Source organism: Lepidochelys olivacea (genome assembly GCF_965140295.1).
Source record: "Lepidochelys olivacea isolate rLepOli2 genome assembly, chromosome: 26".
Classification (NCBI taxonomy): domain Eukaryota; kingdom Metazoa; phylum Chordata; order Testudines; family Cheloniidae; genus Lepidochelys; species Lepidochelys olivacea.
The window spans coordinates 15,859,331-15,930,700 of record NC_140436.1 but is presented as its reverse complement, the minus strand read 5'-3'; the positions used below and the strand labels follow the sequence as shown (position 1 = coordinate 15,930,700).

At 47.5% G+C, this 71,370-nt stretch overlaps 2 protein-coding genes across 2 annotated transcripts in view; both read left to right on the top strand.

Moving 5' to 3' along the window:
- LOC311513284 (interleukin-1 receptor antagonist protein-like) overlaps nucleotides 1–5,233 on the top strand; it is a gene marked incomplete at its 5' end in the record, with an annotated part of 10,164 nt that extends 4,931 nt beyond the window's left edge. The window contains 2 exons of the mRNA XM_084614985.1: nucleotides 3,777–3,928; nucleotides 5,022–5,233. Coding sequence (XP_084471111.1) covers nucleotides 3,777–3,928; nucleotides 5,022–5,231 — 362 coding nt within the window. The 3' untranslated portion in view covers nucleotides 5,232–5,233. The remainder of the gene's footprint in view (nucleotides 1–3,776; nucleotides 3,929–5,021) is intronic.
- Nucleotides 5,234–32,920: 27,687 nt separating this feature from the next.
- Nucleotides 32,921–69,088, top strand: CKAP2L (cytoskeleton associated protein 2 like). The gene is made up of 9 exons (XM_084615407.1): nucleotides 32,921–33,035; nucleotides 42,885–42,951; nucleotides 48,846–48,912; nucleotides 51,532–52,838; nucleotides 55,430–55,634; nucleotides 58,161–58,316; nucleotides 59,872–59,935; nucleotides 67,540–67,735; nucleotides 68,384–69,088. The coding sequence occupies exons 1-9, from the start codon at nucleotides 33,005–33,007 to the stop codon at nucleotides 68,598–68,600; spliced, it is 2,310 nt and encodes a 769-aa protein (XP_084471533.1). The 5' UTR covers nucleotides 32,921–33,004; the 3' UTR covers nucleotides 68,601–69,088.
- Nucleotides 69,089–71,370: the final 2,282 nt, after the last annotated feature.

Sequence of the window (71,370 nt, the reverse complement as noted above, 5' to 3'; positions counted from 1 at the left end):
CTGCTGAAGTGAGTCCTCCTCAACCAGCAGCAGCAGCAGGTGGCCCAGCAGCGGGAGGAACAGCTGATTAAGGAAATGGCAGAAGCACAGCAGCCGCTCGTCCGGCAGATGGCGACGCTCCTACAGCCATGGAGGGGGGCTGCTGACCTAGTACCACCCATCCCGGTAAAGCTGACAACAACGGGTCCTGTAGACAACCTAGAGGCATTTCTTGTCACATTCGAGAGAGTTGCCATCACGGCCCAATGCCTCAAGGGAAACTGGGCCAGCCTGTTGGCCTACTACTTGACAGCGTGCTGGGCCAGGCAGCGTACTGGCTACACTCATCCGAAATACCTGAACATCTCCCCTGAAACCTACCTGCAGCAGTTCTACCGCCAGAAATTCCCAGCCAAAGCCTGACCCCGGACAGTCACCCACAATCTGAAGGATCTTGGCTGGCATTGGCTCCAGCCCAAGGGATGCCTAGGGGTTCAGGTAGGAGAGAAGATCGTCATGGAGCCGTTCACTCAAGTTCTCCTCCGGGGCGGGGGGTGGGCGGAGTGAGTGGGTGTTAAGACATTGACTGGAAACCTTGGCAGAGGCAGAGGCTTTGGTGGAGAGTTACCTGATGTCCCAAGTCAGCCCTGAGTGCCCCCGGCCCTCATGTACCCCCCATATCATGCTGAGGGTACCTAGAGGAACTTGGACACCCAACCCTAGTAGAGGGGGTCCAGAGGCCAAGTGAGGAACCCAGAAGCCTGCCCTCAGCCAGCCAGGAGGGATCCAGGTGCAACCGAGTGGCCATATTCAAAGGGAATATCAACAGTGGATCCGACTTCTCCCACGGGTGGCCATTCTGTATGTGGACAGGAAGGCCATTTCAGAAAGGAGTCCATTCATGGACTGTAATTATGGTCAGGCCTGGGCAGCTTATAACAGGGCTCAGAAGAGAGGCCCAAGGAAAATGTTAGTTCCCATGCAAATGGATGCAGTATCAGTACAAGGACTGATGGACTCTGACTGTCGCCAGACTTTAGTCGGGGGACAGCTGGTGATGCCGAATGGTAAATCTGGAGTTATGATCTACCTCCAGTGCATCCATGGAAACATACACCCTACCTGACGAGAGAAGTATGACTGACTGTGCAGAACGGTGCAGGTAGGAATGGCCAAAGACCTGGCCTACGTGGTCATACGCTGGCTCAGTTGGTAGTTTTTTTGAAGAAGTCACATCCATCCTCTTTGAACTGCCCTTCTTACCACTGACCCCCACCCTCCACTTGGTAAGGCAACTCTCATCTTTTCATGTGCTGTATATTTATACCTGCCTACTGTATTTTTCACTCCATGCATCTGATGAAGTGGGTTTTAGCTCATGAAAACTTATGCCCAAATAAATTTGTTAGTCTCTAAGTGCCACAAGGACTTCCGTTGTTTTTTCAACGTGTAGCGGAGCACATCCATAGAAAGTGCCAAGCCAGAGCAGGAAGGCCCAGGAAGGCAGGAGATGGCCACGGTGGCTGAGAAGGGGCCTTGAGAGGAGAAGGCTCCAAGGGAAGACAAAGACCCAGGAGAGTGATCATCCTTGTGGGGAACGACCATTCTCTTGAACCCAGCTGGAGTAGTAGGGGCTCGCTGCCACCTCTCCACCTTGACCTGCTGTCTAGTGAGGTAAACTTTGTGGAAGAAGAAAGGAATGAACCAACCCTGTGTAGGGTTTATGAGCAGCTCGCCTGCCCAGCTGACAAAGTATTAGACTCTCAGCAGTTGAAACAGTGGCCCCATTTCAAACTGGTAGAGGAGGAGACCTATCAGGAATTGAAAGATCCCAAGGTGGAGGAGGTAAGAATGCGCTCTGAGGGCCAAGGAAGTTTCAAAGAGGGGTGCTTCAACTGGCCATGCAGCACCATGTGGGGGGTCATTAGGACAAGAGAAGACTCTTAACAGAGTGACCACCAAGTTCTCCTGGCTGGGCGTCCATCCAGAAGCGTGGGACTATTATGCATCATTCCCTGAGTGCCAGTGGATGGGCCAGAAAAAGGTTCCCCCCAGTAACACTACTCATTGTAGGGGTACCCTCTAATCTGGGGGGCCCATTAGAGAAGTCTGCAGTGGGGCACAAATATATCCTTGTAATCTTCGACTGTGCCACCAGCTACCCTGAGGCCATTCCCATCCGGTCAGCAATGGTGGCTGTCGATGCTAATGAACTCACAGAAGTATTTGCCCAAGTGAGGCTCCCCAGAGAAATACTAAGAGAGCAAGGGACGAACTTCACCTCCCAGTTGATGAAGGAGCAATGCATGGTGTGCCGGGTCTCAAAGTCGGGCCTGGGAGGCCCAGACAGCTGCTGCATCCTGGCCTCCACCCAGAGTCCACTGAAACCATGTGGGCCCAGGAGTTACTAGGGCTATAGCCTCAGCCAAGATTCCACCCATGGGAGCCCTGATTGGAGGCTCTCCTGGCTCCACCGTTTGGTCCAACCATGCTAAGCCAGAAGGAAGCACAGGAAGCTCGTCTGAGAAACAAGGTGGTTTCCTGTTGTGGCTGCATTGGGCCCTGCTTGTGCCTGTCTCCTGCACTGCTCCTGGTTCCTACCTTTGCTCCTGCCGTATGTCGACCTACCTATGTAGTATAGACCAGGCCTTAGGTTGACCTAATTATGTCAGTGTGTACACTACAGCCTTGCTCCAGCCGATGTAAGTGCCCTACTACACCGACATAAGAAGTCCACCTCCACGAGAGGCGTAGGGCTTATGTCGGTGATGTTAGGGTGACACAGTGTCTGTGTAGACACTGTGTTCCAAGCCGTGAAATTGACAAGAAAGCCCTGCTCCCCAGCCAGGCTGCTGCACACTCGATCCTCACCTCTCCTCCAGTTCCTGCCCTCACACCTCGCCACCAATCCTCAGTGACCAGTCCTGGCTCTGGCCTCTGACTTCTGACCCTTGACTCTGACATTTGATATCTGATCCTGGCTCTGACCCTCAGCTTCGATTTCTAGTTCTGACTCAGGCTTGACCCCCTGGTTCTGATAACTGGCAGTTGACTCTGGTGCCCTTGGCTTTATTCCCCAGTCTGTATGGCTGCTCCGCCCATCGAATCTGACTCCTGCTCTGACTACTAGACCAGACTGCCTACATCCCAGTCCATAACAACCTGGTGCTCAGTCACCTCCTGGTTGCTGCGGAGCTGCGGTCTGATCAGCTTCTACCTGAGCAGCAGTCTCCTGTGGGAAAGTAAGGTCTGGCTGGACAAGGGTTATTCACAGCCCTGATTCACCTTCAGAGTAGGTCCATCCTATGTACTGAATGAGGCAAGGCTCCTGTGGAAAAAATAGTAGGTGATCAGGTAATTAAATACGATCATAATGGATATGGGCACAGGGGCCGAATTCAGATTGCAACAGGCATTCTGGCATTTCCTACCTTTGGAGTGCTTGACTTTGCAACCTCTAATGTTCTTTTAATGTCATTTTCTGCACGTGATTATTATTAAGATCTGATTTTCCAACCCCTGTTTCTTCAGAGTATTTTGTCTTCAGGCACAGTCCCACTGAAGTGGATGGCGTTACTCAGATGAGTAAAAGTGCACAACTGAACCTCTGATGTGCAGTTATTTTTAAAAGTGCTATCAGTGTCACCGATAAAGTGATATGGCAGCTATTGTGCATGGATTTCAGGTTCGTCACTCACTATTTATAAGTGATGGTGCTTCCCAGATCTTCACAGGCAGACGGGCTGCTTTTTTTATTGTAATTGAGTCTGGATTTCCTCTTGCTTTTCTCTTCCCAGTGAAATTAAACCTGGATTTATATCGCTCACCGCACACCTCCCCAAAGCGCATCAGTCCTGTTGCTATGAACATTGTGGAGAGTAACGCTGTGGAGAACAATCTGTATCTGTGCTGTGTGAAGGCTGGAGGCAGCCCTGCACTGCAGCTGGAGGTGAGTGGGATTAGCAGATCCACATCTCCAGTTTTGATTGATACCTTTGCATGGGACTCACTGGTTCCCCAGATACTGTTTATGATTGCTATTATCATTTATTGCTATTACAGTAGCTCCTTGATTCTTCATTTGAGATCAGAGCCCTGCTGTGGTAGGCACTGTGCAGTAACGTAATAAGAAGGTTCCTTCCTCAAAGATTTTATCATCTAAATACAGAAGACAAAGAGTGGGAGGAGAAGCAGAGATAAGAAGTGACTTTCAAAGGAACCCAGGTCTCCTGAATCCCAGTCCGTCGCACCACACTAATTCATTAGATCATGTTGTCTCTTGTGCCCTTGGGGTATGTCTACACTGCAGCTGGCAGTGAGTCTCCTTGTGTGGGTAGACAGACTTGCCCAAGCGGGGTTTGAGCTAGTCTGCTAAAAAGGGGAGCTTGGGCCTCCAAGCCCAGCCGACCCCCTGGTTCTGAGCCCAGGGGGCTAGCCCGAGTCTCTGCCGGAGCTGCCATGTCCACATGGTTATTTTTAAAGTCGTAGTTTGAGCAGAGCTAGTGCAAGCCTGTCTACAGTACTGGTGGGCTTGCTCCCAGCTGCCGTGAAAAACGTATCCTTAGTGATCAAGGTTTACAACTGCAGCCATGCTTTTGCAGCTTCTGTGTAGTTCTGTGTAGTCTACCTTTGGGACTGATCCTTCTTACATTGAAATCCCATTTAATAGGAGCAGGAATAGGTTCCTTGTTTGGTGGACAGTCTTTCTCAGGTGTATGAAACTCCTGTGATGTCAGGGTCAGAGTTTCCTGTCTATGTGTACCAGGTATTTTCATTACAATCAGAGGGCCAGCATTTCACACCCACTTTGCACTGGTGTAAATGACAGCCCAAAGTGGAAGGCAGGGGAGAGTCAAGCCCAGTGTTTCCTTGGACCAAATTCTGCTCAGGGATACCCACATCATAGTTGCATAGGCACAAGTGAGAGCAGACGCTAGCTCTGTGTCCTAATTAGAAGCCCCTTCTCATATTCATCCCATTGCAGGATGAAAGCCTTGGAAAGAGCACCCCTGTTTCTAACTGGCCTCTGTTATTTCTCATAGAAGGTGAAGGAGCCTATGAAGGAGATCAGGACCGGGGATCAGGAGCGTTTCCTCTTTTTCAAGACCAGTTCTGGTTCCACTTCCAGCTTTGAGTCAGCTGCCCATCCAGGATGGTTCCTCAGCACCTCAAAACTGAACGACAAACCTGTCAGGATGGTGAATCAAACCGGAGAGCGGGACATCACTGACTTGTATCTGGTTGAAATCTAATCCCCAGCCAGCAGTTACTGGTTTAGAACTGAATGCTTGTATGTACTATGTACAGTAGGAGCATAACTATTTATGGGATCTCAGCAATTCCATATTAATTCAGTTTTATTAATTAATTTATTCATTAAAATTAATTAATTTAATTGTTGGTTTAAAATTAATTAAATTGAATTGTACTATGTATGTATCTTGTGAACCTTGTAACTGATACTTGTAATCTCTCATAACTCAAGCCTGACCCCAGATGTAAAGTACCTTCCCTCTTAACTTGTATAAATTTGATTTTAAATATTAGCATTAATTCCATATTAATTCAGTTTTATTTATTATTAATTATATAATAATGGTTATTATTACAGTAGCATCTAGAGACACCAGCCACGATGGGATGTCTCATTACTTTAGGCACTATACATATACTTTTCTTCCCTAATTATTTATAGGGACACTGTTAGATCAAATCCTGCCTCTGCTATTAATTGTTAGGTTTTTGTGGGTTTTTAAATAATTTTTACAACATATCAATAGAAAAAAAATTGTCTTTTTAAATTCCAGTGGAAATTTTTTTGTGGAGGGTGGTTATAAGCAAATAAACCAGCCCCTGCAGTATTTGCAACCAGCATTGGTGTCTAGGGAGTTGAAAACCAGAAGGTGCAATTGGCTTGAAACTGATTTGTTACTAATGTGTAACCGACTAGTCTTTTTTCATTGTCTGAACTGAAATGCAAAGAGAAAGCAAACAGCATGAATGGGAAGTCCTTTACAGTTTCTTGCAGTTTGAGTAATCTAAGGTTTATATATTTATTACAAAACTGTCAATCTCAACAGTATGTGGATTATAAAGTAGAAATGTTATGTTGTAGAAATTAAGTTATAGTAATTGAGTATTATATTATTATTTCTTTATTTTTTATAAAGTTGGTATTTAAAAATTGTTAAATCCTTTTGTTCATTTTGGACTTGAATGTGGGGAGGTTGACCATATGCAATTCTTGCTGAAAATCCTTAGTGACTGAATCCTGGGTTTCTAGGTGCTTTTCTATGAGAGCTGGATTTTTTACGCCCTGGAGAAGGCCAATGAAGTAAACTCTAGCCCAGGGGTTCTCAACCTTTTTCCTTTCTGAGGCCCTCCTACCCCCCAACATGTGATGAAAACTCCACAGCCCACCTGTGCCACCACAACTGTTTTTCTGCATATAAAAGCCAGGGCCGGCATTAGCAGGAAGCAAGCAGGGGAAATGTATGGGGCCCTTCAGCCCCGGGTGTTGAGGTCAGGGCAGCATGGGCTTTCTGCCCTGGGCCCCAATGAGTCTAATGCCAGCCCTGTTTGGCAGACCCCCTGAAACCTGCTCAGGAACCCCCAGGGGGCCTTGGATGCCTGGTTGAGAACTGCTGCTCTAGCCCACCCAAAGGTTAAAGAGGCTTAAAGAAAATCATGGGAGTTGTGATAAAATTGCGAGAGGCCTGGTCTACACTAAAAAGTCAGATCGACCCAGCTATATCACTCAGCGGTGTGAAAAATCCACACGTGAGGGGCATAGTTAAGCCAATTTAACCCCAGGTGTAGACAGCATTCTTCCATTGGCCAAGCCACCGTTATCTGTATGCAGTGGTGCCTGGACGTCCTAATTAGGATCATTGTACTAAGAGACGGCCCGCCACTGCCCCAGCAAGCTCCCAGGCTGTGTGTGTGTGAATCTTTTTTTTCTCTTCAGTGTGATTTGGTGGCTGACAGCCATGGGTGGCGGGTGAACCCCCGCTTTGGGGAGACCTGCTGGCCCCGCCCCTTCCACCCAAGGACTCGCCCTCTGCACACTGGAGCCCCAAACCCCCCCCCCCCCCCCGTAAAAGGAAAAAGCCCCGAGAAGCCGTGGCCCGCCCGCTGCAGCTGCATTCCCCCCCAGCACCAGACTGAGACGCCAGACCCCCGCGGAGGAGGGACGCGGTGAGTAGCGGGGACCTTGGGGGTGGGTGTCTCTGGGAGAGGAGGAGGCACTGTGGCCCAGTTGTCCTGCGGCAGGTCGGCGCAAAGCCTTCCCTGGCCTATTATACCTGCTGCCCATGCTGACAGCATCCCCTGGAAAGTTTGGTTAGTGACCATCTTGGTCGGCTCTGTTATCCCCAAAAGCTGCGTTAGCCATCTGGATGGAGTACGGCAGGGACGTGGCCTGTTAACGGGTTTGTCACTGGACATTATAGAGTCTGATCGGGGTGTGGTGGTTATTTCATGGGGATCTAGCTGTTGAAGAGAGCTGTGTGCCACGCCAGCCTCCTTGGCCTCTGTGTAATGCCAGGCGTCCGGTTTTTGATGGAATGCCCGGTCAAAAAGGGACCCTGGTGACTCCGATCAGCACTGCTGACTGGGCCCCTCACCCCAACCCCCTGCCCCACCCCAGAGCTCTCTTCCACACCCTGAACGCCTTCTTTCTGGCCCCACCCAGAGCCCGCATCCCCAGCCGGAGCCCTGGCCCCCTGCACTCCAACCCCCGCTCCACCCCACAGCCCCCTCCTGCTCCCTAAACCCCTCATCCCTGGCCCCACCCCAGAGTCCATACCCATGCACTTAGTGGCCACAAGGACCTGGCAGCCACCTCGAGGAGCTAGAGCAGGCAGGAAGCCTGCCTTAGGCCACACCCCCAGCCAGAGCCCTCACTCCCTCCTGCACCCCAAACCCCTCATCCCCAACCCCACTGTTGTAGCAACCAGGCAAGGTACTAACAAACTTCAACAGGACTTTATTTTAAAAGTGGAAACGTCTTTACCAAGCTGCTGCTGCACCCTCATTAGTTCTCACTCTGCCTCTTCAACTTCCCCCCTCCCTTTCCGTTTCCTGTCCTTTCAGACTCCCAACAGCCAATGCTCCCAGTTCTAATCATTACAAGCAGCATCTAAATACCACATTCCCTCCTCTCTTAAGAAACTCTCTCAATTAAAATAAACATTGTTGTTCTAACCACAGGAACAAATAGGAAACAAGACACTATACTGTTGGCAGAAATATTACACTGAAAACACTGTAGATACTACATAACATAGTCTAGTCCAGTCAGGTGGTCATCTGGGTCTGATAGGCCTTCTCCCAAGCCCCGGTTCCAGTGCAATGTCTTGTTATGTTGGTACTACGGTGAAGTCACCAATGCAGACTGGGTGTTGGTATAATCTCCTCTTGGTGCATAGGCAGCTGCAAGATAAGAGCATTCCATACCCGCCCATCAGAAAGTCGATAGGTGTAAGGTCCCTTCTTCTCTATGATTTTAAGAGGAGCTGTGAATTTATGGTCCCCTTTGCGTAAAATTCCAGGTTTTCATATTCTAACGAAGGAACCACGCTCGAACTTTGGTTCCTTAGCACCCTGCCGCTTGTCTGTGAAAAGCTTATACTTTGCTTGGTTCTGTTGAACTGTTTTTCTCACATCATCCTTGGTTGGGGCATCAGGTTGTGCCTTTAACGATCCAGCAATGTTCAGTTTGGTATTCATCTGTTTCCCACGCAGTAACTCTGTGGGTGATCTTTGCATGGTGGCATGTCGTGTAGCTTGGTGTACTTGCAATAAATCAGAAGTGAAGGTTATCCACAATCACCCTTCCAGTTTAGCTGTTTGCAAACTCTCTTTCAAACTTCTGTTAAACCGTTTGATTTCCCCATTGGCTTGAGGGTAATATAGGGATGACCTTCTGTGTAAAATGTGTAAGATGACTTTCTGTGCTAGAAAAGTTTTGAACTCCAGGGAAGTAAATTGACTACCATTATCTGAAACCAGTTCTTTGGGGTTACCTTCCCTGCTAAAAACTGGAGAGGGGAACTTAATTACTGTAGCAGAAGAGATTTGCGATGTAAACGCTACCTCAGGCCATTTACTGAAATAGTCTTGTCAAGGTTCCTCCCCCACTCTGAACTCTAGGGTACAGATGTGGGGACCTGCATGAAAACCTCCTAAGCTTACTTTCACCAGCTTAGGTTAAAACTTCCCAAGGTACAAATTACTTTTATTCTTTGTCCCTGGATCTCCACTGCCACCACCAAACTCTAACTGGGTTTACTGGGAAACGTAGTTTGGACACGTCTTTCCCCCCAAAATCCTCCCAACCCTTGCACCCCACCTCCTGGGGAAGGTTTGGTAAAAATTCTCACCAATTTGCATAGGTGACCACAGACCCAAACCCTTGGATCTGAGAACAATGAAAAAGCATTCAGTTTTCTTACAAGAAGACTTTTAATAGAAGTAAAGGAATCACCTTTGTAAAATCAGGATGGTAGATACCTTACAGGGTAATTAGATTCAAAACAAAGAGAATCCCTCTAGGCAAAACCTTAAGTTACAAAAAAGACACAGACAGGAATAGTCATTCTATTCAGCACAGTTCTTTTCTCAGCCATTTAAAGAAATCATAATCTAACACATAGCTAGCTAGATTACTTACTAAAGTTCTAAGACTCCATTCCTGTTCTATCCCCGGCAAAAGCAGCATACAGACAGACACATACCCTTTATTTCTCTCCCTCCTCCCAGCTTTTGAAAGTATCTTGTCTCCTCATTGGTCATTTTGGTCAGGTGCCAGCGAGGTTACCTTTAGCTTCTTAACCCTTTACAGGTGAGAGGATTTTTCCTTTGGCCAGGAGGGATTTTAAAGGGGCTTACCCTTCCCTTTATATTTATGACAAGTCTATTAAGGTGATGGCATAACGGCAGTCAATTGAAGCAGTATCAAAGGGTCCTACAATGTCATTTGCCCCTTTTTCCCATACAGATTCAGGAAGAGGAACAGGCTGTAATGGACGGGTACATGTCACTGCTGTCTTATCATGCATTTGGCAAGTGACACAGGATTTTATGAGTGCTTCAGTTTGAGAGTCCATCCCTGGCCACCAATACAGATTCCATAATCGTTGTTTGGTTCGGACAGTTCTTTGATGAGTATCGTGTGCCAGGTGTATGAGTTTTGACTGTAATTCTTCTGGCACAAGTAGCCAGTGTGTACCTTGTAGCAGACAGCCATCAAACAAAGGAAGTTCATCCCAAACTCTAAAATAAGGCAGCAAAACTGGGTCAAGGTTTTTAGGGTGACTGGGCCATCTCTTTGTCAGAAATTCCCATAGCTTTTGTTGAATTGGACATGCTGAACAAGCAGCTTGAAATTGTTCTCTTGTAAGTGCTGTGAGAGTGCTTGTAATAAGCTCAACCACTACATCCTCATCCTCCGGTGGACCATCTGGTGAAGGCAAAGGCAGGCGAGAAAGGCAATCAGCGACCACATTTTGGTTTCCAGGCTTATATTCCAGTTCGTAAATGAAAGAGAGTAGTCTTGCAGACCATCTAGAAATACGATATCCTGCTCTTCCCAGTTCTTTCGTGGTGAGCAACATCGTCAAAGGGCTGTGGTCTGTGCGCAACTTGAACGTGCGGCCCCACAGGTAAGTCCTCCATTTTTCGGTAGCCCAGACACAAGCAAGTGCTCCTTTTTCGACTGTAGAATATTTCCCCTCAGCATTACTTAGTGTTGTCAGGGTTCCTTCCCCACTGTGAACTCTAGGGTACAGATGTGGGGACCTGCATGAAAGACCCCCTAAGCTTATTCTTACCAGCTTAAGTTAAAAACTTCCCCAAGGTACAAACTTCGTCTTGCCCTTCAACAGTATGCTGCCACCACCAAGCGTTTTAAACAAAGAACAGGGAAAGAGCCCACTTGGAGATGTCTTCCCCCCAAAATATCCCCCCAAGCCCTACACACTCCCTTTCCTGGGGAGGCTTGAGAATAATATCTAACCAATTTGTTACAAAATCATCAAAGACCCAAACCCCTGGATCTTGGAACAATGCAAAAATCAATCAGGTTCTTAAAAGAAGGGTTTTGTTAAAAAAAAGAAAGGTAAAAATCATCTCTGTAAAATCAGGATGGAAAATACTTTACAGGGTATTCAGATTCAAAACACAGAGGATCCCCCTCTGGGCAAAACCTTAAAGTTACAGAAAACAGGAATAAACCTCCCTCTTAACACAGGGAAAATTCACATAAACCAAAAGATAAACTAATCCATATTGCCTGGCTTACCTCTACTGGTTGCAGTATTGGAGACTTGGATTAGGATGGGTTGGAGAAGATGGATTTCTGTCTGGCCTCTCTGAGTCCCAAGAGAGAACCACCACGTAAACAAGGAGCACAAACAAAAGCCTTCCCCCCACCCAAGATTTGAAAGTATCTTGTCCCCTTATTGGTCCTTTGGGTCAGGTGCCAGCCAGGTTAGCTGGGCTTCTTAACCCTTTACCAGTAACAGGAGGTTGCCTCTGGCCAGGAGGGATTTTATAGCACTGTATATAGAAAGGTGGTTACCCTTCCCTTTATATTTCTGACAAGTGTCCTAGAAGTGAGGACAGCCCCAAGTCCATAATCAGAAGCATCAGTAGTTACAATTGTGGGCAAGGCAGGAATGAATAGTGCAATTACTGGACTATGTATAATCAAGTCTTTCACCATTTCAAAACTAGCTTGTGCATCCGTTGTCCACACTAAGGTTGAACTTCTCCGTAGTAATTCGCGTAACGGTTCAATGACAGAAGCATAATTTGGAATGAATTTTGCATGCCAGGAGGTAAGATCCAAGAAGGAACGTAAGGTTTGCAAATCTGTTGGAGGAGGAGCATTTGAAATTGCCAGGATATGATCTGGAACAGGTTTTAATCCAGCCTGTGAAATTGAATGCCCCAGAAAGGAGAGTTCAGTTTGTCTAAATTTGCATTTGGACCTATTGAGCTTGAGGCCTGCTTTGCTGAGGCAGTTTAGTACAGACTGCAGGTTATTGTCATGCTCCTCAGAAGTATTTCCAAACACAACAATATCATCCAGATAGCACTGAACTCCATGTTGATCCTTCAGAATCAATGACATTTTTTGGAAGGCACTTGAGCGAGACCGTATGGAATACATTTAAAACAAAATAGTCCCACACGTGTAATAAATGCTGTGAGGTCTCTGCTATCTTCATGCAACATAACCTGGTAGTATGTGGTCTGCAAATCAAGAGTAGAAAACATCTTTGCTCCATGGAATTCTGCAAATACTTCTTCTATGCAAGGAAGAGGATGGCTGTCAATCACAATAGCTTTATTTGGCTCCCTTAAGTCCACACAAAGGCGAATGCCTCCACCCTTCTTCTGCGTCACTACTATGGGTGAAACCCATTCCAAGGAGTCAATCTCTTCAATAAATGTCCTTTTGAACAAGTTTTCTAAGTTCCTCTGAAACAGCTTCCCTGACTGAAAATGGTAAGCGCCATAACTTCTGTCGTACAGGCATCACATTATTCCGCATTTTAACTTTATGCAGAAATCCATAAGCACAGCCGAGTTTCTCCTCAACCTGGTGTTGGGTCCCAGTTGAAACTGGTGTGTGTACCGCAAGAGTGCTTTGCTGAGGAAGATCAATTCATCCATTAACTACCCTGAGATTTAAAGCCGCCAATAAATCTCTGCCAAGGATAGGAATGCCTTTGTGGACAATGTAGAACTCTGCAGTTACACAGCAATCACCAAAAGTAACTATTGCTGGCAGGCAGCCATGTACTGGAACATGGTTTTTCAAATAGCACACCAAGTGAAGTTTGGGTTCAGTAAGAGGCACATCTCTAAAGTAATGCAGATAGATGGAATCAGGTAGTATAGACACTGCTGACCCAGTGCCCAACATTAGCTGAATAGAGTGTGATTTGTCTGAGGGTATGGCGGAAACGTTTACCGTGCACTTTATCTGTTCTGGAATATGTGCAGTAGTGATTTTGTCCACGCTCAGCACAGTAACATCTGGTGTTGTAACTGCATGCACCTGTTAATTGAACTGGCTACTGCGATATACTTTAGAAAAAAGTCCAATCTTTTTGCAATGATTGCACTGAGCTATTTTTGCCGGACATCCTGTGTAGCTTGCAAGGTTTCATGGGAATCCACAGCGAAAACATGCTTTTACTGTATTTTGAATTTGCTGATTCGGTGGTTTTTCATTAGTTTTCCTCTTGCAATTGTGTGTCTGCAGCGATAGTGAACTTTTCTGCAAAGGAGTCACAGCCTGGACTGTGCCTCCTGTATCCATGCTCATTATTTTGGCTTCAGCTGTAGCTGACTCAATCTGAGTAGCAATGGTTATTGCTTTTTCTAGTGTTTTGTGGTTCTAGAAGTAAGTGTTCTCTTACACGAAGCATGGTTGTTTTCTCAATGAGCTGGTCTCTAATCATCTCACCTGCCATATTCCCAAAGTCACAAGTTACAATCAGACTCCTCAGGGAAGCAATATACTGCATTATAGTCTCCCCTGTTTTCTGCTCACACTGGCAAAATCTATAGCGATTAGCTACTACATTCATTTTTGGCACAAAAAATTTCTTTAATGCAGTGAGTGCAGTCTCATATTTATCATCTGCAAGGGGAAAAGTGTAAAATATCGCTGCCCTTCTGCTCCAAGGCAGTGGATTAGCAGAGCACCCTTTCTTACTTCAGAAATCTCTTGCGGATGATACTAAACTGGGAGGAGTGGTAGATACGCTGGAGGGGAGGGATAGGATACAGAAGGACCTAGACAAATTGGAGGATTGGGCCAAAAGGAATCTGATGAGGTTCAATAAGGATAAGTGCAGGGTCCTGCACTTAGGACGGAAGAACCCAATGCACAGCTACAGACTAGGGACCGAATGGCTAGGCAGCAGTTCTGCAGAAAAGGACCTAGGGGTGACAGTGGACGAGAAGCTGGATATGAGTCAGCAGTGTGCCCTTGTTGCCAAGAAGGCCAATGGCATTTTGGGATGTATAAGTAGGGGCATAGCGAGCAGATCGAGGGACGTGATCGTTCCCCTCTATTCGACATTGGTGAGGCCTCATCTGGAGTACTGTGTCCAGTTTTGGGCCCCACACTTCAAGAAGGATGTGGATAAATTGGAGAGAGTCCAGCGAAGGGCAACAAAAATTATTAGGGGACTGGAACACATGAGTTATGAGGAGAGGCTGAGGGAGCTGGGATTGTTTAGCCTGCAGAAGAGAAGAATGAGGGGGGATTTGATAGCTGCTTTCAACTACCTGAAAGGGGGTTCCAAAGAGGATGGCTCTAGACTGTTCTCAATGGTAGCAGATGACAGAACGAGGAGTAATGGTCTCAAGTTGCAGTGGGGGAGGTTTAGATTGGATATTAGGAAAAACTTTTTCACTAAGAGGGTGGTGAAACACTGGAATGCGTTACCTAGGGAGGTGGTAGAATCTCCTTCCTTAGAGGTTTTTAAGGTCAGGCTTGACAAAGCCCTGGCTGGGATGATTTAACTGGGAATTGGTCCTGCTTTGAGCAGGGGGTTGGACTAGATGACCTTCTGGGGTCCCTTCCAACCCTGATATTCTATGATTCTATGATTCTATGATTCTGTAGCAGTGATTGCAAGCAGAGAAGTCTCAAACATATGGATCCAGACAGTAAAAGCAATTGGAGGCTCATGTGGGCTTTGCAGAAAGGGTGCAGGTGGATTCAGAGGCAGAAGATCCATCCTCGTTGCCAAATGTTGTAGCAACCAGGCAAGGTACTAACAAACTTCAACAGGACTTTATTTTAAAAGTGGAAACCTCTTTACCAAGCTGCTGCTGCGCCCTCGGTAGTTCTCACTCTGCCTCCTCAACTTCCCCCCCCCCCCGCTTCCTGTGCTTTCAGACTCCCAACAGCCAGTGCTCCCAGTTCTAATAATTACAAGCAGCATCTAAACACCAAACCCACCCAAGAGCCTGCACCCACAGCCCTCATCCCACTGCACCCCAACCCCCTGCCCCACCCCAGAGCCCCCTCCTGCACCCCAAGCCCCTCACCTCAAACCCATCATGAATGGGGGAGGCAACCTAGTGACAGATGATGTGGAAAAAGCGTGAAGTACTCAACGCTTTTTTTTGCCTCAGTCTTCACAGACAAGGTCAGCTCCCACACTGCTGTCCTGGGCAACACAGTATGGGGAGGAGGTGAGCAGCCCTCAGTGGTGGAAGAACACGATCAGGACTATTTAGAAAAGCTGGACATGCAAAAGTCCATGGGTCCAGATGTAATGCATTCGAGGGTCCTAAGGGAATTGGCTGATGTGATTGCAGAGCCACTGGCCATTATCTTTGAAAGCTCGTGGCAATCAGGGGAGGTCCCAGACTATTGGAAAAAGGAAAATATAGTGCCCATATTTAAAAAAGGGAAGAAGGAGAACCTGGGGATCTACACACCAATCAGTCTCACCTCAGTGCCTGGAAAAATCATGGAGTAGGTCCTCAAAGAAACCCTTTTGAAGCACTTGGAGGAGAAGAAGGTGATCAGGAACAGTCAACATGGATTCACCAAGGGTAAGTCATAGATTCATAGATATTAAGGTCAGAAGGGACCATTATGATCATCTAGTCTGACCTCCTGCACAATGCAGTCCACAGAATCTCACCTACCCACTCCTGCGAAAAACCTCTCACCTATGTCTGAGCTATTGAAGTCCTCAAATTGTGGTTTAAAGACTTCAAGGAGCAGTGAATCCTCCAGCAAGTGACCCGTGCCCCATGCTACAGAGGAAGTCGAAAAACCTCCAGGGCCTCTTCCAATCTGTCCTGGAGGAAAATTCCTTCCTGACCCCAAATATGGCAATCAGCTGAACCCTAAGCATATGGGCAAGATTCACCAGCCAGATACCCAGCAAAGCATTCTCTGTAGTAACTCAGATCCCACCCCGTCTAACATCCCATCACAGGCCATTGGGCCTATTTACCATGAATATTTAAAGATCAATTAATTGCCAAAATCATGTTATCCCATCATACATCCATAAATTTATCAAGTTTAATCTTAAAGCCAGATAGCCTTCCAAGGGAAGCAGTGGGGGCAAAAGACCTATTCCAAAACTTCACTCCTCTGATGATTAGAAACCTTCATCTAATTTCAAGTCTAAACTTCCCAATGACCAGTTTATATCCATTTATTCTTGTGTCCACATTGGTACTGAGCTTAAATAATTCCTCTCCCTCTCCGGTATTTATCCCTCTGATATATTTATAGAGAGCAATCATATGTCCCCTCAACCTTCCTTTGGTTAGGCTAAACAAGCCAAGCTCCTTGAGTCTCCTTTCATAAGACAGGTTTTCCATTCCTCGGATCATCCTAGTAGCCCTTCTCTGTACCTGTTCCAGTTTGCATTTATCCTTCTTAAACATGGGAGACCAGAACTGCACACAGTATTCCAGGTGAGGTCTCAACAGTGTCTTGTATAACGGTACTAAAACCTCCTTATCTCTACTGGAAATACCTCGCCTGATGCATCCCAAGACCGCATTAGCTTTTTTCATGGCCATATCACACTGGCAGCTCATAGTCATCCTATGATCAACCAATACTCCAAGGTCCTTCTCCTCCTCCATTACTTCTAATTGACGCGTCCCCAGCTTATAACTAAAATTCTTGTTATTAATCCCTAAATGCATGATCTTACACTTCTCACTATTAAAATTCATCCTATTACTCCAGTTTACAAGGTCATCCAAATCTTCCTGTATGATATCCCAGTCTCTCTCTAAATTGGCAATACCTCCCAGCTTTGTATCATCCACAAACTTTATTAGCACACTCCCACTTTTTGTGCCATGGTCAGTAATAAAATGATCAAGTTGCAGTGGGGGAGGTTTAGATTGGATATTAGGAAAAACTTTTTCACTAAGAGGGTGGTGAAACACTGGAATGCGTTACCTAGGGAGGTGGTAGAATCTCCTTCCTTAGAGGTTTTTAAGGTCAGGCTTGACAAAGCCCTGGCTGGGATGATTTAACTGGGAATTGGTCCTGCTTCAAGCAGGGGGTTGGACTAGATGACCCTTCCAACCCTGATATTCTATGATTCTATGATTAAATAAGATTGGTCCCAAAACTGATCCCTGAGGAACTCCACTGGTAACCTCCCTCCAGCCTGACAGTTCACCTTTCAGTATGACCCACTGTAGTCTCCCTGTTAACCATTTCCTTATCCAGCTTTCAATTTTCATATTGATCTCCATCTTTTCCAATTTAACTAATAATTCCCCAACTGGCACTGTATCAAACACCTTACTGAAATCTAGGTAAATTAGATCCACTGCATTTCCTTTGTCTAAAAAATCTGTTACTTTCTCAAAGAAGGAGATCAGGTTGGTTTGGCACAATCTACCTTTAGTAAAACCATGTTGTATTTTGTCCCAATTACCATTGACCTCAATGTCCTTAACTACTTTCTCCTTCAAAATTTGTTCCAAAACCTTGCATACTACAGATGTCAAACTAAGAGGCCTGTAGTTACCCGGATCACATTTTTTTTTCCTTTCTTAAAAATAGGAACTATGTTAGCAGTTCTCCAATCATACGGTACAACCCCTGAGTTTACAGATTCATTAAAAATTCTTGCTTATGGGCTTGCAATTTCATGTGCCAATTCCTTTAATATTCTTGGATGAAGATTATCTGGGCCCCCCCGATTTAGTCCCATTAAGCTGTTTGAGTTTTGCTTCTACCTCAGATATGGTAATATCTACCTCCATATCCTCATTCCCATTTGTCATGCACCCATTATCCCTAAGATCCTCATTAGCCTTATTAAAGACTGAGGCAAAGTATTTGTTTAGATATTGGGCCATGCCTAGATTATCCTTAACCTCCACTCCATCCTCAGTGTTTAGCGGTCCCACTTCTTCTTTCTTTGTTTTCTTCTTATTTATATGGCTATAGAACCTTTTACTATTGGTTTTAATTCGCTTTGCAAGGTCCAACTCTACTTGACTTTTAGCCTGTCTCATTTTGTCCCTACATGTTCTGACCTCAATAAGGTAGCTTTGCTTGCTGATCCCTCCCATCTTCTACTCCCTATATGCTTTCTGCTTTTTCTTAATCACCTCTCTGAGATGCTTGCTCATCCAGCTTGGTCTACAACTCCTGCCTATAATTTTTTTCCCCTTTCTTGGGATGCAGGCTTCTGATAACTTCTGCAGCTTTGATTTAAAGTAATCCCAGGCCTCCTTTGCTTTAGATCCACAAGTTCTTCAGTCCAATCCACTTCCCGTACTAATTTCCTTAATTTTTGAAAGTCAGCCAGTCTCCCTTAATACTTTCCAGCACGAATCTAGCCATATCATTTGTTCCCACATGAAGGAGGTGGATTGCACCCTCAGCAAATTTGCGGATGATACTAAACTGGGAGGAGTGGTAGATACGCTGGAGGGCAGGGATAGGATATAGAGGGACCTAGACAAATTGGAGGATTGGGCCAAAAGAAATCTGATGAGGTTCAATAAGGATAAGTGCAGGGTCCTGCACTGAGGACGGAAGAACCCAATGCACCGCTACAGGCTAGGGACCAAATGGCTAGGCAGCAGTTCTGCGGAAAAGGACCTAGGGGTGACAGTGGACGAGAAGCTGGATATGAGTCAGCAGTGTGCCCTTGTTGCCAAGGCGGCCAATGGCATTTTGGGATGTATAAGTAGGGGCATAGCAAGCAGATTGAGGGACGTGATCATCCCCCTCTAGTCGACATTGGTGAGGCCTCATCTGGAGTACTGTGTCCAGTTTTGGGCCCCACAATACAAGAAGGTTGTGGATAAATTGGAGAGAGTCCAGCAAAGGGCAACAAAAATGATTAGAGGTCTGGAACACATGACTTATGAGGAGAGGCTGAGGGAACTGGGATTGTTTAGTCTGCGGAAGAGAAGAGTGAGGGGGGATTTGATAGCTGCTTTCAACTACCTGAGAGGTGGTTCCAGAGAGGATGGTTCTAGACTATTCTCAGTGGTAGAAGAGGACAGGACAAGGAGTAATGGTCTCTAGTTGCAGTGAGGGAGGCTTAGGTTGGATATTAGGAAAAACTTTTTCACTAGGAGGGTGGTGAAACACTGGAATGCGTTACCTAGGGAGGTGGTGGAATCTCCTTCCTTAGAAGTTTTTAAGGTCAGGCTTGACAAAGCCCTGGCTGGGATGATTTAATTGGGGATTGGTCCTGCTTTGAGCAGGCGGTTGGACTAGATGACCTCCTGAGGTCCCTTCCAACCCTGATATTCTATGATTCTATGAAGGATAATTAGGGGATTCTTTCCCACTCCCTTTAGGATCCTTTTCAACCTCAGGTCTACATCCCGAATCTTAGCACCTGGAAGACAGCACACCCTTCTATTCTCTGGATCAGCTCTGGTTACAGGCCTGTCTATTCTTCTCATGCCTGACCAACCTGATTGCCTTCTATGATGAAATAACTGGCTCTGTGGACATGGGGAAAGTGGTGGACATGATATATCTTGACTTTAGCAAAGCTTTTGATACGGTCTCCACAGTATTCTTGCCGGCAAGTTAAAGATGTATGGACTGGATGAATGGACTATAAGGTGGATAGAAAGCTGGCTAGATTTTTGGGCTCAAAGGGTAGTGATCAATGGCTTGATGTCTATTTGGCAGCTAGTATCATAGAATATCAGGGTTGGAAGGGACCTCAGAAGGTCATCTAGTCCAATCCCCTGCTCAAAGCAGGACCAATCCCCAACTAAAGTATGCCAGCCAGGGCTTTGTCAAGCCTGACCTTAAAAATATCTAAGGAAGGAGATTCCACCACCTCCCTAGGTAACGCATTCCAGTGTTTCACCACCCTCCTAGTGAAAAAGTTTCTCCTAATATCCAACCTAAACCTCCCCCACTGCAACTTGAGACCATTACTCCTTGTTCTGTCATCAGCTACCACTGAGAACAGTCTAGATCCATCCTCTTTGGAACCCCCTTTCAGGTAGTTGAAAGCAGCTATCAAATCCCCCCTCACTCTTCTCTTCCGCAGACTAAACAATCCCAGTTCCCTCAGCCTCTCCTCATAAGTCATGTGTTCCAGTCCCCTAATCATTTTTGTTGCCCTCTGCTAGACTCTTTCCACTTTTTCCACATCCTTCTTGTAGTGTGGGGCCCAAAACTGGACACAGTACTCCAGATGAGGCCTCACCAGTGTCCAATAGAGGGGAACGATCATGTCCCTCGATCTACTGGCAATGCCCCTACATATACATCCCAAAATGCCATTGGCCTTCTTGGCAACAGGGGCACACTGTTGACTCATATCCAGCTTCTCATCCACTGTAACCCCTAATCAAGCGGAGTGCCCTAGGGGTCGGTCCTGAGGCCGTTTTTTTCCCAACATTTTTATTAATGATCTGGATGATGGGATGGATTGCACCCTCAGCAAGTTCGCAGATGACACTAAACTGTGGGGAGAAGTAGATATGCTGGAGGGTAGGGATAGGGTCCAGAGTGACTTAGACAAACTGGAGGACTGGGTCAAAAGAAATCTGATGAGGTTCAACAAAGACAAGTACAGAGTCCTGCACTTAGGATAGAAGAATCCCATGCACCACTACAGGCTGGAGACCAACTGGCTAAGCAGCAGTTCTGCAGAAAAGGACCTGGGGATTACAGTGAACGAGAAGCTGGATATGAGTCAGCAGTGTGCCTTTGTTGCCAAAAGGCTAACGGCATATTGGGCTGCATTAGTAGGAGCATTGCCAGGAGATCAAGGGAAGTGTTGCCGGCACCCAGTGCCAGAGGTGAACAACAGCAAGGTTCATTGCCCGGTGTGCGTCACCCAATCATCACAATGGGGTGGAGAAGCAGAAAAGTTTATTTGCAGCTGCAAAGAAGGTACAGGGAGAATAGAATCTCAAATCCTGCACACAGAGCAGGAAGTTACACAGGCTTTTATACATCCTTCCTTCAGCATACTTATCCAATAGCAAACTGCCCTAAGTATCCATATAGCCAGCCAATCCAGTTACCAGCTAGTTCCCTTGTTCTCTGTACCATTTGTTAAACCATACATAAAGCTGCTTTATTCAGCATTGTTCTTTCATATCTGCCTTGTTTGGCCTTGTTTAGTTTCAGTCAGTCTGACTTTGCAACATATTGTTGCAGATTCTTAGCATAACTGCTGTGAGTGCCTCCAGGCAGGGGGCGGCCAAGGACACTTGGGCCTAGTGCAACGGGGCTTCATCGACACTCGTGGTCTTCCATCTCCTCGAGTTACCTAGTTGCCATGCCCCAGTGTCCCCAACAACTACTCCCTCCTTTGAGAACACTCAACAGCCTTGGCTCTGAGTTTTCTCACTTGGGCTACTTATTTCTTTACAATAGGACTTTGCATAAGCCCTTTGTGATAGCCTAGAAGAGAATGACTTATTAACTTTTGCAAAAGGGTCCTGACACATGATACTGCACAGCATAATACCATTGATACAAGCAATACAGGAAAAAGAAGTTTTAATAACAGGCTAAATAAACCACCAAGCCAAAACGACAAACCCCAGCCTGAAAACAAGGTTTGCAACCAATCGCTCTCGGGGGAAGTACAGGCAACCTGTGCTCCAGCTCGGGCATGGGCCTCAGCCTGTACCACCTTTTTATAAATTTTATAACTGCTATTATTTACATATGTAACCCTTCTGTCTGTCCGAGTTGGCAGCAACAAGGGCCGGGTTCAATATCTAGGGGATCCATTCCAATAACACAATGCAAACTGGCTCGAGCCCCCACCCAGTGACCTGGGACAAATATATACCACCCCCGCTGGGCGCCTCCCAGAGGCAATACTTCCCCTCTCACAAGCACCTAGTCTGAGTGTAGCAAAAAGCCTTTTAATAACAGAGAGAAACAATGTGGCATTATGTTGGGGAAACACCACCAACAGGATTCATAACACAACCCATGAGCAAAAAAACCCACCCCAGGCAAATTGGGGCATGCCCTTTCCCTTTGGTTCTTGAGTCCAGCAACCCGAAATCACCCAAAGTCCCAAAAGTCCAATGACCCAAAAGTCTCTGTCCCTGGTAAGGGCAGCCCCAGAGTTCAAAAGTTTATCTGCAGAGCTTTACCTCCCAACCTGGGTAGAGATGGGGGCGGGGGTAAAAGGCACCTTACATGATCTGAAGCTGACCGCCCCACAGCTCCATAGGCCTTCACTCCGCTCCGCCAGCCCCCCCACGAACTGCTTCACTCAGCTCCGCTCCGCGGCCCACAAGCAGCTCCCGCCGTCCCACGAACTGCTCCACCAGCCGGTCCACGAACTGCTCCGCTCCGTGTCCACCAGCAGCTCCCACCATCCCATAAACTACTCCACCAGCCTGTCCCCAAGGCACTCCAGCCATCCCACAAACTGTTCCACAATATATCTTCAGGCTCCCCCACTACTTAACACAACACTCAGCGATTTCAGCTCTTTAGTGAATTCAGTTTGTAGTAGAGGAGCCTCAGTGCTGGTGCACCATTAGCCCAAAGTGAGCTCAGCAGCCTGTAACTAGACTTCTAATGAAATCAAAATTAGCTCTGATAGTCCACAGTGGAGAGAGGAGGAAAGGTAATTAGCATGTAAGGCCCTCACCAAGGGGCCCATACCACCAAGTATTAATACTTATCCCCAACCTCTCTCAATTCACAGTTTTGGAACCCATGACCCTTGCCTAGCGAGTGCTACTTAGTTGATGGTGAGTCCCTTCATCATAACAAAAGGCCAAGTACAGTTCCAAGCACAGTTCCCATAATCAGGGTAATAACAATTTATTCTTCCTGCCCCAATAACAGAGACACTGGGGATCCCACAGCAGCCAAAGTGACCATTTGGGCAGCTATGTCCTCATTCTACGTGGGGTGGGTGTGCCTATGCAAATGAGATCAGCCCCTGAAGTTCTTTTCCACAACTTGCCACACCTCACCACCAGATGTCAGGTTGGAGCTCATCCTGACACTGCTTACGCATATATACAACATTGGGGTCCGACGAGGGCACAAACCCCTTCTTGGGATGCCAAGAGATCGTTCAAAGCCAGCCTGTTTTGGAGGGAAAAGGTCCTGAGCTGTTGTACCTCTTTATTTAATGTTTTTACTGCTTACCCTAAATTACTAATCGAGTCCTTTAACTTTAAGGCACTTTTTTAAGTACCATTTGCAGCCTTATAGTATAGCGGCCTATGCATGCCATGGTTGGCCCGGTAAACAGTGGCGCTATTCCCAGTACAGAGCACCCTACAAGCTTCTTGGTTGTGAGGGGATTTTTTATATTGCCCTCCAATGCCGTAGTCAGTCACCACAGAGTCTTTTCTCGTGACTCAACAGAGGTATCTCGGGCATTTCTAATCTTTTCTTTGGCAGTGTGGCAGTTATTGACAGATGAGGAACTTCATGAGCTATATAACAGCTACCTGTCCAGTTGGCTGGCAGCACCTTGTAAGCCTTTCGGCCACATACAAAATAGTGACCCTGTTTGGCCCAGTAAGGACTGTTTTTTAAGAGGATTCCTGGGATATTTAAGGCTGCTTTGGCTGCTTTTCCAAACAGTTTATATGCCCCTAAGGGGGCATCCCATTCTCCTGATTGGGTACAAGTGGGAGTGTTTCTGATTGTGCCGTTTAAGTTACACTTGCCATAGGGACCACTACAAACCCTCCATTGGCTTGCTACATTGGAGATATTAACTGGACGGCACGTTATGTTTCCAAACCCTTCTTTTGTGGTAAGATTATTTGTAAGAGTTTCCCCAAAAGAGGAGGAACCATTACACCCACACTGCTGACCTCCCTTCTTGGTCTTTATCCAATACCCATCAGCCTGCTGTGTAATAACACAGGAGCTTTTTCCCACAGGACGCCCATCGTGATCAGATTGGCTTCGGGTAAAACATAACACTCCCTCAGTGAGTACTGCAACTGAATACTCCTGGTCCTGATAGGTGGCTTGCTGTAAAGAGGTCTTGTTCCAAAACGGCGAGTCCGTTCTTTCCTGCTCTTTGGTGGCGGCTAATTCTGCTAGGGTCAAGGGCAACATGTCAAGGGGCATTCCTGTTTTGGGGGACAGTGGAGTTGGAGCACATACCCAGCAATTAGTCTGGTTTGTTAAAGTAGCAACATGGTGCACAAGCAAAACAAAGGAGTTATGCTCCCGATATGCAGTTTGGAAATAACAATACAGAGAATAACAATGTTACCCAATTAATTATCACCAGAGTCTTTCCAACCCAGGGTCTCCAGTACCTGGGTGGGCCCATTTTAGCATTAAGGTGCCCGCTATTTGTGTCTCTTGAACAGTAGCTTTAGCCCGAGATCGTTACTAGATGAAGAGTCAGCAGGTTGGACGGTCCACTGTTCTGCTGACGAGGAGGCGGGTACTGCCTTTAGACGAGTGATGGATCCAGTTCTTGTGTCCCTCGATCTTTGCCACTGTATGGGAGATCAGCAGGACGGTATAGGGTCCTTTCCACTTTTCCTGGAGAGGCTCATCTTTCCAGGTACGAACAAGCACGGAGTCGCCGGGCTGTAAGGAGTGGATGGGAGAGTCCAAGGGGAGAGGCTGGGAATCCTTGGTATACCTGTGAAGAGACAAGAGAACAGCAGACAGGGAACACATATACTGAGACAAAAAACCATTACCGAACTCCCATTCCCCTGACAGAACCGGGGTGTCATTCATAGGCCATGCCCTTCCAAACATAATTTCAAAGGGACTAAGCCCTAATCTACCCTTTGGGAGAGCGCGGATACGGAGTAGGACAAGGGGCAAAGCATCAGGCCATCGCAGTGAGGCTTCTTGGCACACTTTTGACAGATGCCGTTTAAGGATCTGATTGGTACGCTCCACTACACCACTGGCTTGCGGTCTCCAGGGCGTATGGAGTTTCCAGGGGATCTGTAAGGCATTTGAGATGCTTTGAATGATTTTTGACGTGAAGTGTGTCCCGTTGTCAGATTCCATCCACTGGGGGAGTCCAAAGCGAGGAATGATCTCCTTAACAAACTTGATGGCCACTGTTCTGGCAGTGCAGTTACGGCATGGGAAGGCTTCTGGCCATCCGCTGAACCGATCTACTATAACAAGGAGATATTTGAGCCCTTGGGTCTGGGGAAACTCAGTAAAGTCTATTTGCCACACTTGTCCGGGGCCCGGAGTGGGTTCTAGGGCAGCTGGTGGCACAGGATGTCCCGGTCGGGGGTTATTCTTTTGGCAGACTAAGCAGTCTGCTTGTACCTGGGCAGCCAGGGGTCAGAGTCCGGAAGTGATAAAGTATTTTCTCATTAGCTGGATAAGTGCTTCCCTGCCAGCATGAGTGGTTTGATGTAGTTTCTGCAGCACCGGCTGGATCAGGCCCTTTGGTAGGAGGACCTTCCCTTCTGGGGAATGGAGCCATCCCTCCTTTTCCCAGAGACTGAGTTTGTCAGTTAGCTGTCTCTCCTCCCCAGAGTACTGAGGGGTTGGAAGCTCCCCTACTGATGGGATAAGGGCATGCATATGGGCGTTCTCAGTCTGAGGGGATGGCAGGGTGGCAGCATGCTTAGTCTTTCTATCTGCCCGGGCGTTACCTCTGGCCACATCTTGATCTTCCCTTTGATGGGCTTTACAGTGTACCACCGCCACTTCCGAGGGGAGTTGTACGGCTTCTAGGAGCCGGAGGATTTGGGGCCCGTACTTGACTGGGGAGCCCTGGGCTGTCAGCATTCCCCTTTGCTTCCATAGGCCAGCATGAGCATGTAGCACCCCAAAAGCATAATTTGAATCAGTAAAAATGTTGACCCGCTTTCCTTTTGACAGTTCAAGTGCACGGGTCAGGGCTATTAGTTCGGCAAGCTGGGCAGAGGTCCCCGCAGGCAAACCTTCAGCTTCCACAGTGTCATGGAGGGTCACAACACCATAACCTGCCCTCCTTTGCCCATCTATTACAGTACTGCTACCATCAGTGTACCACTCATAATCTGCATTTGGGAGGGGTACATCCTTTAAATCCAGACGGCTGGAGTACTGGGCATCTATGATCTCTAAACAGTCATGTTTCTGTTCCTCTGTTTCTGGCAAGAAGGTGGCTGGGTTAAGGGAGGGGCAAGGCTGTAAGATGACTTCAGAGTTCTCTAACAGCTTAGCCTGGTACCGAGCAATCCGAGCCTGGGTGAGCCAGAGCCCTCCCTTTGCATCCAATAAGGCTCGGATCATATAGGGAGTATAGATTTTTATAACCCCTTCCAATGTTAGCTTCTTGGCTTCCTCAAGCACTAGGGCAGTAGCTGCGACTGCCCGTAAACATGCCGGCCAACCCTTTGCAACCTGATCCAGTTGCTTAGAAAAATAAGCCACGGGACGTCTCCATGCTCCTAACAGCTGTGTGAGCACTCCTAGGGCCACCCCCTTTCGTTCATGTACATACAACTGAAACGGCTTAGAGAGATCTGGCAGGCCCAGAGCCGGGGCTTCCAGCAACTTCCTTTTCAAGATTTTAAATGCCCTGTCAGCCTCTGGGGTCCAATAGAAGGGGTCATGATCTGCTCCTTTTACACAGTCGTACAGGTGTTTAGCTCATAGTCCAAACTCTGTGATCCACATCCTGCAAAAGCCTGCCATACCCAGAAATGCCCTGAGTCGCTTACGATTACTTGGGATAGGAACTTGGCATATAGCTTCCTTCCTTTCGTTTGAAAGCTGATGCTCGCTTTGCCGTATGTGGAACCGAGGTACCGTACCGCTGGGAGGGCGATTTGAGCCTTACTCCGTGCTACGCGATATCCCTGGAGTCCAATAAAATTCAGAAGGCTCACGGTGGCTTTAAGGCAGGGGGTTAGGCCCACAGTGGCAATTAACAAATCATCTACATACTGCAGAAGGAGGGCCTCCTCATTATCCCACTCCTCTAGGTCCCTGGCCAGGGCCCGGCCAAAGAGGGTGGGGGAGTTTTTAAATCCCTGGGCCAACACTGTCCAGCAAAGTTGCTTTTTAACCCTATTTTGGTCCTCCCACTCGAAGGAGAAGATCTCCTGTGATGGGGTAGCAACTGGGATGGTAAAGAAAGCATCTTTCAGGTCGAGGACTGAAAAATGGGTATACTGTCCCCCTATAGAAGCCAATAAACTATACGGGTTAGGGACAAGAGGGTGCAGAGTCTGAACCCGTTCATTGACTGCCCTTAGGTCCTGTACCAGCCGATACGTGCCATCAGGCTTCCGTACGGGTAGATTGGGAGTGTTCCAGGCTGACTGACATTCCCGGAGAATACCATACATCAGGAATTGATCTATAGTTTCCTGTAAACCTTCTCTGGCTTCCCTCTTGATTGGATACTGTTTTACTTGCACTGGGCCTTTCCCTGGTATGAGCTGAATAGTAATGGGGGTCTGGTGGGTGGCCTTTCCTGGGATCCCTGATGCCCACACGAGGGGGTACACCTGGTCTTCCCACAGGCTCCATTCTGGGGCTTGCATAGCTGAGGGCTCAACTGCAAGGGTCATGATCCATGCATTCTCAGGGGGTAAGGTAAGGGTTATTTCATCCTCAGTAAAATGCAGGGTGGCACCGAGGCGACAAAGCAGATCCCGTCCCAGCAGAGGTGTTGGACACTCAGGGAGGTATACCAGCTTGTGGGATACAGTCCTGTTTCCCAAAGTGCATTCCGCTGGGCATACACTGGGCACTTGGTGTCTCTGCCTGTGGCTCCCTCCATGGTAAGGGAATCTGCTACTGGCAGCTGAAGGGGTCGATTTACGGCAGTTTGTGCTGCTCCAGAGTTCACTAAAAAATCTATTTCTGAGCTTCCCACCCGCATCTTTACTTGGGATTCTGGGGGTAGGGTGGTCCGTCTCCCCTGACACCCCTATTCCTGCTCCGCCATCACCATCATAGATGCACCCCCCTTTTCTTTCCTCTTTGGGCACTCATTTTTCCAGTGTCCCTCTTGTCGACACAAGGCACACTGGTTGCGACCCAGTCGTCTCTCCTGCGAGCCCGGACGTCCTTGTCCACGGCCCCTTCCTCACTGGCTACTTCCCTTAGTGCCGGCCTGTACTGCTGTTACCATCAGTCTCACTTGCTTTCTCTCATTCTCTGTCTCTCTCAGACTATAAGCTCGGTTTGCAGTCTCTAAGATTTGTGCCATGGTCATGCCCATTAAATCCTCCTTTTTTGTAACTTTCTCTTAATATCAGGGGCTGCTCTGCTCGTAAAAATTCCCTTAATGATTGACTCAGTTGCCCGATCATCGGGGTCTGCATTAGTGTTCTGTCGAATCGTGTCCCGAATACGCTGTAGAAAGGTCCCTGGGCTTTCTTTTAAATCCTGCATTACTTCATATGGCTTTGCCCAATTATTATGTCGGACAGCCGAGTGACGGAGTCCATGCAAAAGCAACTCCTTATAGGAGGTAAGGTGGGTCATAGCCCCAGGATCATTTGGATCCCACCTGGGGTCTGCTTGGGGGACTTGTGCATCCAGGTCAGGGACATTGATATGATCCTGGTTGTACCGTTTCTGCACCTCCTCCCTTGCCTTGGACACAACCTGTTGTCTTTCAACCTCAGACAATAGGGTTCGCAGGAGGATGTTACAATCATCCCAGTCCTGCTTGTGGCTGCTAAGACATCCCTCAAAAACTGAAATAAACTTGCTTGGGTTGGTGGAAAACTCTCCTGCTTGTGCTTTGAAAGCAGCCAAATCCACAGGGTTAAAGGGCACATGAGTATAGACCTGCATAGTTGTGGCCGGACGCCTGTCCGATCCACACTGGGCAACTTTAGTTTCGGTGATCAAGGGGTATAGGCCAACCAAGGTTACAAGGTGTGGGTGTAGGGGCCGAAGGGGACACCGGCTCTGCCATTACAGTGGGGGTGAGGGTCTGGGAACTAACATTAGCTGTTACCGAACCAGCCGGAGTCAGATTACATTGTTGTAAAATATCTGGTCGAGTACATAAAGCCAAAAACAAATGTGCATACATATGTTCATTCCATTTCCTTGTTCTCTGACAGAACAGGAGTAACTGGAGGATCGTGTTGTAATTAATTGATCCTCCTGGTGGCCACCACTCCTGGTCCTCTAGTTGATATTGAGGCCAGTCAACTGTACAGAATTGTTTTAATTGACTCTTAGTCATCTGATCCTCACCAAATACCTTCCAGTTTGCTAAAATGCATTCTAGGGGAGTACACCGTGCCCTAACCTCTGAGCTCTGTCCCTGTCCCATACCTACAGGGTAACTCAGGGTTCCCAGGTTCCAACAGAGCATACAATCCGGATTTCAAAAGGTTCCTACCTTATCCAAGGGACCGGTTCCTCACCGTCACCCGCAGCTGCTCCTCCCCTATGTCCAAGGGACCGGTTCCCACAGCTGCTTCTCCACTATATGAGTGTGTTGCACTGTTGTGCCCTCCGAGGTCGATCAAATCGCATCTCCTCCGAGGCCCCTGATGAACTCACCGGTGCGCGCTGGGCGTCGGTTCTCGCCGCAATCCTCGACCTCCAGGAGGGGTCCGGGCAAGCCACTGGCCATTATCTTTGAAAACTCGTGGCGAACCGGGGAAGTCCCGGATGACTGGAAAAAGGCTAATGTAGTGCCAATCTTTAAAAAAGGGAAGAAGGAAGATCCTGGGAACTACAGGCCAGTCAGCCTCACCTCAGTCCCTGGAAAAATCATGGAGCAGGTCCTCAAAGAATCAATCCTGAAGCACTTGCATGAGAGGAAAGTGATCAGGAACAGCCAGCATGGATTCACCAAGGGAAGGTCATGCCTGACTAATCTAATCGCCTTTTATGATGAGATTACTGGTTCTGTGGATGAAGGGAAAGCAGTGGATGTATTGTTTCTTGACTTTAGCAAAGCTTTTGACACGGTCTCCCATAGTATTCTTGTCAGCAAGTTAAGGAAGTATGGGCTGGATGAATGCACTATAAGGTGGGTAGAAAGCTGGCTAGATTGTCGGGCTCAACGGGTAGTGATCAATGGCTCCATGTCTAGTTGGCAGCCGGTATCAAGTGGAGTGCCCCAAGGGTCGGTCCTGGGGCCGGTTTTATTCAATATCTTCATAAATGATCTGGAGGATGGTGTGGATTGCACTCTCAGCAAATTTGCGGATGATACTAAACTGGGAGGAGTGGTAGATACGCTGGAGGGGAGGGATAGGATACAGAAGGACCTAGACCAATTGGAAGATTGGGCCAAAAGGAATCTGATGAGGTTCAATAAGGATAAGTGCAGGGTCCTGCACTTAGGACAGAAGAACCCAATGCACAGCTACAGACTAGGGACTGAATGGCTCGGCAGCAGTTCTGCGGAAAAGGACCTAGGGGTGACAGTGGACGAGAAGCTGGATATGAGTCAGCAGTGTGCCCTTGTTGCCAAGAAGGCCAATGGCATTTTGGGATGTATAAGTAGGGGTATTGCCAGCAGATCGAGGGACGTGATCGTTCCCCTCTATTCGACATTGGTGAGGCCTCATCTGGAGTACTGTGTCCAGTTTTGGGCCCCACACTTCAAGAAGGATGTGGATAAATTGGAGAGAGTCCAGCGAAGGGCAACAAAAATTATTAGGGGACTGGAACACATGAGTTATGAGGAGAGGCTGAGGGAGCTGGGATTGTTTAGCCTGCAGAAGAGAAGAATGAGGGGGGATTTGATAGCTGCTTTCAACTACCTGAAAGGGGGTTCCAAAGAGGATGGCTCTAGACTGTTCTCAATGGTAGCAGATGACAGAACGAGGAGTAATGGTCTCAAGTTGCAGTGGGGGAGGTTTAGATTGGATATTAGGAAAAACTTTTTCACTAAGAGGGTGGTGAAACACTGGAATGAGTTACCTAGGGAGGTGGTAGAATCTCCTTCCTTAGAGGTTTTTAAGGTCAGGCTTGACAAAGCCCTGGCTGGGATGATTTAACTGGGAATTGGTCCTGCTTTGAGCAGGGGGTTGGACTAGATGACCTTCTGGGGTCCCTTCCAACCCTGATATTCTATGATTCTATGATTCTAAATAGCGGCCTCGTTGCCCACCCAGGGATGCCAAAAGCTGTTGCTGGTACCCAGTGCCAGAGGCGAACAACAGCAAGGTTCGTTGCCCGGTGTGCGTCACCAAATAATCACAACGAGGTGGAGAAGCAGAAAAGTTTATTTGCAGCTGCAAAGGAGGTACAGGGAGAATAGAATCTCAAATCCTGCACACAGAGCAGGAAGTTACACAGGCTTTTATACATCCTTTCTTCAGCATACTTATCCAATAGCAAGCTGCCCTAAGTATCCATCTAGCCAGCCAATCCAGTTCCCAGCTAGTTCCCTTGTTCTCTGTACCATCTGTTAAACCATACATAAAGCTGCTTTATTCAGCATTGTTCTTCCATATCTGCCTTGTTTGGCCTTGTTTAGTTTCAGTCAGTCTGACTTTGCAACATATTGTTGCAGATCCTCAGCATAACTGCTGCGAGTGCCTCCAGGCGGGGGGGGGCAAGGACACCTGGGCCTAGTGCGAGGGGGCTTCATCGACACTGGTGGTCTTCCATCCCCTCGATTTACCTAGTGGCCATGCCCCAGTGTCCCCAACAGAAGTGATTATTTCCCTCTATTTGGCACTGGTTAGGCCACATCTGGAGTATTGCGTCCAGTTTTGGGGCCCCTACTACAGAAAGGATGTGGACAAATTGGAGAGAGTTCAATGGAGGGCAACAAAAATGATCAAGGAGCTGTGGCTCATGACTTATGAGAAGAGGCTGAGGGAACTGGGTTTGTTTAATCTGCAGAAGAGAAGAGTGATAGGAGTCTTCAACTCGCTGAAGGGGGGTTCCGAAGAGGATGGAGCTCGGCTCTTCTCAGTGGTGGCAGATGATAGAACAAGAAGCAATGGTCTCAAGTTGCAGTGGGGGAGGTCTAGGTTGGATATTAGGAAACACTGTTTCACTAGGAGTGTGTGAAGCACTGGAGGTGGTGGAAGGTCCATCCTTAGAGGTTTTTAAGGTCAGGCTTGACAAAGCCCTGGCTGGGATGATTTAGTTGGTGTTGGTCCTGCTTTGAGCAGGGGGTTGGACTAGCTAACCTCCTGAGGTCTCTTCCAATCCTAATCTTCTATGATCCCTGGCCCCACCCCAGAGCTTGCACCCCCAAATGGAGCCCTCACCCTCCCACAACCCAACCCTCTGCCCCACCCCAGAGCCCCCCTACACCTCAAACTCCTCATCCCCAGCCCCACCCCCATCCAGAGCCCACACCCCCTCCCGCACCCCAGCCCTGTGAAAGTGAGTGAGGGTGGGGGGAGAGCAAGTGAGGGAGGATGGAGCAAGCAGCGGCAGGCAGGAGTGTTATAGAATCCTAGAATCTCAGGGTTGGAAGGGACCTCAGGAGGTCATCCAATCCAACCCCCTGCTCAAAGCAGGACCAATCCCCAATTTTTGCCTCAGATCCCTAAATGGCCCCCTCAGGGTTGAACGCACAACCCTGGGTTTATCAGGCCAATGCTCAAACCACCGAGCTATTCCACCCCTAACCAATGGTTTGGTTTTGTACCATTAGAAAATTGCCAAGTATCAGAGGGGTAGCCGTTAGTCTATATCCACAAAAACAAGGAGGAGTCTGGGAGCAGTTTAAAGACTAAATAAATCTGTTAGTCCTCATCAGAAAGTTGGCACCCGCAGCAGTGAGACAGTGCCTTGGGTGCAGTGTACAGCGCCGAGCACCCTGATCCCAAGCCTGGCCTGCAATCCCACAGCCAGCCCCGCCCCACTTCAGCCGGGGAGATGCCTTTCTCCCCGCCCCCTCAGAAAAGAGGCGGGAACGGAGCGCGCACCCCATGATTGACATCCCGCGGTCCCGCTCGCGCGCCTCGCAAGCTAATCGCCGGCGCCGCTCACGGCCTCAAGCTCGTCTTCTCTCCTATTGGCTACTTCGAACGCGGCGCTGGCCAATGAGCGCGCAGGAGCGGTCGGCCGCGGCAAGGGCGGGGCAGGGGCGCGTTGCCGGGCTGCGGCGGAGAGCTCCGGGGCGCCATGGGGCGGGCGCGGGGCACGGCCGCGCAGGGTGAGTGCGGGCTGGGAGCCCTGGGGCCGCCCGCCCGCCCGCCCGGGGCCGGGGAAGGGCTCCGGGCTGAGGTGCGGGGGCCCGGCGGGGGGGGCGCCTCCTCCCCCTCCCCCTCCCCCTCCCCCCCCCCTCAGGCGCCTGCGCGGCGCGGGCGGCCCCATCGCTGGTCGCCGGGCTGTGGGGCGCCCGCCCCCCGCTTCTGCGAGAGGCCGGGCCGCGTGCGGGCCCCGGGGCGCTGCCCGGGCGGGAGCGGCGGCGGCGGGTCAGGGGCTGGGTGGGGGCAGCCGTGCTTCTCCTGGCGTGTATAGGAGCCGCTGGTCTTGCGCCCCCTTCCCTCCCTTAGAAGCGGCCTGTTTACAAAGTCCCCCCAAGCGGGTGAAGGTGTCACAGTCCCGCTGGGACTGGCGCCCGCTGGCTCGCTCACCGTGGCGTAGAAAACCAACTGCCTGACGCCTCAGTGTCTCCTATAGAGAGCACGATAAATATTTCCTTCCCGAGATGAAATTTTAGTTTGTACTCGGGATGTAAGAGGTTACCTGATAAGCGTGATGCTTACTGGTTTCTGTTAATGGTTAAACTCTGGCCAGGTAGCTTGGGGCTGCTGGCCACAGGTGGCCAGGGTCCCTCTGGGCTGCCGGACCTGCTGCTGCCTGGCATCCCTGCGTGCCTGGGGTCTCTCTGGGCTGCGGGACCCTGGCTGGGGGGCCAGTGACTGGCACCCCGAGTTCCCCAGGTAAACGTTTAATCATGGGGAGGGATCGCTCAGTGGTTGGAGCATTGGCCTGCTAAACCCAGGGTTGTGAGTTCAATCCTTGAGGGGGCCATTTAGGGGCAAAAATTGGGGATTGGTCCTGCTTCAAGCAGGGGGTTGGACTAGATGACCTCCTGAGGTCCCTTCCAACCCTGACCTTCTATGATTCTGTGTAACCAATAGAATTTTAATCGGTTACATGGTTACTGTTTTTACATGCTACTTACATCCATAATTTGTACTGACTTTGCTAGTGTTTTTTATGTAGCCTGTTGTAAAACTAGGCTAATATCTAGATGAGTTGATGTACTCCCTAGAAGACCTCAATGTATCCCCATGGGTACACCGGGTACTAGTCTAATGAACCACTGCTCTAGTCTAATGCCTCATTCTCTTTCCACCTTGAATTCCCGTTATGCCAAACGCCTGAACACTGAACTGTTGTTTTTTCTTCTTTTCTTTTACGTTTTTTGGTCAATAAACGCATTTGTGTGTGCCATACTGGACTAATACCTTCCCCTATATTCACAGTCAGGCACCCAAACTGCTGCACTAGGGCATTCTCTCCAGAATCATAGAATCATAGAATATCAGGGTTGGAAGGGACCCCAGAAGGTCATCTAGTCCAACCCCCTGCTCGAAGCAGGACCAATTCCCAGTTAAATCATCCCAGCCAGGGCTTTGTCAAGCCTGACCTTAAAAACCTCTAAGGAAGGAGATTCTACCACCTCCCTAGGTAACGCATTCCAGTGTTTCACCACCCTCTTAGTGAAAAAGTTTTTCCTAATATCCAATCTAAACCTCCCCCACTGCAACTTGAGACCATTACTCCTCGTTCTGTCATCTGCTACCATTGAGAACAGTCTAGAGCCATCCTCTTTGGAACCCCCTTTCAGGTAGTTGAAAGCAGCTATCAAATCCCCCCTCATTCTTCTCTTCTGCAGGCTAAACAATCCCAGCTCCCTGAGCCTCTCCTCATAAGACATGTGTTCTAGACCCCTAATCATTTTTGTTGCCCTTCGCTGGACTCTCTCCAATTTATCCACATCCTTCTTGTAGTGTGGGGCCCAAAACTGGACACAGTACTCCAGATGAGGCCTCACAATGTCGAATAGAGGGGAACGATCACGTCCCTCGATCTGCTCGCTATGCCCCTACTTATACATCGCAAAATGCCATTGGCCTTCTTGGCAACAAGGGCACACTGCTGACTCATATCCAGCTTCTCGTCCACTGTCACCCCTAGGTCCTATTCCGCAGAACTGCTGCCGAGCCATTCGGTCCCTAGTCTGTAGCGGTGCATTGGGTTCTTCCGTCCTAAGTGCAGGACCCTGCACTTATCCTTATTGAACCTCATCAGATTTCTTTTGGCCCAATCCTCCAATTTGTCTAGGTCCTTCTGTATCCTATCCCTCCCCTCCAGCGTATCTACCACTCCTCCCAGTTTAGTATCATCCGCAAATTTGCTGAGAGTGCAATCCACACCATCCTCCAGATCATTTATGAAGATATTGAACAAAACCGGCCCCAGGACCGACCCTTGGGGCACTCCACTTGATACCGGCTGCCAACTAGACATGGAGCCATTGATCACTACCCGTTGAGCCCGACAATCTAGCCAGCCCTCTACCCACCTTATAGTGCATTCATCCAGCCCATACTTCCTTAACTTGCTGACAAGAATACTGTGGGAGACCGTGTCAAAAGCTTTGCTAAAGTCAAGAAACAATACATCCACTGCTTTCCCTTCATCCACAGAACCAGTAATCTCATCATAGAAGGTGATTAGATTAGTCAGGCATGACCTTCCCTTGGTGAATCCATGCTGGCTGTTCCTGATCACTTTCCTCTCATGCAAGTGCATCAGGATTGATTCTTTGAGGACCTGCTCCATGATTTTTCCAGGGACTGAGGTGAGGCTGACTGGCCTGTAGTTCCCAGGATCCTCCTTCTTCCCTTTTTTAAAGATGGGCACTACATTAGCCTTTTTCCAGTCATCCGGGACTTCCCCGGTTCGCCACGAGTTTTCAAAGATAATGGCCAATGGCTCTGCAATCACAGCCGCCAATTCCTTCAGCACTCTCGGATGCAACTCGTCCGGCCCCATGGACTTGTGCACGTCCAGCTTTTCTAAATAGTCCCTAACCACCTCTATCTCCACAGAGGGCTGGCCATCTCTTCCCCATTTTGTGATGCCCAGCGCAGCAGTCTGGGAGCTGACCTTGTTAGTGAAGACAGAGGCAAAAAAAGCATTGAGTACATTAGCTTTTTCCACATCCTCTGTCACTAGGTTGCCTCCCTCATTCAGTAAGGGGCCCACACTTTCCTTGGCTTTCTTCTTGTTGCCAACATACCTGAAGAAACCCTTCTTGTTACTCTTGACATCTCTGGCTAGCTGCAGCTCCAGGTGCGATTTGGCCCTCCTGATATCATTCCTACATGCCCGAGCAATATTTTTTATACTCTTCCCTGGTCATATGTCCAACCTTCCACTTCTTGTAAGCTTCTTTTTTATGTTTAAGATCCGCTAGGATTTCACCATTAAGCCAAGCTGGTCGCCTGCCATATTTACTATTCTTTCGACTCATCGGGATGGTTTGTTCCTGTAACCTCAACAGGGATTCCTTGAAATACAGCCAGCTCTCCTGGACTATGTATATAGTTAGGAGGCTGAATATGTGTCTTCATGGTTTAAAATAAGCCCAGGCAAAAACTCTCTAAGAGCAAAGAGGCAGTTCACACCTCATCAGGGCATGTATGGGACAAATTCAGTCCAGCCTCACAGGAGCCCGAGGCCAGCGTCCTTTGCAGCAACAAAGGATCTGTTGGACTCTCAAGTGAGTCACACACCCCCTTCTTTTGGTCAGTTTGTGACTGTGATGAGGTAATGCTCACATGACTCTGAAGGGTGGGGGCAAAGCCAAGAGGGAAGAAAGAACATGATAAAAGGGAGAGATGTTTGCCATGCTTCCTCTCTCTTCCACCTACATCTACAGATACCACACAAAGTGACTAAAGCACTGATCAAAGGGGAGAGCCTGGCTGAAGGGCAACCAGCCAGCCTGTGGTGAGAAGCATCTAAGGCAGAGGTGGGCAAACTATGGCCCGTGGGCCACATCTGCCCCGCGGGACCCTCCTTCCCGGCCCCCTGAGCTCCTGGCCCTGGAGGCTAGCCCCCGGGCCCTCCCCCACTGTTCTCCCTCCCCCTCAGCCTTGTGCTCTGGGTTGCCGGGAAGTGCAGTTGCATAGCCGTGGCTTGAGCCGGTGCTCCAGGCAGCACAGTAAGGGAACGGGGGGGGGGGGGGTTTGGATAGAGGGCAGGGGGTGGTCAAGGGCGGCGGTGTGGATAGGGGTCGGGGCAGTCAGAGGGTGGGGAACAGGGGGGTTGGATGGGGCAGGGGTCCCAGAAGGGCAGTCAGGAAGGAGCGGGGAGTTGGATGGGGTGGCAGGGGGCAGTCAGGGGTGGGGGGGACATGGAGCAGGGGGGGTTGGATGAGGCAGGAGTCCCAGGGAGCTGTTGGGGGGTGAGAAGCTGGGGGTTCGGATAGGAGGTGGGGGCTGGGCAACGCCTGGCTGTTTGGGAGACACAGCCACCCCTAACTGGCCCGCCATACAATTTTGGAAACCCGATGTGTCCCTCAGGCCAGAAAGTTTGCCCGTCCTTGATCTAAGGGCTTGGCTACACTTGCAAGTTAGAGTGTATTAAAGCAGCCCAGGGTACCCTAACCCCTGACGTGTTCACACTGGCAAGGCACGTAGAGCGCCTGGACTCCACGGCTGGAGCACTCCTGATAATCCACCTCTGAGAAGCAGAACACTTGCTGGGCCCCAGCTGGAGCATCGCGGCGCCAGTGTGGATGCCCTGGTCTATTAATGCGCTCGGATCGGCCTCCAGTAGTGTCCCACAATGCCTGTTCTAGCCACTCTGGTCATCACTTTGAACTCTACTGCCCTGCCCTCAGGTGACCAACTGTCAGACCCGCCCTTTAAATTCTCTGGGAATTTTGAAAATCCCCTTCCTGTTTGCTTAGCCAGGCGTGGAGTGCTCTTGGTGAATCTTTCCAGGTAACCATGCCTCCACCTGCTAGGCGATCCCCACTATGGAGCAATGGCGAGGTGCTGGACCTCCTCAGTGTTTGAGGGGAGGAAGCTGTCAGGTCCCAGCTGCGCTCCAGCTGTAGGAATTACAGTACCTTCCGGCAGATATCAAGGGACATGATGGAAAGGAGCCATGAGCAGGACACACTGCAGTGCAGGGTTAAAGTGAAGGAGCTGCGGAATGCCTACCACAAAGCGCAGGAGGCAAACCGCCACTCTGGTGCTGCCTCCGTGACCTGCCATTTCTACAAAGAGATGGACGCAATACTTGGGGGTGACCCCACCTCCACTCTGAAGACCACCAGGTACACTTCAGAGCCCAGTTCAACAAGGCAGGAAGAGGAAAGCGGGAGCGAGCGTGCTGAGAAAGAGGGGGACAGCCTGGCATCCCTAGATGCATGCAGCCAGGAGCTGTTTTCAAGCCAGGAGGAAGGTAGCCCGTCGCAGCGGACGGTGCTTGGGGAAGATCAAACAGCAGAGGACGTTCCCGGTAAGCGGCTTTTATTTTGGGAAGGAAGTTGTTTGGTGTGGGCTCTTGGGGCTAGGAGGGTAGGGCCGCATGCATGCCTAGATGCGGAATAGGGCATTGATGTGCTCTCTCACATTGTGGTAATTGGCCTCAGTGATCTCTTCAAAGGTCTCATGCAGAAGCTGGGGAATCCGCTTGCGCAGGTTCCTTGGCAGAGCTACTGTGCTCCTTGTCCCAGTAAGGCTAACATGTCCGCACCACTGTGCCGTGGTGGGCTGGGGGGACTATTGCTGCACACAGGCAAGCTGTATATGGGCCAGAGCAGAAGCCGCATTGTAGTAGAAGACCCTCCCTTGCTTCCCAGGTCACCCTCAGCAGCGAGATATCTTCCAGGATGAACTCATCCTGTGGAAAATTTGGGGATAGTGTTCAGTATAAGGTCCTCCTGCAGCTGTTGGCTCTCCCCAAGGCACAGAACCCCAGAGGACAGTACGGCTGTAAAACAATCAGTCCCCCTTGCCCCTGTGCTTACTCATCATTTTGGGACTCCTGTGGGTTGTGTGCGCTCGCTTTGGGACGGGCAATTTCTGCTATTGTGTACACTGTACTTTAAGTACGTCCGAATCATTGCTCTGTCTGGTGTGAACAATGCTGCCTACGTTAAGTGTTGCATTTTGGCTTTACAGATGCAACCTTGAGATCCCAGCCGTCCTTGTTATCAAGGACCAAAAGACTCTTGACCTTTGACCTTCTGGGGTCCCTTCCAACCCTGATATTCTATGACTCCAAAAAGTCAGAAAGTGTCCGTGAAGAAGCAAAGAGGACATGCTGCATGAAGTCATGCAGCAGTCCTTAATGAAAATCAAAAAGTGCAGGAGTGGCAGGAGAGTGAAAGGAGGGTCCACCAGCAGAATGCAGATTGCCGGCACCAAAGCACGGAGCGGCTGCTAAGCATCATGGAGCGCCAAGCAGACTTGATACAGGCACTCATAGCACTGCAGGTGGAGAACTTCCATGCCTGTGCCCCCTGCAGCCCTTCTCCCAAAACTTGCCCTTGTGCCCCCCATGTCACTGCCAACCCACTTTTCCCAACATCCAGGTTCTTATCGCCCCCAGCTGCCTCCAGCACCTGTAGCTTCACCACCCAGCCCTGCAAACTACGACCCTTACCCACTGCACTCAACCCCCATCACCATGCATTTTAGCCAGCCTGAAGTGCAGCACTCATTGCATGGCACTCCAGACACAAAGGCTGAGTATGATAACAGGACATACACAAATCCATGATTGTCGTGTTCCCCACCCCACTCCCTTCCCTCGTGCCACACAGCACAGATGTGTCATTCCGTTTCTGTTTCCCAAGCAGTTGTGTTTCTTTTCAATAAATGAATTTTTTGGCTTTGAAAACATTCTTTATTACTGCATTAAGTAAAAGATACCATAGCCCAGGAAAGCAATGGGCACTGCAAGTCAGTGCATCATACATAGCAAACACAGATTCCTACTAACATTGGAACTGCTGCACTTCACTCCCGTGCAGGGCAACAAACATTACTTGTGGCTTTCAGCCTCAAATTGCTCCCTCACCGCATCCCTAATCCTTGCAGCCCTGCGCTGGGCCCCTCTAATAGCCCTGGTCTCTGGCTGTTCAAATTCAGCCTCCAGGTGTTGAACCTCCGAGGTCCATGCCCGAGTGAATCTTTCACCCTTCCCTTCACAAATGTTATGGACGGTGCAGCATGTGGATATAACCATGGGGATGATGTCATCGGCCAGGTCCAGCTTCCCATACAGACAGCACCGATGGCCATTTAAATGGCCAAAAGCACACGTCACAGCCATTCTGCACCGACTCAGCCTGTTGTTGAACCGCTCCTTGCTGCTGTCAAGGCTCTCTGTGTAGGGTTTCATGAGCCACGGCATTAAAGAGTAAGTGGGGTCTCCAAGGATCACAATGGGCATTTCGACTTCCCCTACGGTGATCGTCCGGTCTGGGAAGAAAGTCCTGGCTTTCAGCTTCCTGAACAGGCCAGTGTTCCGAAAGATGGGTGCGCCATGCAACTTTCCAGGACAGCCTGCGTTAATGTCAATGCCCACAGTGATCCACAAGCACCTGAAGAACCATAGAAAAATATCCCTTCCCATTTATATACTTGGCGGCCATGTGGGCTGGTGCCAGAATTGGAATGTACGTCCCATCTATCACCCCTCAGCAGTTAGGGAAACCCATTTGTGCAAAGCCGGCCGCAATGTCATGCACGTTACCCAGAGTCACGGTTTTTCTGAGCAGGATGCAAATAATGGCCCTGCAAACTTGCATCAACACGATTCCAACAGTTGACTTTCCCAATCCAAACTGGTTAGTGACCGATCAGTAGCTGTCTGGAGTTGCCAGATTTCAATAGCCACCCACTTCTCCACTGGCAGGGCAGCTCTCAATCTTGTGTCCTTGCGCCGCAGGGTGGGGGTGAGCTCAGCACACAGTCCCATGAAAGTGGCTTTTCTCATCTGAAAGTTCTGCAGCCACTGCTCATCATCCCAGACTTGCATGACGATGTGATCCCACCACTCGGTGCTTGTTTCCCAAGCCCAAAAGCAGCGTTCCACTGTGGTGAGCATGTCCGTGAATGTCACAAGCAATTTCATGTTGTATGCGTTATGCTAGTCGACATCGTCAGACTCCTCACTGTCAGTTTGTAGCTTAAGGAGTAACTCGACTGCAATTCGTGACATGCTGGCGAGACCCATCAGCATATTCCTCAGCAGTTCGGCATCCATTCCCGCAGACCGAAAGGGAAGACAGCGCGCGCAGTACAAAAAACGTTGAAAGATGGTGCCAAATGTGGATGGAATCACAGGGATTGCTGGGATGCGAAGCGATGCATCACGGGGCATTGGGACAGGACTCAGAATGCCCCACCCCCTTCCCACAAGCCACAGTACCAGAATGGGAAGAGGTGCTCTGTGGGATAGCTGCCCATAATGCACCGCTCCCAATGCTGCTGCAAGTGCCGCAAATGTGGCCACGCCAGTGCGCTTGTTGCTGTCCGTGTGGACAGACTGCAGCGCTTCCCTGCTGGGGTCTCCTAGGGCTGGTTTAACTCAAAGCGCTCTACATCTGCAAGTGTAGCCATGCCCTAAGATTGTAAGGGTGCTGGAAGTGTTAAAATCAGCTTAGAACGCGTTCTGCTTTTATTTCATTTGGCCAAATCCGACTTGTTATGCTTTGACTTATAATCACTTAAAACCTATCTTTCGTAGTTAATAAATTTGTTTGTTCAACCAGAAGCAGTGCGTTTGGTTTGAAGCGTGTCAGACTCCCTTTGGGCTAACAAGCCTGATAACATATCAATATCTTTGTTAAACTGACGAACTTATATAAGCTTGCAGTGTCCAGCGGGCATACCTGGACACTGCAAGACAGAGGTTTCCTAGGGTTGTGTCTGGGACCGGAGATATTGGCTAGTGTCATTCGGTTGCACAATCCAAGGAGCAGCTTACATGCCAGAGGCTGTGCAAGAACAGCCTAGGAATGGGGGTTCTCACAGCAGAGCAGGGTAAGGCTGGCTCCCAGAGTCAAGGACTGGAGTAACCTAGCAGATCACTGGTCCAGATAATACCAGAGAGGAATGTCACACTCACTTTGGGGGTGGGGGAAAGCATCTGTTAACTCATTTTAGTTAACATGTTTGTTATGCTAGTGCCTAGGGGCCAACCCCATTGTGCTAGGCGCTGTACAAACAGTAGTAGATGATTTCTGCCCCCAAAAGCTTACAGTCTAAATAGATAGGACAGACACCAGGTGGGGCAAGGGGTATAACAGACAAACAGAGTGAACTATGTGATGGCAGTAAACATCATGTTACGCTTTGTCTACACTAGCACTTTTGTTGGCAAAATTCTGTCGGTCAGGGGTGTGAAAAAACCACCCCGCTGACTGACATAAGTTTCACCAACAAAAGCGTCAGGGTGGACAGCGTTATGTTGGAGGGAGAGTGTCTCCTGCTGGCATAGCTACTGCTACTCATTGGAGGTGGTTTAATTATGCCGGCAGGAGAGCGCTCTCCCACTGTCATAGAGCTGCTACACAGGAGACCTTTGCCTTTGTAAGGTCCGTAGTGTAGACATAGCCTCAGTTCTCCTTTTTAGTTTAACCTTTGAACAATTCAGCACAGCACCATCCTGCCCTGTACTCCCAAAATCACCCCAAACAAAACAAACTTTCATCTGAAAGATGAGACCTTGTTTTGTTATGCCTTATAGAACTCAAGTCTTACTTTCAGATGTTAGCTTGAATATTAACACCACAAATATAAACTAGTTTTATGGTACATCCATTTCAGTGACATATTTCTAGGAATAGTGTCGCCTAGTGCAGTCAGCAGAGAAGGGAGCCCAAGAGATGTTTTCGGGTAAAATAATTTAAATGTGAATTAAAACAAATCAGCCACTCTAATTAATATGTTAGAAATATTAAGTCCTATGATTTTTTTTAAAATGTATATTATACTTTACTATGATCTCGTTGCAGAAGAGCGGCAGAACAAGCTTCAGGAGTATTTAGCAGCTAAAGGAAAGCTGAAATGTCCAAATACAAAGTGAGTTTGAACAAATTTTTAATTGAATCCTGTCTTGCTTGCTAATATTTAACTTCAGAATTCTCAGTTAATGATTAGCTGAGAATTCCTGTTTCCCTGTGCTTAGCTGCCCCCTATAATTACAAAGAGGAACATATTTTAGTACCCCGGTTCTCAAGTTGTGGGCCCCACAGAGTTGCTGTCACAAAACAGAATCATCTCTTCTTAGTTATAGCCTCTTCATGTATTTTTTGAGTCTTTTTGTCCAATTAAAGGGATATAGTTGACTCAAATTACACTGGTCTGAATATGTTGACTATAGTTAGACCTAAGATTACTGTAACTGAAAAATTAATCACCCTGTGTATTTGACAAAAAAATCTTATTCGTTGTGAGTTAGGGCTCAATCCTGGAGTAGGATTTCTGAGGACAGACTCTTATGCTTAAGGAAATCCTGTTGGAGGACAGCGGCCTTGATCAGTTTCCCTTGTTTCTGTGGGGGTCTCTCACAGAAAAACTTTTTAAAAATGAGGTTGTAAAGCCACAATTGGCAGATGGAGTCGTGTGGGAAGGAGCAGGTGTAGAACCTGAAATTGTTCTTAATTCACCTTTAAAAAAAAAAAGACTAGATTTCTAGTTGACTTTCAACTATATTCTGTGTAAATGCTTTGTCTGTCTTTAATTGAGGTTTGTAAATTGCACAATGACTGCATTTTGTGGCTGATGCCAACATTAGAGAGGTAGTAAAAATATAGGGCAGCAGAACCTAATAACAGTGACCTGGAGAGAATAGAGCAGGGGAATTTGAAGGTGATATGGGGAGATTTGGTGCTAATATTTTTAAAGTCATGCTACCAAGGAGAGGAAGCAAATAGCTCAGATAGTGTGAGGTGGTAGAGGAGAGGCATTAGAGACTTTCTCATCTTGACTCTTTAATTCTGGCATAATGTTCAGTTGACAGGTACTAGTACTATGGCAAAAGTGAGTCCTCTTTGTAAAATAAATAAATAAATAAAAATTAAAAAAATTCATACATGTTTGTGGGGTGATGAGGAATAAGGGCTGGGAGCCAGGGTTAGAAAACTGGTCCCTGCCTTTCAAATAATGGCCAAAATTGAATCCATATGTTGCCTGTGGTAGTGGAGGGCCTCGAGGACTGCATGGCTTGGCGGTTCCTAAAGATCAGAAATACAGCTTAGTAGGGAGGGGAGAAAATCCATAATCTTTCAGTCACTTAGTCAGTGCGCAGTTATGATCAGATATATATTCTCTATCTAGGCCCTTGTATCCCACCATCCAAGTGGTATCTGAGCAAAAATTAATCTCTCTAGAAATTCCTGTTGAGTTGGTAATCTTTATTAATATTGCACTACAGTTTGTCATGCTGTCTGGAGCGGCTCCTGACCCTGAGTCCCTCTCTTAGGGACGACACCCCAAGCTGGTGGTGTGTTCTATAATTAGATTTCACCAAGCCAGTAATAAATGTGAACTCCTGGATCACTATACGAGTCTTATTATGGAGTCACAGACAGTCCCCTTAGGGCAGGGGTGGGGAACCTTTTTTCTATTGGGGGCCACTGACCGACAGAAAAATCAGTCATGGGGCCCACACAGCTCTGTCGGGGGGGGAGGGGCTGTCAGGGCTTCCACTAGGCTCCGGGGTGGGGCCAGAAATGAGGGGTTCAGGAAGCGGGCTAGGGTAGGGGGTTGGGGTGCAGGCTCTGGGAGGGGGTTGGGGTGTGGGAGGGGGCTCAGGGCTGGGGCAAGGGGTTGGGGTGCAGGAGGGGGCTCAGGGCTGGGGCAGGGAGTTCAGAGTGGACGTGCAGGCTCTGCGAGTGAGTTAGGGTGGGGGAGGGAGTTTTGACCTTGGGCAGGGGGTTTGGGGTGGGTGTACGTTCTCTGGGAGTGGGTTGGAGTGCAGGGGGGGCTGAGGGCTGGGGCCGGGGGTTGGGGTGCAGGAGGGGGTGAAGGGTCTGGGCTCTGGCCAGGTGCCGCTTACCTCAGGTGGCAGCGTAACGGGCTCCTCTCCCTGCCCTAGCCCTGTGCCACTCCTGATGTGGCCAGGTGGCTCTGTATGGTGCAGGCAGGAATAGGCGCACATGGACTTGGAGCTTCCCTGATCACCCCTGTGCCTAGAAAGGGCTGCAGAGATAGCTAACCGACAGCCCTGGCATCCTAGCTTCCACACACAGTGGGGCAAGCCAGTGCTTGCAGTTCCAGCCCCATGGAGGGGGCACCGAGGCTCAGGGCTTCCAGCCAGTGCCAGATGAAATTGCCGCAGGCCAGATGAAATTAAGTAGGGGGCTGGAGGTTCCCCACCCCTGCCTTACAGTATGTCTACATTGGTAAGTTTTTATGCGAAAAGTTATACCATTTTTAAAGCACTTCAATTAAAAGCTCTGTTGCATGTCCACACTAGCTCCTTGTGTTGCTGGAGCAGCTGTGGTAGCTATTCCACTATGCAACTGGCTGCAGGGTGCTTTGGGAAGGATTTGCAATGCCTCACAGGGCAGGTACAGCCTCACATGATATAGGTTTCTCAATTCCATTGCCAGCTGCTTTTCAACTGACGTTGGGGGGGGGGGGAACAGTGTGTGACAGCAAGTGTGTGTAGGGGGAGAAGACAGACATCGTGTGTTGCAGGAGAGTGTTGGCATGCTGTCTCATAAATTCAGACAGGCGCTGGAAGTAATCAGTCCTGAGACATGGGGAGGGGGAGACCCCAACCTCAGCTGCCCCCCCCCCCCCAGCTCTGCATAGCACAGTCTCTCTCACTGTCACACATACATATGCACCCCTGCCTGCCTCTGTTCCTGTTGTGGGAGATAGCAGGAGCATTCCTCAATAATGATTTGCTCTATGTCCCAGAGCAGCACAGCAGCCCAGGCTGTCAGAACATCAGAAAGGAGCTTTGAAAGGGGAGGGATGCATATGCCCGCAGGGCTGCTGAGTTCAAAACAATGAGCAGAGTGGTCACTGCAGGCATTGTGGGACACTTCCGGAGGCCAATTCCAGTGATAAAAGCAACCAAGGCGTTCACACTGGCACTACAGTATTAAAGCCTCAGCGCAAAAGGCCTTATGTCTATCATTGGGATGGTTCTTTACAGCACTGCAACTGAGGAGTTTGGGTGCAAAAAATGACTTGTCAGTGTGGATGCCACTTTGTTTCAGTGCAAAAAGCTGACTTTTTTAGTGCAAAAACTTGCAAGTGTAGACCAGGCCTTTAGACTCTCCAGTGTATCTTGCCACCCAGACAAAATTGGACTTTGTGATAAAATGGTTGGTTACACCAAAAATCACATCACATTTAGGTTGCTTCTAGTCCCAAGAGACTAGTCACTTACCCTAAATCAACTGGTGCTCTATATCTTACACTCAAGACAGCGCTGGTAGTCAATTCTGTAGTAAACTAAGTTTTATTAGCTAAGAAAGGGAAATAAGAATTATTGAGAGGATAAAGCAGGTAAAATATGTTGACAGATAAGTCACAGTTTGTCATTCCAAATGGTGGCAGTGATACAATAAACTGCCAGTTTCCCAAAAGTCTTTTCAGGATACTCCGATTGTCTCGGGGGATTTCTGCTTTGTGTCTGGTGCACTTCCCTGTAAGAGTCCAAACAATCCAGAGATGAAAGATCTTTCCTTGAATCCATACTTATAGCTGCTTCTCACAGAACACAAGCTGACAGTGTTAATACCCACGTGGGCTTTTCCTTTGATGACCAAGGAATGCATTTTGGGTCTTTGACCTCGGTCATCTCACACAATGATCACTTGCTTTGAAATTAGTACTTTTCTGTTAAAGTTCTTCATTTGCATTTCACAAGGTGTCCTTGTCCTTTGATGGGTTATTTTGTTACAGGGATATACACAATGTAAATGTTTGCTACCACATTATAACAGGATACAGATAAGTGAAAACAATGCAAGAAACGTCCCATTCATTCTCATGAAGTTTAAACACCAAATACACTCTGATACTGTGACAGGTTCCCCGGGGTGCAACCTGGAACTGGGGTACCATTGAGCCCTCTGGCTTACCAACCTGGGCTCCTTCTCACACTGTGATGCTGTTACAAACTCCAGACCTCTCCAGGTACTGCACTTAACACATCATCAAGCAGCTGGTGCTCAGTGGTCACCCTTTCAAAATCTTTAGCAAGATGGCTGTTCTTTAACAGAGAGGATGTGCTGTGGTTTAAGCCAGTGGAGCTGAGGACCAAGTGGGGCCACAAAGGACAAATCACAGAGCCACTAGGGACTCATGGTCACATGAAGTGTCATATTGATGGACAGCTGAAATCCCAGGACATGGTGCTGCTGAATCTGTACAAGTGCATCTTTCCTAAATGGACTTATGACCCGCATGTGCCGGAGCTGGTACCGTGGGTGAGAAACTAACAGCAACTCCCTTTGCAGGACGTGGAGATGGAATAACCCTCCAGGCCTAACATGGCTGCTGTGGTTCTCACCTTCTGCACCCCACGTGGGTGCTTGGCTGTTTCAAGCCTCATGAGAAGTAGGGAGAACTGCCCTGGACATGTTAGTGCTGTGCCTTTCCTGGGGTTTGTATCTAGCATTCACGCTGGCTGCTGCAGCATTAGATCTGGCTCACAACTGCCTATGCCCTAGCCTCCAATGCCAGTTTATTTCAATGGTAAATATATCTTCACTTCAATTTAAAAAAAAAAAAAAAATCCATAGGCAGCGACACACCAAGCTGTGATACATGAATGTTTTTGCCAACCACTCATGAACCAACACTAAAGAGGCTCCAGCCAATTCCCCACAGCTCCCCAGTCTAGGACCCCAGAACTGTACCGTCTTGCCCTGGACAGAAGCCTGACCAGTGTAAGTTTATAACCCAGTCCACCATTCCCTTAGTGTGGAGAGGACATGCACCAGCTCTTGTTCCTGAGCAGATTTCCCAGGCACTTTATGCCAAAACACATTGTTTTAGGTAAAATATAAAACAGATTTATTAACTACAGAAAGATAGATTTTAAGTGATAAGTAATAAGCATACAGATCAAAATTGGTTACCCAAGAAATAAAAGTAAAATCACAATTTGCGTTCTATAAACTAGACATGATTTAAATCAAGCAGTGTCTCACCCTAATGGTATAGTTCCTTCATACACAGGGGGTGGGGTCTTTTCATCCTCGGACCGCCTCCCCAGTTCAGTCTTTGTTCTCCAGATGTGTTTCCAGGTGTTGAGTTGTGAGGGGAGTGAGGACAAACGATGATGTCACTTCCCCATTTTATAGCTTCTTCCAGCTTGTTGGAAAGATCCTTTGCTATGATGTGAGGCAAGCAGTCTCAATAGGTGCTATCTCTGAGAAGTCTCCATTGTATATGGTTCCTGGGACAGTCCTTGTGAGTATGTAGTCCCTTTAATGGGCCATTAGCGCACCTGGTTCCTCCATTGTTGTACCTGAAAGGCTGGATGTGGGTGTTTCCAACTTCACAACAGTTTTCAGTAACACACACATAGCAAAACTCCATAACTCCACATACAATGATAGCGCATACAATTCCACAGGATATTAATGTTCAACAGATTAAGACTTTTAAAATGATACCTTACAAGGAATGCTTTGTACAAAACATATCATAATCCTATCACCATGGTAAATATGGGGTTGCCAGGGTGTTGCTTTAGGGTACAGAGTGTCACACATACATTTAACAGTCACTTTGATCTATACTAATACATAAGTGAATTGACATGGGGCTCTGGCGTGAGCTGGCACCTGGTCTGCCAGTGTCACACAGTTTACTAACTGGTCTCTGCTATTAAAAAGCTTCTCAGAAACTGCTAACACTAAAACTGCTTTTGAATTGTTGCCTAATGTTTAATCCTTCATCCAACACCCTGTTTGGTACATTGATATTTTGTTTGATTTCTATAGACCCTATTTAAAGGACCGGACCAATCAGCCAAATCCACAGTTACCACCACTTTCTAAATCAGGGCCTGTAAGTAGAAAAGACCTTTCTCTTATGACACTCTAGTTTTGTATTCTATGTTGGAATCAGCCCAGACATGGTTAGGGGCTCTGTAGAAACACACAATAAGAGCCACACCATCAGGGGCTCATTCACCTGAACATCTCGCAATGTGATATATGCCATAATATGGTGGCACATATCAGGATGGTGTGGATTGCACCCTCAGCAAGTTTGCAAATGACACTAAACTGGGAGGAGAGGTAGATACGTTGGAGGGTAGGGATAGGATACAGAGGGCCCTAGACAAATTAGAGGATTGGACCAAAAGAAATCTGATGAGGTTCAACAAGGACAAGCGCACAATCCCGCACTTAGAACGGAAGAATCCCATGCACCGCTACAGACTAGGGACCGAATGGCTTGGCGGCAGTTCTGCAGAAAAGGACCTAGGGGTTACAGTGGACGAGAAGCTGGATATGAGTCAACAGTGTGCCGTTGTTGCCAAGAAGGCCAATGGCATTTTGGGATGTATAAGTAGGGGAATTGCCAGCAGATCGAGGGACGTGATCGTTCCCCTCTATTCGACATTGGTGAGGCCTCATCTGGAGTACTGTGTCCAGTTTTGGGCCCCACACTACAAGAAGGATGTGGAAAAATTGGAAAGTGTCCAGCGGAGGGCAACAAAAGTGATTAGGGGACTGGAACACATAAGTTATGAGGAGAGGCTGAGGGAACTGGGATTGTTTAGTCTGCGGAAGAGAAGAGTGAGGGGGGATTTGATAGCTGCTTTCAACTACCTGAAAGGGGGTTCCAAAGAGGATGGATCTAGACTGTTCTCTGTGGTAGCAGATAAGAGAACAAGGAGTAATGGTCTCAAGTTGCAGTGGGGGAGGTTTAGGTTGGATATTAGGAAAAACTTTTTCACTAGAAGGGTGGTAAAACACTGGAATGTGTTACCTAGGGAGGTGTTGGAATCTCCTTCCTTAGAAGTTTTTAAGGTCAGGCTTGACAAAGCCCTGGCTGGGATGCTTTAGTTAGGGATTGGTCCTGCTTTGAGCAGGGGGTTAGACTAGGTGACCTCCTGAGGTCCCTTCCAACCCTGATATTCTGTGATTCTATGATATGCCAGCAGTGCCCCTCTGCCATGTACATTGGCCAAACTGCACAGTCTCTATGGAAAATAATAAATGGACACAAATCAGACATCAAGAATTGTAACATTCAAAACCCAGTAGGAGAGCACTTCAATCTCCCTGGACACTCAATAACAGACTTAAAAGTGGTGATTTTTCAACAAAAAACCTTCAAAAACAGACTTCAACGAGAAACTGCAGAACTGGAATTAATTTGCAAACTAGACACCAACAAGTTAGGCCTGAATAAAGACTAGGAGTGGCTGGGTCACTACAAAAAGTAATTTTCCCTCTGTTGATATTCACCCCTTGTCAACTGTTTAGAATAGGTCCCTTCCACCTTGATTGAACTGGCCACATTAGCACTGACCCCTCCACACACACACACCCCAACTTGGTACGGAAACCATCTTTTCATGTGCTGTAATATATATACTGCTTACTGTATTTTTCACTCCCTGCCTCTGATGAAGTGGGTTTTAGCCCACAAAAGCTTATGCCCAAATAAATTTGTTAGGCTGAAAGGTGCCGCAAGGACTCCTGTTGTTTTTGCTGATAAAGGCTAACACGGCTACCCACTCTGAAACCTGACACAATAAAATGGATTCCTTGCCCTAAAGAGATTGGTGTCAATAGAGTGCTAGCTAGCTTGGCATAAGAGGCAATTAAATACAAATCTTTTCTTACTAAATATATTAAAAATGCTGAAGACCTCTAGTCAATAAGCATTAAATTCAGACTTTAAAATATCATCATTATAGCTCTTTCCTTCTGGAAACATGCCAATATGCTTGTTGTTTCAGCCACTGCTAAGATAGAGTTATCTCTGGGGTGAAACACCAGCTGTCTACCAGGGTAGCAACACTGCACAGAAGTTCAGAACTGAAAGTGTGGATTACATCCAAACAAAACTAAACCACCTTAAATGGCTATTTTTAAATGATTTTTGTTCTCCTTTTGGGTGATTGTCAACATACATATTTCACTGTTGGTATGTGCATGCCTAGTGCACTTGAGCTGAAGGCTTTTGGTCAGCAGTCCCTGTTGGATTGGCACATGTATGTATTGGGATAGTACTCCAACACTGAGTACAATGCGTACATTCCCAAGCTTTAAGAGCTACCCTGTTTGCAAGGCTCTTGTGTCTTTTAATGATGGATACACTCAGTGCCTCATTTGCTTAGAAGATGGGCACATCACAGACTTCTCTAAGTGCACTCAAAAGTTGAGTCTCCCCTCAGGATGCACTTTATGGAGAGGTCTGTGCATGTGGCCTCTGATATTGAAAACTTCAGGACAGCTGCGTCCATTACTCTTTCATGTAAACAGCTACCACAGGGCCTCTGTGCGATAGAGAATGGGTGTGGAAAGAGGGCCCAAGGATTGCAAACAAGAAAGAACTATCTCTCAAATGTATATGAAGTATGAACTCCTGATCTAATTTTGAATCTGGGGGTGGATTCTGTTCATTTCTCTTATTTTTGAGACTAATGTTTATCCTCTCTTTCCTCAGGTTGTCCAGCCCAAGAAGGATGTTCTCTCAAAAGGGTCCAAATGCATACCGAAGGATCATGCACCTGCTGTCAAAAATACAAGAAGTGCAGGTCATGCTCTTCAGCACAGGTCCTCAAATGCCCCTGGGTCCCACAGGCCAAAGACTGTACCTCCCAACCTTCTGGGAAAGAGTACAGGGCCACCTGCCAACCTTCTGCCAAACAAAAGCCATTGTGTGCAATTGAACAGAATGGCATCATCTTCTACCTGTCATCAGTTAAATCAAATACAAGAGACTGGGAAATCTGAAAATCCGGGGACAGTCACAGATCAAAGGGCTGTAATGTTGACCGAGACTGGAAAAGATCCCCAGTGTGGGGAGCACCACTCAGTAACTGAGAATTTGCAAAAAATGGTAGACTGTGATAAAGTAAACCTTCCTAGTAAAACCACTCTAGAATCTTCTGAGAACAGGACAGAGTCTGGGCTGGACATCAAAGTACAATCTAGGACTGGTTTAAACAAGCCAGAGAGGAAAATAGGTTTGGTTCACAGACATACCTTGGGCACAGCTCCAAGGAACAATGTGGGTCTGAAAGACCGAGTTACTGCCTGTTGGACCAGTAAGAAACTAATTCAGAATAAACTAGCAAAATCTCCACCTGGCTGTAAAATCATGTATCCTCAAAGACCAAGCAGCAAAGCCCTGGGGTCAGTGCCTCCTTCCCAAATATTTACTGTTTCTAGAACTTGGCTATCCAAGAAATCAGGTGCAGAAAAACAGTGTCTACATCCCAGTTTTGTGAGGCAAAACACAGTGAAATTACAGGCAGTTGGAAGGCTCGGTCTTGGAAGACAGGCCACACAAAAGCAATATGTGAAGCACTCAAGAACATGTAAAACTCCTGGTGCTCTGGAAGTTGGAAGGTCCAAACAACAGGCTAGAGCTGGACAAGATTTGAAACTGACAAGGTGTCCCATAAATTCTCATGTTTCCAAGAGGCCCTCTGTGATGGAACTGAAAGCAAAATCAAAACTCATGTCAGAGAGACCCAATTCAAAAACAAGTGGCACAGCCAACTGGCAAATGAATGCAACAAAAGGGAAGCAGTGCATTAAAGACTTGAAGAAAGCTTCTCAGACTTATAATACAAAATCCAAAAGCACTCTCCCCAGAAACTGTACTGCAAGCACATGCATGTCCAGAGACCAAGCCAGTGTTGGCATGCTTAGGAATATGAGAGAAACACCCAAGCAAGAGCTGTTAAGGGTAAGAGAGGTTCCGGGTAATCAGGATCCCAAGACCCCAGCTGCTGAGAATCGCAAGTAAGTAACTTCCTTTCTGGTTCTCTCCTCATTTCTCTCCTGCCTGTAACCCTGAACATGGCAGCTAACCTGTTTCCTCACTCCTTCACCAAGCCAAGTTGTCTTCATGGAGAGACAGGAGGTAATGCCTCTTCAGAGTCAACCCAAAGGAGATGAGCTCCTGCCTCATGGTGGCAAGGGCTCTGCTTTACCTTTCTGCTGCCTCCCTCTCCATGAGGGGGTCAAATGCCCTGGCTGGGCCTCTACCTTCTCCCCCACCCCACTGGTGCAGTAACTGTGTCTAATTCAGCTACTGATACCTCTTGAAGGAAATTTCTCTTCAAGAGAAAGCTTACTTATTGCTAAATTAGATACAGCCATCCTGAGGCAGAGTGAGATGCTCGAGGTTCATTTGTTCACCAGGATCCCAGTGTTTTTTCACCTCTCAGATGGATGCTTCCCACCAGATTTCGTCCACAATTTGGATATGTATTAAACTGCAGTATTCTGTCAGTACCCTTCTAAACAACACTGTGAATAAGAGATAAGGACTCAGTATTTCCCATGCAACAAGCAATATCTAAAACATATGCAGGAAATGCAGCTCTTTGAATTGTATTCAGTGCATTGTTTGAGGTGGTCTGCTGAAAGCAGGCTAGGGTAAATCCTATTGTCTGGGATATGGACAGATCCGGTCTGGGGAAGTGAAATGTTTATTACCTAGTGCTAGGTAGACATGCTGCTAATCTGCACCAAGATATCTGTAACATTTCAATAGGTGTTCTATTCCTTCAAAAATGGTTTACCAGATCTATTCAGGATTATGTCAACCTGAAAGGAGATGGAATATCTTCTTAAATTGACCTGCAAGTTCTGTTGGTAGTAGTCTGTCGTTTTTAGTGGTTTGGGGCTACTGAGGTGTTTTACATTCTGACTGGTATTAATATCCAGAGCAGGGATCTGCAACCTTTGGCACGCAGCCCACCAGGGTAAGCCCCCTGGCAGGCTGGGCTGGTTTGTTTACCTGGTGCTTTTGCAGGTTCGGCCGATCGCAGCTCCCACTGGCCGCGGTTCACCGCTCCAGGCCAGTGGGGGCTGTGGGAAGGGCGGCCAGCACATCCGTTGGCCCGTGCCACTTCCCACAGCCCCCATTGGCCTGGAGCGGCGAACCGCAGCCAGTGGGATCTGCGATCGGCCGAATCTGCGGACACGCCAGGTAAACAAACCAGCCCAGCTCGCAATGAGGGCTTACTGTGGTGGGCCATGTGCCAAAGGTTGCCGATCCCTGGTCCAGAGACCGAAAAAACACATGAATGAGAAATAGATGAGATTTCTAAGCCACGAGTCTGCCTTAGCATCCAGGTTACAATCAAGCTCTGGCCTGTTTCTGACCAGAACATTTGAAAGGTAAAGAACCTTACTCTTTTCCCTCTGTCCTGCAGACTATGCAAACAGGCTGCTTTGAAAAGCAATCATTTTGGATGGTGGGCCCATTCTTTTACTAAAATCACTGCTCCGCACCTCCAGAAAAACCCTACAACTTTGCTGCCTATTGAATTCCTCTCTCTCGTGCTCATTTCAAGCTGCCGTCTGGGCTCATTGGAAAGCACAGAATCTAAACCTTCTAATGTATTTGAAAGTACCTGAAAGATCCTATGAATTATGGAGTTGCTTTAAGGCAAACATTTGGCCCTGAATATAATAATTTTAAACTGGATGGGTTTGCTTAGAGCTGCCCATTACTAGGGCCTAAATCTTCCAGGTCATCATATCTTCTAGTCTGAGTTTCAAAAATGTACCTGATTAACTAAAGGTTGATCAAGAATGGAGACAGGGTCCTGCTGAAATTCAAGGGTAACCCCTAGGAGAAGGGAAGGGAGGCACTCTGGGCTCCTTTCTCCTCCCATCAGAGTGTTGTCTCTGGAACTCACTGGGTAGCTTCTTTCATATCAACCTGGTAAGTAGCTCTCTGCTAAACTTGGAGCTCTTCCTTGAGCAACAGCAATAGCAACAGCATGATACCCTTTCTGCAATTCCCTTTCTCCTGTGCATATCTTACCCCACCCCTCTACTTACCCCCAGCAAAAACAGTAAAGTGAAACTTGCTAGAATAGGGTCAGTTTCGCTTTGCAGTGGGCCTGAGAGTGCAATGAGATTGTGCTAATGATGCACTTTGGATAGAAAGGGATTGTAAATTCAGATGCAGCAAGAAGGGTTCTCTGAAATTTCCCGTAGCATAGGACAAGTGTTGAAGCTTATGGCTTTGGTTTAATGTTGAATCATTAGAACGCTGTATTCAGAATGTAGTAATTTGTTTATAAATCAATCAAGCACTGTAGCGATGGTCTGACTGGAAACACCAGTGATCTCACCATCTTACTGAGTAGGAAAGAAGAGGTGCAACTGATTCTTTAATTTTAAAAAGGAGGGTTCTTTCCTAGCCTTGCCCGGCTCTTTCAGTAGATCTTGGAATATTTGTCATATCTATTAGCTCTTTATGAGCAACATATGACTAAGACAAAAATCAGAGCTGTAGCCCAGGGGATAGCATTGGTAAATGAGAACTGGTGATCCGATGTTGATGGCCTAATGATCTATTTGCCCTTTGATAGGAAGCAACTGGAGCAGTGGCTGGCATCCAAAGGGAAATCGTATAAACGTCCACCCATGACACTGCCTACTAAAAAGCCAACCAAGACAATGAGGAACCTGTCCTTCTGGGATGGCATGGAGGAGGAGGAGGAGAAGAGAAAGCAGCTCTGCGTGTCGGACAAGATCAACAGCATGTTGGCAGAGTGTCTGGAACTGGTTGAGAAGGTGAGGACAGAGCAGGAGTGGCTTTAACAATCTGCTCCTCTTAATGTGTTTTGGGAGACTGTTAGGCAGAGATAGCATATGAAGTTTTGCAGAGGTAGCTTGAGGCAACCCTAACTTGTAATACGGGGGCATGGTTTGTGAAGACTGCAGGCCCCAGCATGCAGCATTCTTTTTGCTCAGTGGCCTTACTGCTTGGATCTGGCCTGCCAGATGCTGCCACTGGATAATGGGGTGGATCACTTGATAGTTGCCCTGTTCTGTTCATTCCCTCTGAAGCATCTGGCATTGACCACTGTCGAAAGACAGGATACTGGGCTAGACGGACCATCAGTCTGGCCGTTCTTATAGTTCTTATCAATCAGCCCCATTCTGCAGTGTCTCTGTAGTCAAGATGAGGACCATTGCAATTTGCTCTTTGATGCCTAAATTAGGTGCAGCCATCTGGGTTGGAGCAAACTCCCAGTACAGATCTAAGGCAAAATTGCAGTGTCCATACTGACCGAATTTCTTTCCTACCAATGAAATATTAATGTGATAGGATGAAAATCTGTTGCTCAGCTTTCCTTGAAGGATTCCATAGCCCACTGCAGTAAGAGATATAATTGAGATCCTGTGGACTGTGGAGATTTCCGTTACGGAGCAAAGCAGCACTGAAATCTGTGCTAAAATGGGAATTTTACATCATTAATAGATGACAAAATAATTGATACCTTGAGCGTTACCCACGATTTAAAATTTCTTGTCACAAATTTTTTCTTGCTGCTCACAGTGCATTTTGTCCCAGAAACTTCCAAGTCCAGCATCATACCTTAACTTGTGTCTAAATCTGTACATTTTTGAAGAACCTTACTGTTGTTGAATTTCATTGCTGGAAATGCCACATGACTGTACATGATCTGTATAGGTATTTATATGGTCCCCCATCACCACAGTATCAGCTCCTCAGAAATTAAATGTATCATCGCAACACCCCTGTGATACATCTGTGACACTTCGGGGTTCCACCCAGACCAGGAAGGGATTGTGTCACTGCCTGCCCCACAACCCTGGGTACCTTAAATGTTATGCTGCTGCGGCTGACAGCTCTGACACCAACAGCGTGCACACAATCGTGCAGGTCACATCCTGGCTTCCACCGTCCAGTGACCAACATTCTCCCAGTCCCAAATTTCCCCAAAGCTGTCTCCCTGCAGTGTCCAGCCCTCTCCTGGAGCACTTGCAGAAGTTAAATTTGTTGCTTCTTTTAAAGAGACAATACACTACAACTCATTAATTTAACTGGGATTTGACAGACATTTCAATCACAGCACTGAACTGGTTTATAGTAAAAGTAAAACAAGTTCATTTAACAAAAGGACACAGGATTAAGTGATACCAGGTGCAAGGAATAAAGATAGAAAGGATTACAAACAAATGTAAAAATATGCTTTCTAATGACCTAAGACCTAACTTAACAAGCTACAGTCTTTGGTGAGGACTCCTTGAATGATCTTTCTTTTCCAGCAGTGGTTGACTAGCTCTTAGTCAGAATCCCCACAGAATCCAAGGTGCTGGTTTTCCTTGTCTTCTCAGGTGAAGGATAACTTCGGGGTTCTCTGCCCTTTTCTCTATAGTCCAGTAAACCTTTGAAAAGAGTGTCTGTCTCTCTCTCTCACTCACTCAAATTTCAAGAGGCAGGAAGGTTTCCTGGGGGCGCAGTCTCCATCCCGCGGTGAGATTAAGTGATCACTTTTTCCTCCATGTGCTCTGCCGATGGCTTTGATTGCCTGGCATGCAAATAGGCTTTTCTTTGTCTCGGGTCACACCTTGCTCAATTTACATAGCAGACACATTCAAGCAGGCGGAACTGCATTCCTTTGTCTGGAAAATACCTGTTTATCAACTCCCCCATACCTGTCTGTCTTAAATACATTTTAATCATAATTCCAGCACATCTCTATAATCCTTTGTGGGTTGATCATACATATAGCTTTCAAGAATATTAATGATTAATAAGTTGTTAGTTTTTCAATGACCTATTACATGACACCTTTGGGGTATATATCCTGACCAGTGTATTAGGTGTAGTGAGTATGTCAGGCCTAATGAGTTGTTGACACACAGCTGTGGACCACCAATAGGCCTGTCACAACATTATCCTCATTTTTCTGATGACCAACTGAGGCACAGAGAAAGTGAATGTGTTACCTAAGGAGGTGGTGGAATCTCCTTCCTTAGATAGTTTTAAGGTCAGGCTTGACAAAGCCCTGGCTGGGATGATTTAGTTGGGGATTGGTCCTGCTTTGAGTAGGGGGTTGGACTAGATGACCTCCTGAGGTCCCTTCCAACCCTGATAATCTATGATTCTATGATTTGCCCAATGTCACCACAGTAAATATATGTCAGAACTGGGTATTTAACTGAGTCCCAGTCAGGTGCCTCAAATATAAGACCATCCTTCCTCTCCTTGAGGGATGTTAACCGTTAACCTTGTCAGTGGCTTTCCTCCCTTCTAACCTGCAGCTTTCTTCCTGATATGATTTGTAGGGATTTCCTTCAGAGGAGCTCTTCAACACACTGTCCAGTGTTCCAGAGGCAGAGAAGTTTGCAAAGTTCTGGATATGTAAGGCAAAGCTGCTGGCTCGTAATGGCACCATTGACATGACTGGGTTGTATAAAGCAGCGGTCTGTGCTGGTGCTGCGGTGAGTAATTGCTCCACAAACTTCTCCTCAGAACTTCCTCTGAATTTGCAAATGTCCCAGCTAGTTCGGGTGGCCTCAACATCAGCAAACCTCATTCAGATATTTCCTGTCTCAGAAGGCTGGGGAAAACAGCGATGGTGACCCGTCGTCTCCAATAAGCTAAACAAATTTTCCAGAGATCAATAGGCAGATCTGACTAGAGGGTGTGTGTTTGTGGGTAAACATATTAGTTGAACGTCTCTTAAAGCTGCTTATATGGGGGTGAATAGTGTTAGGCAAAAAGATTCTTTTCCCCAAGAATCAGGCAAGCACTTTGTCTGTGCTTGCCTGAAAGGGGTTTATTTACAGTACCGGGAAGACTGATAAACACCTTCCAATGTGTGGGGTTGCAGTGACCAATTATATACCTTTCTTTTATCACTTCATTTGCATTTATTTTGTTCTTACAGAGACAAACATTGTTTCAGAGACAGAGAATGCACTTAACATGACAGTGACAGGAACAGAACATACGTATCAAACTGTTTTGATTACATCACTTATTCATAACTACCTTAAGGCGAAGGGGTGGGGTGGGGGTGAGTGTTTACATATATCCGGAGGGCTGTGAAGAGAAGGTTTGTTCTGTTCTAAGAGCCGAATTACTGGGCGAACATTTGACCATATACATTTATTAAGTGTTTACAGTTGTCAGTGTCCTTGGGCTTCCGGTGTTTCTGCTTGTTAGTTACATAGGTTTCTGTCTTACTGCTAACTGAATTTTAAGTCTTGCCTAACAATAGACACAATGAAATGGCTACACTCTAGCCCTAATTTTAGGTGAGGATAGTTGGTCAACTGTATAATCATTTCTCCAAACACACAGGAGTTACTGAGACACCTGCTCCCCATCACAGTGTAGAAAGGAGGGCAATGTTAAGTTTTCGGTTCAACCAGAGTTTGGAAGTCGCCGTGGCTTGATGAAGGCAGCATAGTTTGGTGGGAGGGGCTGTGGGAGGAGCTATGGGCAGACTGCACAGCTGACAATTTGCAGCCATAGTATGTAGGTCTCTTATGCACTTGTACTATTTCTTGTTATCTTCCATCTACTCAAGCCTAGTCTGTTTCCACCTGGTGTCACTGCAGCCTCTGGCTTGTAGCCCTCTCAGGAGCATGGGATGGTGGCAGTTAATCTTTATTTTAGAAAGTCTGACATTGAGGTGTGTGACAGGCTTTCCCAGAGGACAGGAACATACTGTGGACACCAGAACTGTAACGACACAGACCAAAGTGTGGAGGGGGTGGAATGTTTCTCTTCTTGCTGACAGCATCTAGCAATCCTCTGCTTGCTTGTTCAAGAACAGACTTCAGTCTGCTTACAAATATTTCCTCTTCTCTTTATCACTGATTCACCTTAGTTTGGCTGCCTGGTGTGGGGAGATGGGTTATGATTTAATGGAATAGTGAGTTCCGAACACACTACACTCTTTGGGACCCAAAGTCTTGGTTCGGGTGCCCACATTTTCCTGAGTCAAGTGTGCTCTGACCTTAAAGTTCTCAATTTTTTTTCTTGCAGCCAATCCAGGAGCTGAGAGAAGTTGTTGTTGAGTTTTTGAAAAATACAGACAATGCATCCCAAGGTAACACATACTAAATGAAACTTAAGCCTTGAAAAGACTGAGCAAATGGTTAGCTGGGTGAAACTGGAAGAACGCATGAATGGGAAAAGGCCCTCTGAAGAGGGATGATGTTTCCTTAGGAGTGGAGGAAAATAAGGTCACAGCTTTCTGACTTGGGTGTCTAAATTTGGGCATCAAAGTGCTCTGATTTTCATAGGTGCTGAGCAACCCCCCAAGCACCCCCCCGACTTGCCTGGAGATTGCAGATGCTCAGCTCCTCTGAAAGCCAGGCTAGCTTGTTAAGTCTTGAAAATGTAGGTCACATAGAGCTGCAGTCCCAGCCAGGTATCAGTAACTCCTAGGCAGCCCTGCCCCCACCAACCAGTTAGTAGACAGCTGCGTTAATCACCTATGAGCTGTTCAACTTTTGTAGCTCCTGGGCTTGTTGCTGCAGAGGCTGACCCAGCCCTACTTCAGCCCTCGGTGTGGGGGTGGGGCCCTCCTCCAGCAGCCTCAGGGAGCTGCTCCACTGCTTCAGCCAGGGTTAGGGGTGGACGAGGGGGGAGTGCAGGGCTCCCTCTGCTCAGCAGAAGCCCAGCCTGATCAGCAGCGGTGAGACCCTGCTCACCTGGGTCGCCCTGCCTCCTACCTAGATCTCCTGCTCAAGATCCAGCTCCCAACCAGCTCCAACTGCAAGCAGCACTAGATGAGTCCTATTTCAGGCAGAGGGAGCCTGGCTGGAGTGGGGGCACTGCAGTGTCAGGAGAGGGGGAGGGGAGTCCACCATGGGCGCAGTTTAGGGGTGGGGGGACATGCAGAGTCACTGCACTGCCTTCCCCAATTTCTGCCAATGCCAAGCTGCTCTGCTCTGCCTAGGTGGGGAGGTGTCTGTCCTCAGGGGTACTATTTAGGGGAGGAAGGGTGGGGGAACTGTCCTGCCCCCCGTCCCCCCCCAGGATAGTAAAAATATGGGGGCAAATTTGTTTCTCTCGTCCTCCCTTGCACCTATTCATTCTTTATCTAAAGTACTCATTTGGCACTGAAATTAAATAGGTGTTAACAAAATGTGACAAAACAGGGTTTTTCAAAATGTGATTTAAAATCCCTTCTCCTCTCCTTTGCTCAATTTTCTGTCTCTTGACTCTTGTGAATGATATCGTTTCACTAGTTCTCTTGATATCATAGGCTTTGTCTGGACTAGCATTTGTCCTCCTGTTGTAATTATTAGCATTTACTGTCAGATTGCCAATTGCTTGCTAAGTATCAGGACATGGTGGCTCAGCCTCAGGCAAACCACAAAACTTTGTGCCCCACCCCAAAAAAAAATTGGGGAGAACCTCAGTTATCAACATAATTAGCATTTGCAATCAATTAGCTCAAATTATAAGAGGACCACCAACTCCAGTCTAGACAAAGCCAAAGCATGAGTCCCCCAGGCTAGGCAGGACCTGGGTCTTTAATATAAAAGGAGGCAACATAAATGTATTTTCCCTCCCCAAAACAAACATGCAAACAAACAAACAAAACACCTAGGCCCCCAAATCTTCATGCACACATGTTTTCTTTACACATCTGAAAAAAATCAAATGAAGGCACAGTCTCAGTTATTGCCCCTTACAGATCAACTTTAAAAATGAAATTATTCTTTACAAACCTAATTCCCTGAAATCAGGGTAACTGCTGACTTTGTGGGGATGAAAGACTGGATCTGGGTGTGAAAATTTCTCCCTTTCCACCGTTTCAAGTTCATATAGAACAGAGTGCTGGGTTAGGGTAAGAGAAAGCTGATTAAGAAAAAGAGGGCCTCAAAAAAATCTTGTCATTGAAAATAACCACAGGGTTGGTTTAGTAGTCAAGATTTTTAAGGTCGTTTAAGTGAGATACAGTCCCACTAAAATAATCATGTAACATTCAAATTTTACACTTCTAATAACTTTTTTTTTTTTACACATACTTGGGGCTTCAAACTAAGGCTCTGGTCCTGATATTACTCTTTTGGGATCAATCGTGGGATAATTCTCACCACCCTCTTCCGTTTTGGGGAAGAAATAATTAAAAAGCTATTCAGGGTTTGGGGTAGAATTTATGGTGCAAATTTAGGTCATTTGGTCAATAGGTTCCCAATATACATAAACATAAAAACATAAACATAAAAAAGAAGCTTACAAGAAGTGGAAGGTTGGACTTATGACCAGGGAAGAGTATAAAAATATTGCTCGGGCATGTAGGAATGATATCAGGAGGGCCAAATCGCACCTGGAGCTGCAGCTAGCCAGAGATGTTAAGAGTAACAAGAAGGGTTTCTTCAGGTATGTTGGCAACAAGAAGAAAGCCAAGGAATGTGTGGGCCCCTTACTGAATGAGGGAGGCAACCTAGTGACAGAGGATGTGGAAAAAGCTAATGTACTCAATGCTTTTTTTGCCTCTGTTTTCACTAACAAGGTCAGCTCCCAGACTGCTGCGCTGGGCATCACAAAATGGGGAAGAGATGGCCAGCCCTCTGTGGAGATAGAGGTGGTTAGGGACTATTTAGAAAAGCTGGACGTGCACAAGTCCATGGGGCCGGACGAGTTGCATCCGAGAGTGCTGAAGGAATTGGCGGCTGTGATTGCAGAGCCATTGGCCATTATCTTTGAAAACTCGTGGCGAACCGGGGAAGTCCCGGATGACTGGAAAAAGGCTAATGTAGTGCCCATCTTTAAAAAAGGGAAGAAGGAGGATCCTGGGAACTACAGGCCAGTCAGCCTCACCTCAGTCCCTGGAAAAATCATGGAGCAGGTCCTCAAAGAATCAATCCTGAAGCACTTGCATGAGAGGAAAGTGATCAGGAACAGCCAGCATGGATTCACCAAGGGAAGGTCATGCCTGACTAATCTAATCGCCTTTTATGATGAGATTACTGGTTCTGTGGATGAAGGGAAAGCAGTGGATGTATTGTTTCTTGACTTTAGCAAAGCTTTTGACACGGTCTCCCACAGTATTCTTGTCAGCAAGTTAAGGAAGTATGGGCTGGATGAATGCACTATAAGGTGGGTAGAAAGCTGGCTAGATTGTCGGGCTCAACGGGTAGTGATCAATGGCTCCATGTCTAGTTGGCAGCCGGTATCAAGTGGAGTGCCCCAAGGGTCGGTCCTGGGGCTGGTTTTGTTCAATATCTTCATAAATGATCTGGAGGATGGTGTGGATTGCACTCTCAGCAAATTTGCGGATGATACTAAACTGGGAGGAGTGGTAGATACGCTGGAGGGGAGGGATAGGATACAGAAGGACCTAGACAAATTGGAGGATTGGGCCAAAAGAAATCTGATGAGGTTCAATAAGGATAAGTGCAGGGTCCTGCACTTAGGACGGAAGAACCCAATGCACCGCTACAGACTAGGGACCGAATGGCTAGGCAGCAGTTCTGCGGAAAAGGACCTAGGGGTGACAGTGGACGAGAAGCTGGATATGAGTCAGCAGTGTGCCCTTGTTGCCAAGAAGGCCCATGGCATTTTGGGATGTATAAGTAGGGGCATAGCGAGCAGATCGAGGGACGTGATCGTTCCCCTCTATTCGACATTGGTGAGGCCTCATCTGAAGTACTGTGTCCAGTTTTGGGCCCCACACTTCAAGAAGGATATGGATAAATTGGAGAGAGTCCAGTGAAGGGCAACAAAAATGATTAGGGGTCTAGAACACATGACTTATGAGGAGAGGCTGAGGGAGCTGGGATTGTTTAGCCTGCAGAAGAGAAGAATGAGGGGGGATTTGATAGCTGCTTTCAACTACCTGAAAGGGGGTTCCAAAGAGGATGGCTCTAGACTGTTCTCAATGGTAGCAGATGACAGAACGAGGAGTAATGGTCTCAAGTTGCAGTGGGGGAGGTTTAGGTTGGATATTAGGAAAAACTTTTTCACTAAGAGGGTGGTGAAACACTGGAATGCGTTACCTAGGGAGGTGGTAGAATCTCCTTCCTTAGAGGTTTTTAAGGTCAGGCTTGACAAAGCCCTGGCTGGGATGATTTAACTGGGAATTGGTCCTGCTTCGAGCAGGGGGTTGGACTAGATGACCTTCAGGGGTCCCTTCCAACCCTGATATTCTATGATTCTATATGTCCTCCCCCTGCATTATTAGCTTCTTTTTCAAAGTACTCTAAATTCCACATGCACAGTGAGATTATCTAGGATATTGGTATACCACAACAGGGGCAACGGTGCAAGTTTGGAATAATTTGGGTCAGGCGTTTCTCAGATACTGTCTCTCCTTCCCCCCCACCCCCCACCCCATAAGAAAATTTTAATATTCCAGTTGCTCTAAAACTGAGAGGCATAGTGAGATTACCTTGAACAATGGTATTCCACAACTGAAACTGAGATACAGGGGAACTCCCATTGAGATAAATCGGTCATTTCACACCACCCAGAGCTACTGCGTTAGACTATTCATCTCTTTGGACCATCGTAATTCATCTGAGCACACCCCACTGAATGGGCCATTCCACACATCAACAGTACTCCTGTACTGCAGAGGGCTGTGCAGAGCCCCTTCCTTTACACTAGCTCCCTAAAGTAGATACAAAGTCTAGGGCTCCCTGCTATTCCTCTTGCTGCCTCCAGCTGGTGGATGTGCTCCTCACAGCCCATCAGTTACCATCCCCCTTTCTTCCCTTGGCCCTTCCCGCCTTACCGGGGGCATGGTGGGGACAGGAGGAAGGCAGAGCTGGTAGCTAAAGTGGCTGATCATTCCCCTCCCATGGGTGCCCTCCAATTATGCCCCCTCACTAACAGCTCTTCCTCAAGAAAAAATGTAAATTAACTGCCGAAAAACATGGTTAATGCAGGTCTTGTTTACACTACAGTGCCTTTCCCAACCCTAAACTATGCCAGCTAGACTCACCCCTGCTTAGCGCCCTCTTCAACTCAAGAAATGTGTTTCAGATTCCTGCTGGCACTGCCAGTCTGACATGCCTTCTCTGTCTTGGTGAACCACAGAGCCACTCATTAGACTGCGTCCCAGGCTGGTGAACCAACTATGATTCATTAATTTTATACCAGTGTAACTCCACTGATCTCGTTGGGATTGCTCCTGATTTACACTGCTACAAGTGAGGAGAGACTCAGGCACAGGCACTGACTTTGTGGGTGCACCAGGGCTTAAGCACCCAGAGGAAAAAATAGTGGGGGTGGTCAACACCTGCTAGCCACAGCTGGGCTGCCCTTCAACCGTTCGGCAGCTGACATGGGGCCTTGGGGGGGGTGGGGGGAGGCAGGAAGAGGTGGAATGAGGGCGGGGCCTGCAGAGAATGGAGCCGGGACAGGAAGAGTTGGAGCGAGGGTGGGGCCTCGAGGGAGGGGGTGGAGTAGGACGGGGCTCTAGGGTGAAGTGGAGGTGGAGCACCCACTGGGAACAATAAAAGTCAGTGCCTATGGTAGGTCATGCTATATGCAAGGGGATAGAAAGTAACAATGGAGTCTATTGAATACAATGCTCCCTTAAGCCTGACCATGCAACATGTCCTTGCATATGGGGCTGGAATAGGGCCTATGTGGAAGGGTAAAGGATGCAAGATCAGGTGTTACAGAGCAGGACAGCAAAGATTTCAGCTTTTCTCCACCTATGGGCAGCAGAAAGGTATGCCTGGGAATCCTGGTCTTGTACCCTTAGTTTCCTGCGATCGTTAAGAGATGAAGTGCAGGTTTCTCGGTGCACATGCAATGGGGGAGAGAAGCAGTGATGACCATTATCAAGAAGTTAAGAAAAGATAATACCTCTTGTCCCACCCCACCCTCAAGCCTCTGCTGGTCTTCTAATCAAACAGCCATCCCCAGTAGTACATCTGGTATCTCGGCATCCACTCTCTAATCTGCTCATCCTTCTGAGGGACATGAATGTGCTTAATGTTCCTAACTGAATGAGTCACTAACTGAAAATGCTCTGTAAAGGTGACTAGCCAAAGAAAAATAAATAGAGGTCTGTCTTTTTGCTGCTTTGAGATAAAGAAGGCCTCAGGTTTTTAAATATTTTTCATGCTTGTTTGTTATCTTAGTATCGAGACCACCAAACCTGTTTTTTTCTGGAAGTCTTGGAGGTGTGTTAAGAGCTTTCCACTCATGGGGCAGTGTTGCTAAATCTTAATAGAGAACTCTTTTCTCTCATTTGTTTGTAGGGTATTTGGGTTAAATAGAGGTTACAGTTGGAATAAAAGTTCCTTTCCCTTCTCAGCTAATCAGCTGTCACTTCCTTAGTGTTTGCTATAATACATCAATTTCTCCAAAGATCTATAGTGCTTTCCAGTTTAGAGAAGATACATATTGTATAGATGTTATGGCCAGAAATGGCCATTGTGATCCAGGCAAGAGATTATCACCTTGTGATTTCACTGTCAAGCCCAATAATTCGCGGTTGCATTACAAGATATCTCTGTAGGAAAAAAAAAAAAAAAAAAGATTTCCAATCTGGATTTAAAGACTCATGTGCTGATGAATTTATCCCATCCCTTGGGAAGCAGATCTGGGGGTTAATTTCCCTCCCTGTTAAACGTGTGCCTTTTTTCCAGGGTGAATTTTTCAGAAATCAGCTTTCTAATATTTCTAAAAACAAAAATACCTTCCTTAGCAGTGCCTCACTCCATCACAGAGAATGACCCACGACCAGTTTTCTTTTGCAAGTCACTGTTTGCTATAACAGATTGAATACTGGCTTCTTCCAAAGTGTTGCATTACTGTAATCCTACTTCAGCTTGCAGCTTCCTTCCTTCCCTCTTTAAGCCAAGCAGGGGCCACAAAACTTGGAATTGACATGCTGTCATAACCATAAGGGTAGTCTAAAATTCCTCCTTACCTGTAAGAGGTTAAGAAGCTCAAATAACCTGGTTGGCACCTGACCAAAGGAACCAAGGGGGACAAAAGATACTTTCAGATCTGGGTGGGGGGAGGCTTTGTTTTGGGTTCTTTGTTTCTGTGTTCGCTCGCTCTGGGGACTAAGCAGGACCGGACATCAATCCATGTCCTCCAAACCATTTTGAACCAGTCTATCATATTACAGAAATTGTAAGTACAGCCAGGCAAGGCGTATTAGTTTATCTTTGTTTTCTCAACTTGTGAATTTTCCCTTTGCTGGAGGGAGGTTTGTCCCTGTTTTGCTGTAACTTTGAAACTAAGGCTAGAGGGGGTTCCTCTGTGTTTTCTGCATCTTTTGTTACCCTGTAAAGTTATCTTCCAACCTGATTTTACAGCGGGGATTTCTACCTTTTCTTCTTTTTTTAAATAAAATTCTTCTTTTAAGAACTGATTGATTTTTTTTTCAGTGTCCAAAGATCCAGGGATTTGGGTCTGTGTTCACATTGTAACCAATAAGTTAGGGTATTATTCTCAAGCCTCCCCAGGAAAGGGGTTGTAAGGCTTGGGGGGATATTTACGGGGAACAGGAATTCCAAGTGATCCTTTCCCTCATTCTTTGTCTAAATCACTTGGTGGTGGCAGCATGCTGTTCAAGGACAAGGTGGAATTTGTGCCTTGGGAAAGTTTTTAACCTAAGCTGGTAAAAAAATAAGTTTAGAGTGTCTTGCATGCAGGTCCCCACATCTGTACACCAGAGTTCAGCATGGGGAAGGAAGAGTGACACATGCCCTTTTTCTTCCTCTCCAGGGGTCCCTGCAGACCCTTCTGCTGAAGTCAGCTCTCTCATAGTGGAGGATACAGCTGAACAGCCAGTGCTTCAGGGGCCCAGAACTCCTTGCCCTAGCTTGAGAGAGCAGGCTGTGGCAACTCCACAATCCAGTTTAAGGTTCTTGACTAGCAAGCCAGTCTCCTTGGTCAAGTTACAAGTTGTCCCAGTGCCCAGGTAAGAACCTGTAACCTGCAGTTCAAGCTGCTCTTATCCCTACTGTTGTATACTGTTCCTCACGTCCAGTGATCAGACCTTTCTACCTGTTGCTATCAGCCAGCATGTCACTGGCCAAGAGATCGGCCATGCTTCTCCCATCAGTGTGTGGGGTCATGAGGCAGTTTTTGGCTTCCTGTCTTGCTCCTGAGCTTTGCAGGGCAAGGCTCCCTGGGGCTTTGATCCTGCAGTGTCTGGATTATGGCTGCAACTACATCAGCCCTGAGTTCTTGTTTCCAGGTCAGCAAAATGTGGGGAAGACCTTAACAGGATGGCGGACAGGGGTGGGCAGAGTGGCCATCATCACAGTGAGCCCTGCAGAGCTGTGGTACCCCTGATTAGTGATTTTTTTAAGGGGGAGACCGATCTGAAGGAAGCCTCAGTGAAGGGATCCATGTTGTAGCCTTTCAGATGGGCGCGGGCCTTTCGTTGTGGGTAGGGGTAATCCCAGCCTGGATGGTAGGAATCTAGTAGCTCCCCAAACCTCTTCTGCTTTATAGTGCTGTGTCTTTGTTTAGGGTCTACGTGTGGGAGACCAGACCAGGGCAATGGGACTCTTCAACCAGCCAAGCTTCAGCTAAGGGGCTTTTTCTCTTCTTCTCTTTGCAGAATAAAGGGACTGTCTGATATGCAAGACTGGAAATTCTTAACCCCAGTGCGGCGTTCTCTGCGGATAGAGCACGCCATATCTCGCTACCCAGAGATGCTGAAGGAACACGACACTGTAGTGTCTTCCCTTGATGAAATAATGGCCATGGAGGATGTGAGCCAGTTCGTGTTTCGTAAAAATGAGGCCCTGCTGGAAGAGGAGGACCTGGAGCTTTAGGGTTTGTAGTGCTCAGAAGAGAAATGCTGCAGCAAGAATATCCAAAGCATTTCCACTGCATCAAAAGGGGCCCCAAGCACAGGCTGGTGGCACCCACAGTGTTATCCAAGCTTCATGGCCAGAGCCTCTGTTATGGCTTCCTCTGCCTGACTAAAGGGGAGGCTGTAAATATACTGGGGGAAATGTGTAATTGCCTTTCTACAGTGTTACTACTCTTAATAATGTACATACCCTGTGACACAGTATAACCTAGCACATTGCACAGTGGCCTGGGACACAAGGTAGCTGTTTTTGGCTCTACTACTGGCCTGCTGGGTGACCTTGAACATCTGTCTGTGCCTCACATTCCCCATATGTAAAGTGGGGGATAATAATACCAACCTCCTTTGTAAAGTGCTGTGAGATCAATGCATGGAAGAGCACTATGTAAGACCTAGGTGGTGGTACTGTGATGAATAAACTAATGCTGAAAACTTTGAGCCATTAAATAGCATTAAATAGAAGCTTTTTTCCCTACCACATACTGCAGGCCTTAGAATAGCAGCCCTGCAGTATGATGAGCCAAGAGGGGACACCAGAGCAAAGCAAAGACCTTGCAAAGGGGCCCTGGGCCCTAATCCCACCACATGGGCAGGGCTTCTCAGCACAACTGATGTTGGCACCTCCAATAGCCTTGTGCCTCTTAAAATGGTGCAGGAAAACTCAGGATTAATTTAGAGCAGCTGGTTTGGCTGCAGGACTTCCCAGTACCACAGCAGTGCAGTATTTCAGTGACCACCTTTCTTCAGGTGACTAAGTATTTCTAAAGCATCTTGAATGCTCAATACCAAGAGGGGGTTGTGCCTGGTCCCAGTCTCCACACTGAGTTGGGGGACATATATCAGACCCTCTCCCTCCGAAGACAGTAGCCGCTGGTCTTATTTTGTAGTGTCTTTATGAATAAACTAAATTTTAAAAAATGTATACAATAGCCTTAAAAATTCTCCCACCTCGTCAAACTCCTCCATTCTCAAAGAGCTGCCTGTGTGCTTTGAGCCATGAAAGGCAATGCAGGAGCAGCTCTGCACACAGCCTAGGGTGCTCAGACCCAAAGGAGAATGCATGTGCGCGCACACACTCCATCCCCTTTGACCTATGATAGGTAGGGCCCTCTCAGCACTATTTCAGGGATAGATGGTATGTATACTTGGATGCTGCTGTGATCTGGATGCCTATTCACTTTATGGGATAGTCTTTGCACCACTCTGGTAGCTGACTTGATTTAAATTTATGATCAGGAACTTTCTCTGCCCTGCTCTGGAAGGCTGCAGTGCTAAGGTACGCCTGCATTTCCAGTGGAGCCATCGTTTAGCACCAAAGGGAAAAAGTATGGAGCTTGTGACTTCAAACTTCAGTCAGGTTTGAGCCTTACTGGGACAACTTGGATTCCTTTCTTTCCTTGAACAGACCTAGGGCAACCTTCATTCATAAGCCTTCATTTGTATAGCACAAGCCTTTAAAAACAGAGACTGCAGTGAGACAGACAAGCCCAATGTTCTCAGGCTAGGAAACTTAACAGTACTCAGTTTGTGGGAGGGGGTTGGGCACTATCAAGCATCCCTGCTGATATAAATGCAGTGGGGCTGCAGAGTGTTTCCTGCATGCATCCGATGAAGTGAGCTGTAGCTCATGAAAGTTTATGCTCAAATAAATTTGTTAGTCTCTAGGGTGCCCCCAAGTGCTCCTTTTCTTTTTCCTGAAGGAGCTGGGATTCCAGCTCAAATAAATCCAATGTACACTGAATGAGAGTTCACACTGCCAGGGGGGGTGGTTGGGGAGTGGAGGCAGAGGGCACAGATCAGCACTGCCTGCTCCAAGCCCCAGAATCCAGGTTCAGCCACAATCCCCAGAGAATGGGGAGCCTTCTTTTCCAAAACATCCCATGTAATGGCAGTGGAATCGGTCAGGGTCACTCCTGGCTTGTAAGGGGTGGGTATCTGACTACAGGAATCCCACCGCTGTAGTACACTCGCACAAAGCAACAACTGCTACATGAGTCAACTTAGCAAAGGAGAAATCAGAGTTGGGACTGGGCAGAGAAACTAGGGTACCCCAGACTTCCTGTGCATCAGCAGTGGCCTCTTCCCTTCCCTGGCTGCTGCAAGCTTTCCTGCCTCAGGGGGCAGTTGAGGGGATGTCTGGCCATGAACTGTCTCCACTGAATAAACCCCTGGAGGAAAATGCAAATAACTGCTGGATTCCAAAGGGGCCTCCTAGGCAGGGACAGTTTCAGAACACCCTCCCGTTTCACAGGATTTTGATGCCTCAGAAAAATGCTTTATTCTAGGTTTGGCGGCTGCTGTCCAGTCAGCAATCAGCCTGTGGCCCGGCTCAGTTGTCGTCGTCGTCATCCTCAGTGTCCTGAAAAATGTCTCTGAGGTTCTGGAATAAGAGCTGGTAGGTGGGGAAAAGATGGTTGGCACCACCTGAGAGCTGTGTCCATGTCACTGCTGCTCTAAAACCCCCTCTCATGTAGCAGGTATCAGCACAGGACTATATATTTAAGGCCACTCCTGTCCTGCCCCGCAATACCCATTTCTGCATTGTTTCTTGCATTTTTATCCCTCTCCCACCCGCAAAAAAACCTCTGCTCCCACAAGAGATGGATTCCCCCATGCAACTTCAGGGAAAAAAGAGAGACAGAGAGAGAAATTTATTATATAAAAATGGATTTCAGACATTTTTACCACTAAGCAAATCTTGTTTAAACCATGTAAAAAATATTTTGTCT

Coding starts and splice junctions, on each gene's coding strand:
- CKAP2L (XM_084615407.1), top strand. CDS start 33,005: ATGGGGCGGGCGCGGGGCACGGCCGCGCAGG. Junction 52,839..55,429: donor CCAGCTGCTGAGAATCGCAA/GTAAGTAACTTC, acceptor GCCCTTTGATAG/GAAGCAACTGGAGCAGTGGC. Junction 58,317..59,871: donor CGGTCTGTGCTGGTGCTGCG/GTGAGTAATTGC, acceptor TTTTTCTTGCAG/CCAATCCAGGAGCTGAGAGA.